The 70,738-nt window shown below is 49.1% G+C and overlaps 4 protein-coding genes across 4 annotated transcripts in view; 3 read left to right on the top strand and 1 right to left on the bottom strand.

Moving 5' to 3' along the window:
- Positions 1–4,309: 4,309 nt before the first annotated feature.
- LOC308357924 (dolichyl-diphosphooligosaccharide--protein glycosyltransferase subunit 4) lies at positions 4,310–4,697 on the bottom strand. The gene has a single exon (XM_080827811.1). The coding sequence runs from the start codon at positions 4,669–4,671 to the stop codon at positions 4,558–4,560; it is 114 nt and encodes a 37-aa protein (XP_080683937.1). The 5' UTR covers positions 4,672–4,697; the 3' UTR covers positions 4,310–4,557.
- Positions 4,698–12,033: 7,336 nt separating this feature from the next.
- On the top strand, positions 12,034–18,248 carry CD177 (CD177 molecule; the record flags this gene model as incomplete). Its single annotated transcript, XM_080828450.1, has 9 exons — positions 12,034–12,085; positions 12,160–12,300; positions 12,900–13,085; positions 14,008–14,127; positions 14,302–14,418; positions 16,233–16,373; positions 17,048–17,233; positions 17,367–17,501; positions 17,759–18,248. 9 exons carry the CDS (start codon positions 12,034–12,036, stop codon positions 17,992–17,994), a joined length of 1,314 nt encoding a protein of 437 aa, XP_080684576.1. The 3' UTR covers positions 17,995–18,248.
- Positions 18,249–32,459: 14,211 nt separating this feature from the next.
- LOC308358367 (cell adhesion molecule CEACAM8-like) lies at positions 32,460–53,165 on the top strand (the record flags this gene model as incomplete). The annotated part of the gene is made up of 7 exons (XM_080828551.1): positions 32,460–32,523; positions 33,339–33,698; positions 34,963–35,241; positions 35,635–35,889; positions 38,764–39,045; positions 50,863–51,197; positions 52,776–53,165. The coding sequence occupies 7 exons, from the start codon at positions 32,460–32,462 to the stop codon at positions 53,163–53,165; spliced, it is 1,965 nt and encodes a 654-aa protein (XP_080684677.1).
- Positions 53,166–66,061: 12,896 nt separating this feature from the next.
- The window catches only part of LOC308358807 (cell adhesion molecule CEACAM6-like), a 5,523-nt gene continuing 846 nt past the window's right edge, over positions 66,062–70,738 (top strand). Inside the window, exons 1-4 of the mRNA XM_080829247.1 lie at positions 66,062–66,264; positions 67,103–67,462; positions 69,122–69,400; positions 70,394–70,738. The exon at positions 70,394–70,738 is cut by the window's right edge and continues 846 nt beyond it. Coding sequence (XP_080685373.1) covers positions 66,201–66,264; positions 67,103–67,462; positions 69,122–69,400; positions 70,394–70,473 — 783 coding nt within the window. The 5' untranslated portion in view covers positions 66,062–66,200 and the 3' untranslated portion in view covers positions 70,474–70,738. The remainder of the gene's footprint in view (positions 66,265–67,102; positions 67,463–69,121; positions 69,401–70,393) is intronic.

The following is a 70,738-nucleotide window of genomic DNA, read 5'->3' as shown; positions in this document are numbered from 1 at the left end:
TACAAGACACTCTATTTGTTGATACAAAATTTGCTTGCTCCATTGTGTGAAACAGGAAAGAATGGAGGCTCCAAAGCAAACCAAACCTTTATTGAAATCTGGGAGACGCAGATTCAGGAGTAATGTGAAATGTACCCTGAGCAGAGAGGAGAAAGAGTTGATGAAGGTAAAACCTGCAGGTTTATATAAATTCTGAAAGAATTATGATTGTTATTATATGAAAAACTAGCTTTACTATGTGTAAACTGGTCACTGTGGCTCTGTGGAGCTCAGCGAAATAAGCTTCCTTCTGAGAACTGTGGTGGAATGTAGCCCTTCGTTGTTGGCACAGGCTAGAATTTCCTGTTATATCCAGAGGTGATAGTGAGTAGGACCAACTTCAGCAATGGTCCTGAGCTCCATGTTAGGATTCTGTAACATTAGTGATTCATTTTGAAAATCCCTGTTCAGAGTTGTGAGCCAGGCTTCTTTGTGAGTTCAGTACAATGTACCAGTTGATGTCTGGAAGAGAGAACTCAGCACACGCAGCCTCCAAGGGCTGTAGATAAGCTAGTGAAGTAATCAGTTCTCCAGATGATAAGAATTCCTGTAGAAAGCCCAGATTACACAGGTGTACCAGTAGTTAAACCATGATCACATCATTTGATCTAAAAAACATCTTTTTTTTTTCAAAACAGAGCTGCTATTTTATTGTGTCTGAGAGTATAAAACTCATTGTGTTCATCAACCACATAGGAATCAGAAAGCAAGAAATTTAGTTCCAGACCCCTCTATGTTTTCTCCCATGAACTTCAGAATTGCTTTATTCCTTCCTTAGTTTTTGTTTTGTTATTATGTTCAGTTTTGTTATATTTTCAGTTAGCCAACATATAGTACATCATTAGCTTTTGGATTAGTTTAGAAAACATCTGCATCCAAAATAACTAGGCATATTTATCAAGAATTTTCCATAAAAATTTTTTTTCATCAATCATATTGTTTTCCAGTGGCAAGAATTCTCACAGAGAGTCCAGATTATACAGGCATACGAGTAGTTAAATCATTTGGTTTAGAAAACATCTTGTAGGGATGCCTGGGTGGCTCAATTGGTCAAGTGTCTGCCTTCAGCTTTGGTCATGATCCTGGCCTGGGATCAGTCCCACACTGGGCTCCCTGCCTGGTGGGGAGCCTGCTTCTCCCTCTGCCTGCTGTGCCTGCTGCTCCCCCTGCTTGTGCTCTCTCTCTGACAAATAAATGAACAAAATCTTTAAAAAAAAAAAGAAAACATTTTGTGTTCAAAACAATATGGCATATTTATCAAGAATTTTCCATCAATCATATTGCAAACAACAGAAATAAGTTTGTCAATGACATAAATAAGAGTTTTGTTCAACAGAAACTGGCACATCTCTTTAAACCAGTCCATGACCTTCCATTGGTTCTCTGGAAATGTCATGAACAAATCTGGGATATACCTTCTTACCTTATGCAGGACAAAGGTAGCTACAGCTTCCACCATGAACTCCATGGCCCAAAGTTTGATACGGAACATGATTGGCTCTTTATCAGACATGGCGAGGGAGCCCTTGTCTGCTTCCCACCAGTCTGTTGTAAGCCGGCAATGAGTCATTCTCCGTCATCACGTTCTCACACGCAGGAAGGACTCCTGGCCAGTGAGCTGTTGCATGAGTCCCAGCAGCTGTTGACATGGACATCCTACAGGAGAACAACAGTTTTCTTTCACACATTCTCACAGCACAAGGCGTGTCTCATGACCTTGCAATCTGTTTACCAGCTGCATGACCAAGAAGACCACGTTTCGGCTTTTGGGTTGTTTTTTTGTTTTGTTGTTGTTGTTTTTAAGATTTTATTTATTGATTTGAGAGAGAGAGCACCAGCGGAATGGAGGGGCAGGCAAGGGGAGAAGCAGACTCCCCACTGAGCAGGGAGCCCCACTTGGGGCTTGATCCCAAGATCCTGTGATCATGACCTAATCAACTAAGCAACCCAGGTGCCCCCAAGAGGCCCCCATTTGCCATTTGGCCCTTGGTGCTCCAGATCTTCTGGACACAGGTAGCTCTTTGTGTTGACAGGAACCTTGCAGTTCTCCCACACTCCCGTGGGGCTCCCTCTCCCCTAGGACCTGGAGATTGTGTATGGGAAGAAGTAGTGCAGTGGGACAATTTCCCAGCCCCTTTCAAGATCTCATGGTTTGCTCATCCCAGGGGCCACTGCCAACTTCCTGCCCCCTGCCCCGCTGACCACATGCTTCACCATACTGCTCTTTCAGTCCAGAGCTTCAGAAATGGCCAGGTTTTCTGAGATCCCAGGGCACCTTGGGAATTCAGCAACCTGGCACATCTGCCATCCTCCCCCATTCTTCCTTCCTCCTTTTGGCCCTTTGGCTTTCCCTTTAGCTGCCTTAGATCCTTTGATCTGTCTCCCTTCAGTACCTTCACCTTCTCCAGCCCTGTGTCCACACCTCTCAGACCTTTCCCTTCCACAGGGACTCTTCAACAGTGGCGATCTCTGGGGCTTCAGTGTGCTGCCCCATCATGGTCATTTGAGGGGCTCGAGGGCACCACCTGAGGCTGTGTGGCTCCGTGGAAGTGGGCTGGATAGTCTGTCCCTGGGACAGGCTATGGAGACACTCAGATGGCCACTTGGTCTTCAAAGTTATAAAGGCCACTGTACCGGATTAGAACAGTTCTTTATTTTTAAACCAACGACGAGGCGTACGTACATCACTGTTGATAAATTAAACACAGCAGACGGATGCCCATTGCTCTGATGTTAAACTAGCAGGGCCAAGTTGACATGGTTCAGAAAATTTAGCACTAATGAAAACATTAGATTTAGTCTTCCTTAGATCTATAAGATTATCTCCTTTTCCCCCTAAAGATCTTATTTATTTATTTGTTTGAGAAAGAGAGAGAACAAGCATCTGTGGGGGGAGAAGCAGAAGGGGAAGGAGAGGGACAAGCAAGACTCCATGCTCAGCACAGAGCCCAAGGTAGGGCTCAATCCCAGGACCCCGAGATCATGACTTGAGCCAATGTCAGATGTTTAATCGACCGAGCCACCCAGGTATTCCAGGATCAGTTTTTTTTTCTTTTTTTAAACCACCCAAAAACCCAGTGGAAATTCTTAAGAGTAAAGATGAGAAAGAGGTAGGAGAGTTGATAAATTCATTTACCTTTGCCCTCAGGTAATTGAGATCCTAAAGTGATCCAACAGAGGTCCTTTGAGTGAAGTGTTCTCAAATCCCTGAAACTCAAAGTTGCCAAAGAGAATTCTACAAAATGGCCAGTCCCGTGTGTCAGGAGACAGCTACGGAAAACACTCTTGCCTCTTCAACTAAAACTTGTATAATCAGTATAAATTACTGCCGATTCTTCCCATCCCTGTTCATATGCCCCTCTACAGTGTGGCTTTGCTACCTTTCCCATCCAAAGCTGGGGTAGGTTTCTCTGTCCCTGCAAGCTAGGCAGGGGGACCCCTGGCTGACTCAGTCAGTAGAGCATGACTCTTGATCTCAAGGTTGTGAGTCTGAGCCCCATGTTATGTATAGAGATTACTTAAAAATGACATTTTTGAAAAGGTAAAATAAAATAAAGCTGGGCATAGCTGTGTGACTCATTCGGCCAATGAGACAATAAGTTTAGAATAAACTTAGCAAACATGAGCACTTGCACCTTGTGGCTTCCTCTGTTTTGCTGTGTGGGGCCCTTGCTTAAAGAAATCTGGCTGAACCATGAGCATGAAACACCACATAGAGAGGCTCAGATCCCAAGCACCAGCTGTCAGACACATGCGTGGTATTGTCTTAAACCATCCATGCTCCGTCAAATTACCAGACAAGTGCAGTCACGTGAGCATCTCCAGGTGAGACCAGCAGAAGCAGGACAAGGGAAGCCCAGTGGAACTGGTGGCCCTCAGGATGTGAACAGATAAAATGGCTGTTGTTTTAGGTGACCATTTGGGATGGTTTTATATGCTCTGTAGAGAACAGACATAATGTTGAAACCCCAAATAACCACTTCTTGTTGGGCCTGGGGAAAGTAGTGTTAAAGAAAAATCTCAGACATGAGGTGTGACCACTGTTGTTCTAGCTGGCAAGGGATAGCTCCAGGACAGGTTGGATAGAACCAAATAGAATGCCTTACCAGAAAGTACACACATGAACTTGTCTTCAGTTTAAGCCTAAATTTATTTGGGATGGAAAATTATTCATTGGTTCTTGACTGGGTCCATATGTAAATCTGAGTAACCTAATTAATCCATTCTCACTGGAAAGTTGTTTTTTTTTTTGACCACAAAAAAATATATCTATATTTTTATATTGGGGGGAGGGAGTAGAAAAGAAACCCCTATACTGGGCCCTACACAGTGGCAGCTTCTTGTTCCATAGGGTTAAGGAAGACTTTGAGGAAATAAAAGTTGTTTGAAAAAATCCAGGTGTAGTTGCTTTGTATGTTGTGATGGGTAAAGGGGTGAAGTGAAGTGTGAAGGCCCCTCATACCCTCCATCTTGCCTCAGACTATGTCCTGGAACCCTGGGGCGGAGAAAGCACCACTTTCATTCCTGCTTCTTGGGATTGTTGACAGCCACGTAGTGATAGAGAACGACAAGCAGGAAGAGCGACACGCCCAGCATGTTGGCGAAGATGGCGAGCTGCACATCTGTGATCATCCTAATCAGCTGCGCTCCCCGCGATGTGGTCTGCGTACTAGCTGGAGGTAGGAGTCCCGGTCCGGAAGTCGGTAGCGCAAGCCTCACTGGAAAGTTTTTAAGAGTTACAAAAAGTCAGGGGCACCTGGCTGGCTCAGTCGGTGGAGAGAGCAACTCTTGATCCTCAGGGTTGTGACGTTGAGCCCCACGCTGGGTGCAGAGATTACTTAAATACGTAAAACTTAAAAAAAAAAAAAGAGTTACAAAAAGTCAGACAAATAGTTGTCTCTGGTCACCGAGTTTTCTAGTTGTCTCGTCCGATTGGCCACAGGCTGGTTGCAGATCGTGGAAAGAATTTTGTCTTTTGTATACCTGCCTCTGCTTGCTTGCTTGCTTGCTTTCTCCTTCCTTCTCTCCTTCCTTCCTTCCTTAAAGCAATGTGAGGGCCCACATCCATTGCTCTCCCTTTACCCACTTCTCTTCTGCCAGGGGAACCTGGTCTTCCTATATCTTGAGAGTTGTGTGTGGCTGCCCCTTGGTCACATTGGGTGACTTCTCAAGCCATAATAGGGAGACCCACAGTGCTGATGGTCCCAGTGCTCACACACCACACACCTTGGAATTTGGGGTGCACCTGCTTCTGTCAGTGACCATCCTTGGTCCCCTACCCACCCACCCAGGGGTGAGGGTGCCCTGACAGGTTCAGAGATGGAAAGGAGCACAAGAATCAGTTCTTAAGTATCGAGAGCCTAGGTGTCTGGGTGGCTCCGTCGGTTCAGTGTCCGACTCTTGATCTCACATCAGGTCTCGGTCTCATGGTCCTGAGTTCAAGCCCAGCATGGAACCCACTTGAAAAAAAAAAGAAAGAGGACTAAGAGCCCAGGGTATCCTTAAGTGCTCTCAGGACAGGGTACAGCCAAACCCGTATTTACATACTCCCTGGTGGCTGTGGGGTATGGGACCTGGTGTGCTGGAACTAACTCCGCTTGGCTTATGACACCAATGTTTAAATTTTCAGGAAGTTTTTAAGCCAGTGGCTAACCACAACCATTATTGGGATACGTGGGTGGCTCAGTCGGTTAAGTGTCTGCCTTCAGCTCAGGTCATGATCTCAGGGTCCTAGAATCAAGCCCCACATCAGGCTCCCTGCTCAGTGGGAAGCCTGTTCTCCCTCTCCCAGTCCCCTTGCTTGTGTTCTCTCTCTCACTGTCTCTCTCTCTCTGTGTGTGAAATAAAATCTTTAAAAAACAGTAAATGCAACCATTATTAAAAATTGAATTATGTGAATTTACAGCCAAATCTCATTAAGACAAAGGTAACAAGCACTTAAAAATCATCCCTTCCTCATGATCTTAGTGCATTTTCGTATTACCTGTGCTCTTGAGAGTATTTATGTAGTTCTATTGCATCTGTGTGGTAAAAATACCATATAATGGTTACCACGGGGCATTTCTTGTCAACTCCATCTTCTGAGACATTGTGGTAGCTTGAAATCAGGCGTGGTGGAAATATTTACACCATGGAAATCATCAAACCCTACAAATCAGAGCTTTTATTTCTCCCCTCGGGGAAGCAGTTAAACATTTAGCAGCACATCATAAATGTTCGCGGCCTTGTGTTCAGGTGTGAATTTTTGTACAAGGGAGCTTTCTTTCCCTGTTTCAGTGTCGAGACTTTTCCTACAGGTTGTGTATCTGCAAAGTGCATGGCATCCCCTAGGTGTAGAGCATTTGTGCAGTGTGCAACCTGACCTGGGTTCCCAGTGTTCCTCTTTGTTTTATATTGTCACAACAAACAATACATTTAAAATGGGAGTCAGTTGGTTCCTTTGGATGATCCCAGAGAGCAAACAGGGAAAGGAGCCACGGAAAGATGAGCTGTCCAAATGGGAAAGGGATGGACAGTCAGAAGGCTTCCCTGGCAGAGTGTCCCTCCCTGCTCTGCACTCCTCCAGGGCTCCCTGCCCTCAGGACACAGGCCAACGCCTTGATCTGGCTTTGCAGGTGCTTAACCAGCTCAGCCCTCCCCCCACCTACCTTCCCACGCCAGTGCCCCCCAGCAGCCATTCCCAAGACGTGCCCAGGCATTTCCTGCCTCCTTGGCCTTGCCCCTTGTTGTTTCTGCTTGGTATGGCTTTCCCTTGGTTGCCCACACCCACCCCGTCTACCTGGAAGGCTTGTAATCACCCCCAGTCCCAGCTGCACCCCATCCCCTTGAGGAGCCCTTCTCAGGCAGACCCCTTCTTGAAAATAGCAGGCTTACTTCCACCTGTGGCTCATGGTTCCAGCCAACCCACTGCCACAGCATGGCCCTTGGTGATGCCCTCAGGTGACTGTGTTTAGCCACCTGAAGGATTTCCCTGCATCAGTCATTCAGGGCCACAGGAGCGAGGTGCTCACACAGCAGCTACTCCCTGCCTGGCGCCAGCCCACTGTACAGATCTGTGCATAAACCTGGCCTGTTCTGTCCCTTCTCAGGAAACAGATCACAGGGTGTCCCCATGAACCCACAGGTGCACCGAGAGGAAGAGGCAGCAACAGGAGGCACCATGGGCATATGAGCCACCTACTGAGGCACTCGCCTGTGCCCTCCGGACCGTGAAAGCCTTAGCCCATACACACCACGCACTTTTCCCATGGATGATGGATGCAGTGTGCACGCCCAGTGTCATGGTTGGGCAGCTCTGACAGCACCCAGCATGTGATGTGCAACTCAGGTCAGGATGACCTTGGTGGACCAGAGTCCAGTATGCAGACTCACCAGGGACACAGTAAGAAGCCAGGAGCTGCTTGCTTGCTTGCTTTTTTAAAAGATTTTATTTATTTATTTGACACAGAGAGAGAGAGAGAGAGAGAGAGAGAGAACATGAGCAAGAGGCAGAGGCAGAGTGAGAGGGAGAAGCAGGCTCCCCACTGAGCAGGGAGTCCAAAGCAAGACTCGATCCCAGGACCCTGAGATCACGACCTGAGCCGAAGGCAGACACTTAACTGACTGAGCCACCCAGGTGCCTCAGAAGTTGCTTTCTAAATGGAAGATAGTTACTTGCAAAAAGAGACGTATCTTTGCTACCAAACCCTGAATTTCTCACTGTGATTTTCCTGTTATCCCTCTCTTTTTTTTTAAAGATTTTATTTATTTATTTGACAGAGAGAGAGACAGAGATCACAAGCAGGCAGAGAGGCAGGCAGAGAGAGAGGAGGGAGCGCCGAGCAGAGAGCCCGATGCGGGGCTCGATCCCAGGAGCCTGAGATCATGACCCGAGCCGAAGGCAGCGGCTTAACCCACTGAGCCACCCAGGTGCCCCTTCCTGTTATCTCTTTAAGTCACAGAAGCTTTCCATGATGTTGGGTCTGTTGGGTCACATGCCTTTCATTTGAGTCCCTTCCTGATGTAGGATCTCCTCAAAACTGGCAGTCTTGGGGTGCCTGGGTGGCTCAGTCAGTTAAGTGTCTGCCTTCTCTGCCTTTAGCTCAGGTCATGATCCCAGAGTTCTGGGATGAAGTCCCACATCACGCTCCCTGCTCAGCAGGGAGCCTGCTTCTCCCTCTCCCACTCCTCCTGCTTGTGCCCTCTCCCTCCTCCCATCACTCTCTGTCAAATAAAATCTTTTTTTTTTTTTTTGAGATTTTGTTTATTTGACATAGAAAGAGGGAGCAAGAGAGGAAACAAGCAGGAGGAGTGGCAGAGGGAGAAGCAGGCTTCCCACCAAGCAGGGAGCCTGATGCGGGGCTCAATCCCAGGACCCTGGGACCACGACCCGAGCCGAAGGCAGATGCTTAATACTGAGCCACCCAGGCTGCCCCTCAAATAAAATCTTAAAAAAACAAAAAAAACCCTGGCAGTCTTGTGGGTTTACACAGAAATGAGTAGGAGTAGCATGTCAAAATTTGCTATATCTGCCCCCCCCGCCCCAAATCTTAAGGGCCCTTTTTTCCTAAAGGTGTGGCAGATTGTCTCAGAAGGAGTACAGCGGTCCCCCCTGCCCCTCAGTAAGCCATGGTCTGGAAGCAGATGATCCCTCTTCTGACATATGGTCACTGAACATGGGTCACCAGGCCTATGTCATTCCCCTCCCTTCACCCCCAAAGGTAGGCGTTTTATCATCTCATGTCATCACACAAAGAAGGGTGAGTCCAGCACAATAAGACATTTTGAGAGAGATGCACCACATGCACATAAATTTTATCATAGTATCTCATAACTAGTCTGTTTAAGATTTTATTTATTTATTTGACAGAAAGAGATCACAAGTAGGCAGAGAGGCAGGCAGAGAGAGATTAGGAAGCAGGCTCCCCGCCGAGCAGAGATCCCGATGTGGGGCTCAATCCCAGGACCCTGGGATCATGACCTGAGCCGAAGGCAGAGGCTTTAACCCACTGAGCCATTCAGGTGCCCTGACTGGTCTGTTTTTTATTAGTCATTATGATTAATCTCTTTCTGCCTCTTATGTATAAATTGAACTTTATCATACATATGTATGGACAGGAAAGGCACATGGTACATATAGAGCTTGGTGCTACCACAGTTTCGGACATCCACCGGGGGCTTTGGAAAATCTCCTCCACCCATACAGGAGGGCTACTGTTTGGGGACATTCCCTAGACCTATGGGACCCTAGGATTTATACCAACATGATAGAGGGCTCATCGCCCACCCTCTGACACACACGTGTCTTACTCCTGCATCATCTTGGGTGCTTGCTACCTCTTGTTCACTGTGTCTGTTTTTTTTTTTTAAGATTTTATTTATTTATTTGACAGACAGAGATCACAACTAGGCAGAGAGGCAGGCAGAGAGAGGAGGGAAGCAGGCTCCCCGCTGAGCAGAGAGCCCGATGCGGGGCTCGATCCCAGGACCCTGAGATCATGACCTGAGCTGAAGGCAGAGGCTTTAACCCACTGAGCCACCCAGGCGCCCCAACTGTGTCTGTTTAAATAATATAAGTCCCTCAATGAAGTGGAGCAGTGTGATGTCCTATAGAAACTCAGATGATCTGGGTACCTCTGAACTCTGTTAGAGGACAGTGCAGGAGTGCCGACCTCCTTCATGGCAGGGGTTCACATCCATCCAGAGCCATCATCCAAAGAATCCCTGCAAGGCCTGAGCATTATACCTTTGGCCAGTGCCCAACTCCCCCTGATCAATGGCCTGCAGTCTTTCTGGTATAGGGGAAGAGTACCGTCTACACCCGTGATTGCACTGCAGGGTCTTTCTCAAATGGACCCAGTCTCTGGGTCCATGAGCTTCCAGGTCATGAGCAACCCAAGAGGTGCCGATAATCATCCCACTGACTTTACAGAAGAGGATGAGGCAGTTGGGACAGGGGAAATGAATGACCCAAGGCTACACAATTAGGGGAGCAACAAGATCCGGCCTGGCAGCAGAGTTTCACACACCTACAGCTGTAAGCCTTTTTGCTAAACAGTTCCACACCCAGCCTTGCATTTGCCCCTTGAAATATGTGAGACTCCCAGGAAGGTTGTCTTAATATCCTGACTCTGACCTGCATTGCCAAGCCTCTGGCAGCCTCTCCATTCTCAACACCCATCGCTTCCCCCTTCCTTCTCTGCAGCTGAGCCACCTGCTTTCTTTCTAAGCCTCACCTAAGCAAGGAGTGGTCCCATCTCAGGGCCGTTGCACCTGCTCTTCCTTCTGCCTGGAATGCCTTTCCCACAGGCCTTTCATGACAAGCTCTTTCTTTGCCTTCTGTTCTTACCTCACAGGTAACCTCCTCCAGGAAAACTGCCCCGATCCAGTTCACTCACTCACTTTCACATCACCTGGTCTTCACCCTGCCTAGCACCCAGCACCTTTTTTGTGTGTGTGTGCATGCTCACATGTTTGATCAGTCTCTCTCTCTCTCTCTCTCTCTCTCTCTCACACACACACACACACACACACACACACACTTGGGTGTAAGCTCAACAGAAGCTGGGCCTCATTCTTGTTGGTCTTCTGGAGTCCCCCAGCAGCTGGGATGGTGTCTGGCACAGAGCTCAGCTTCAGTGAATATTTGTGGACTAAAAGCAAGATGTTTCACTGACCATCTATGACCCTCTGTGTCTTTGTCTACCCTTCCTTCTCCTCTTCTTCCAGAAACACTGCTTTAGGCCATGTACATTTCCAGAGGGCACCATTTTCACAGCAACAAGGGTCTTCATTGAGGAGGAAGTGGTGTTTCCATGGAGCACGACCTATGCAAATACTAGTGATGGCTCTGTTCCCATCTTCCCCCATCTTTCATTCATTTGTTCAATCACTACTTATTGAGTACACATGTGTCCTACGAGTAGTGTAGACGTGGTGGGAATCGTGTCTCTGCCCATGGGGCAACGTTTACACTTGCAAACATAGAATGTATAAAGATGTTAAAAAGAAACTGTAAGTTACACCGTCTCTCCTCTGCTGCTGTTACCCACCCCCCACCTTCCTCTTCCTCCTACATGCACTTGTCGGCTCCGCAGTCACCAGCAAGACTTTTATTCTTCTCTGGCCCTCTCCTCCCCAGCATGCTGGAGCTGGTGTGTACAGGCTTGCAAAAGCCAATGGTTAAATATTTCAGAATGTTGCGAGCCGATTGTTAAATGATGGGTAGCTCCAAGTCTAACGGGGCAGGAGTTTTATACCATGGAAAAAGGCCCCTGTCACAAGGCATGTTGTGCTGATGCTGTTTTTCTGAGGAGCTGGTTTTCTAGCATATCCCCGGGGAAGAAACTTCGCTTTGTCAAGGAATAGCCTGTCTTTGATAGAGACTCACTTTCCATGACCACCCCCCACCCCTCCCCAGAAGGAACTTCAGCTCCCTGGTGGGTTTCCCCAGAGGTGGAGACTTTGGGGCCTGGTCTTGTGCTAGGAGTGGGGGGAAAAGAGGAAGGGAAAACAGGAGGGAGCATTGGGGAATATGGGAATAAAAAGGCAAGCAATTTAAGGAAGAGAAGTAAGAAGCAAGAACCCGTGGTGGACAGAGGTTAGAGCAGGGGTAACCAGTGTCCACCGCACAATGTCCTCACAGGCGGTTGGGCCATATCCCCAGTATTTCCACCTGTGGTCGGAAGGTGGCCAGGCTGCCCTGAAGAAATTGCCTTCCCAAATTACCCTGAAACAGCGTGGGGGTGGGCACCCACCAGGTGGGGCTCAGGAGGAAAGGGGGGCTGGGGAGCTGGACCAGTGGGGCCAGCATATTTCTAAGTGCTGGGCATCAGGGAGCCTGGACTCCTGGGTCCGGGGAAAGAGAGGAGACCCGGATTTCCCATCCAGTGAGACTCAGAGGGTGGCCCAGACCTCCTCTATCAGGGCTCTCCCTCCCACCCTTTCCTGGCAAGATATAAAAGGGCAGGGTACCCAGAAGCAAGAGCGGGAGCAAGAGTTCCAGCCTCCCTGACCATGAGCCCTGCCTTGCAGCTGGCTATCCTGGGCACGACCCTCATGCTGCCCCGTGAGTGGGGACCCCGACCTGGGAGGGCCTTTTCCTGGAGGATGGGCTCAGATGGATTTCTCTTCCCATCTCAGGAGTGCAGGCCCTGATCTGTCAGTGGGGGACACTTAAGTCTGTGATGAACATATCGGGACTGCCCCTTGAGTGGACGTCTGGCGAGGAGTTTTGTGAGGATGGCTGGGGTTGCCAGGACACGCTGATCCTCATCGAGAACGGTGAGCAGGGCCCTGTGGGCCCCAGGCCTAACTCCTACCCTCTCCCAGGAGAGGTATCCTTCCCTGCCCAATCCTACTGTACTCTGTGTAGGGACTCTGAAGACCTGCCCCCCTCAGCCAAGAAGCTGTCTCCTCCTCAGCAGGAATAGCCCCTGGGGTGCCTACTCACCTTTCCAGCCTTTCACCCCAGACCACTTTGCAGACCCTCCTGCTAGGCCTCTGGAGTCCTGATCCCTGCCCCTCCTCCCTCAGACTCAGGAACCCAGCCCCCACCCCCCCATCTCTCCTCTCTTAGACCCAGGAGTCGAAATACCCAGCCGCCTCCTCCCTCAGACCCAGGAGTCCAGGCCCCCCGACCCCCTCCTCCCTCAGACCCAGAAGTCCAGGTCCCCAGCTCCCTCCTCCCTCAGACCCAGGAGTCCAGGTCCCCAGCCCCCGCCTCCCTCAGACCCAGAAGTCCAGGTCCCCAGCCCCCTCCTCCCTCAGACCCAGAAGTCCAAGTCCCCAGCCCCCTCCTCCCTCAGACCCAGAAGTCCAGGTCCCCAGCCCCCTCCTCCCTCAGACCCAGGAGTCCAGAGCCTGATTCTCTTTTGGTGCAGGACCCCAAGTGAATGTGGTGATCTCCAAGGGCTGCACCCAAGTGGCAGATCAGGATGTCCTCATCAGGGAGCACAGTGCAGGCCCTGGCCTCTCCATCCTCTCTTACACCCATGTGTGCCGGGAGAAAGACTACTGCAACAGCCTGTCCAACAGCCTCCCACTTTGGGCCCTGCGGTCCACCACAGGTGCGGGGAGGGAGGAGCTGGGGGAGAGAAGGGGCCGGCAGGTACAGGGGAGCAGCAGGGCTGAGGAGTGAAGTGAGCACAGAGGCAGCTTCCACTTAGATTCCTCCCAACTCCCTGTTCACTCTGTCTGGGGCTCCCTCCCTCAACACCCCTTCTTCTATTGGTCCTGGAGCAGCAAACCACACTGATTTCCTGGTGTTCAACCACCTAGCTTAGACTCAGGCACAACCCTACCCCAGGGCGTGCTCCTTTCTCCTCCTCCTCCTCTTCCTCCTTTTTCTTCTTCTTCTATTTAGAATTAAATTCACTCATGTTTTATTTAGGGTTTTGGCAGTTCCTCTTCCAAAGTGAAATTAGCCTGTAACTTTAAATTATTTTTTATTTGAGTCTAGTTGATACACAATGTGGCGTTAGTTTCGGGTGTGCAAAAGCGATTGGACAACTCTCAGTGCTGTGCTGTGCTCACCACTGGTGTAGCTCCCATCTGTCCGCACAACCCTGTTACAGTATCATTGACTGTACTGTCCTTGTCTGGTACCCCAAATCAGGCTTGGGGCAACGTTTGTGCTTCTCTACTCTTTGGAATAGTTTGTGAACACGAGGGTCTAGAGTTCTTAGACTGTTTCATGGGACCTGTGGGTGAATCCACTGGTTCCTCCTGGGGCACCCCTCCCCCACTGCACCCCATCCTGTCCCCAGGCTCAGGTGTCCCTCAGGGCTTCTCCTATTCCTTGCCCCACCCCTTGCTCTCTCCCTTGCCACCTGTCCCTGATTCCCTGGTGTGCCTGCAAGGGAGGGGCCAAGAAGGGCGCATCTGTGGGAGACTGGGGAGTTTGCTTCTTGGGACCAGCAAAGCAGGGGGCGGGCGGTGGTGGAGAGCAGGCCCCCATCCAAATCCAGAGCCCTTGCCTCACCTCCCCAGGCCCAGGTTCCCTGCGGTGTCCAGTCTGCTTGTCTACAGAAGACTGTGAGTCTGCCACAGAGCTGATGTGCCCAGCTGGGAGCACACACTGCTACCAGGGGACAATCCAGCTCAGGGGAGGTGAGCCAGGACAGGGGTCCCCGTGGGCCATGGGAAGTGGGGTGCTGAAGCGGTGGGAGGAGGGGTCTGAGGACCAAGATCTGGGGCCTGAGGAGGGTGGCCCCCCGGGGGGGAGGTGGTTCCAGCAGCGTCTCCCTCCCTCCCTTCCACCCACCCCCCCGCCCCTGTCCACAGGGAATATCTTCAGCATTCTGAGAGTCCAAGGATGCACGGCCCAAGCAGGCTGCAACCTGCTCAATGGGACTCAGAAAATCGGGCCCATCGAAATGAGTGAGGACTGCAGCCCTAGCTGTGAGTATCAGCGCACAAGAAGCACCTGGGGTTGGGGGGTGCACTAGGAGGAGCCTTGAGGAATCTGAACGTTTATTAAGGTCAGATCCGTGAGCCTTTGGCGGCAGAGTTTAAGGACTAGGAATTTTATGCTGAGAGGGATGGGGACCTTCTAGAGGCTTCCAAGCAGAGGAGAGACCTGAATGGACTTACCCTCTTACAAGGATTCCCCCTTGGCTGCTGGGGGCGGGGCCAGGAAATCAGGGGAAGCAGGTTGAGTGCCAGCGCCTCCGCCCTGGGGGAAGCAGTGGAGACAGGTGGGAAGCCTGCAAGGTCCTGGCATAATTTTGCAGCTGAAGCCACAGGATTTCCTGATGGGTGCAACCTGAGGGAAAGGCGATTTCCAGAGTTCCAGCAATATTTTCCTGGGGCAGCTGCAAGACAGGAGGGGCCGTTGAGCAAGACAGGCAAAGGGCGGTTGTGTCATCTGCAGAGCAGGGTGCAGGAGGGTAGATGAGCAGGCCTCCCTCCCGGGGCCTTTGGTGAAGGTCGCACATTTTGTGGTAGCTGAGGATGGTCGGCACCCGCCCCAGGGAGCGGGAACACCTGTATTCCGAGCTCAGCTCTGCCAGTCACCAGGGCTAGGACGTGGGGCAAGCTCCTGCACAAGTCCTCTGCCTCTGTTTCCCAACTTGACATTGGGGTGATGATTAAGCCACCTATGCTGGAGTTGCTGTGAGGAAATGAGGTAACCTGGGTGAGGGGAGTGTCCTGGGAGGCCTACATGAGCTAGTCCATGGAAAGCAGCCACCACAGCCTGGCACATAGTAGATGCTCAGTGTGCACTAGGCATTTGTGTATTTTGGTCAGGAACATAGGGTTTCTCAGTTCAAAGAAATAAATGGTGGCTGGTGCAGTGGGTTGAACATCCAGCTGTTGGCTTTGGCTTGGGTCGTGATCTCAGGGTTGTGGGATCCAGCCCCACATCAGGCTCCATACTCAGCTGTGGAGTCTGCTTGGGTTCCTGTCTCTTCCTCTCCCTCTGCCCCTCCCCCTCCTCTCTCTCAAATAAATAAATGTGTATATATATACACATATATATATGTTTAGGGTTGATAAATATTTTATAGATTTATATGTATTTATAGTTTATATATTTATATTAATATATTAATATTATATATTTATATAAATATTAATATTATATTAATATTATATATTTATATAAATTATAATATTATATAATTATTATATAACTAATAATTATTATAAAATATAATTATAAAATATATGATATTAATAATATATTTATATAATATTAATATAAATATATTTATATAGATTTATAGATCTATATATTTTTAGATATATATCTATATATAGATATATATATAGACATATATATATTGACATATATTGACATATATATTGACATATATCTATCTGTCTATATATATATATCTATATATAGATGTCCATATATATAGTGGCAGGCTGACCACCTCCTCCAGATGAGGGCCCTGAGCACCAGAGAGGGCAAGTAGAGTTTGACTTAGGCCAAAGAAGAGCCATTGTGCCTGTCATACCCAAAGGGAGGAGGGGCCTTCCTCAAGGACCCTTGGGAAAGGCTCCAGAAAAAAACAGGGTAAAGAATGGGGATGGGAACCCGACTTCCAAGGTCCCTTCTAAATCTGAGATTGAGGGACTCTGTGGCCAGGCCAGCTGGAGAGTGACCCAAGAATGTAGCCACCTTCCCAAGCACGGGAACCAGAGGGATGGACGTGGCTGATTTCCTGGCTTACACAGACCCTTACACACCAAATTCTTCTCCCTAGCTTTTCTGAGCTGCCAACGGGGGGTCACAATGTACAGCAGTCAAAACCTGTCTCAGATACCCCGCAAGTGGAACACAGATCACTACGAGTTTTGTAATGTTGGGGAGGTGTGTCAGGAGACCCTTCTCCTCGTTGATGTAGGTACGTGGGCTGCTTTCGGGGTCCCGAGTGTCCCCACCCTGGGTCCTGTCCCCCCAATTTCCTGCCAGGTTCCCCTGATGCCTCAGATTCTAAGTTCAGGACTTCCTCCTTCTGTACCTTGGTTTGCCCTTCTGGAAACAGGTGAAATGACAGCAGTGCTAGCACCTACCTTGCTGGGTGGTTGTCGTAGTCCGTGCGAGGGAGGGCCAAGAACAGAGCTAGCACAGAGTATAAGCCCACTGAGCTCCCGCCGTGTGCCAGGCACTATTTTAGGCACCGTGGACCCCTTGCATCTTCCTTCTTCTGGCTTTACACACCAGTGGGGAAGCAAAAAAACCAAAACAGAGTAAGATGCGGATGTGAAGCTGAGAGCAACCCTGCGGGGGAAAGGAGGTAGGGAGAGTTAGAAGGTTCCCATTTGAAAGTGGGTGCTCCAGGGAGGCTGTCCTGATCAAGTGTTGCATTTGCAGAAGAACTGATTAATGGCAGAGCTGACTCTCGCCCCGGCCTTCCCCCTACCCTCAGTGTGCCCTGTACTCTAGAAACCAGGCACCTGCACTCACTCTCCGCCTGCCTGCTGAGCATCGGAGGGGGGGGGGCTCCGTCTCCTGCCTCTGATCATCAGAGCCCCACTCCCCCAGCCCAGCTTTTGCTCTCTCGCCCCCCACCCACAGGACAAAAATCAATCATAGTGGGAAGCAAAGGCTGCAGCAAGGGGAAGACGCAGGATGCCCCGACCATCACCGTACACTCGGGGCCCCCCGGAGTGCTGGTGGCCTCCTATGCCCATTTCTGCTCCTCCAACAGGTGCAACAGGGCCAGCAGTACCAACGTCCTTTTAAAGTCTCTCCCTCTTCCGGGTATGGAAGCCCAGTGGGTTGGGTGGGACCGGGGACACCAAGAGATGGGAAAACACAGAGACTTTGGGGATCGAGGAGGGTGGCTCCAGCTAGGAGCAGAGCTGTGCACCCCAGCCTTCCCTCTACTTTTCAGCTGCTCCTGCCCCAGGAAACTTGCAGTGTCCCGTCTGTGTGAATCTCTTTGGATTCTGCCCAGAAAACCCAGAAAATGTTAGGTGCCCTACTGGCACCACTCATTGTTACAGTGGTTACATTAAGATCCAGGAAGGTGAGTGCTGATGGCCAGGTCCCAAGAATGCAGGGTTGGGGGCCTGGATTCACTGGTTCTGAGGTAGGAGGGTACTTGAGGCCCTGACTCAAGGGTTTGAGTTGGGGGTGGCTTGAGGACTCAGATTTTTAGGTGTCTGAGGGAGGAGAGGACTAAACGCAGTCTCCTGGTCTGAGGGGGCTGGGGGCATCTGGGGTTCCTGGGTCTTAGGACTTTAGGCATGCTGTCCTTTGAAACCTCTCTGACTCACTCTCTAGGTGGGGTATACTCCAACTTGAATATTCAGGGCTGTGTGACCCGAGCTTCCAGCTCCTTGCTGAACCATGCGCAGAAAATCGGGGTCTTCTCGGTGACTGAGCACTCTGAGGAAGAGCTGGTGACTGAGATTGAGAACCTTATTCTCCAAGCCGGAGTGGCCCCTGTGCCCTTACTGGCTTGGGTGGTGGGGCTTGGGCTATCCCTAGCCCTCTGGTGTGAGATACCTCACTACTGACCCCATTTCCCTATGATTCTTAGCTCCTTGCTGACGCCCTACCTAGCCTTTCTTCTGACCTCATAACCAAACAGCCTTGGCCACTAAATTATTTCCTTGCCCTCTCTGAGAATCATCATCTGCGGGCACAGCCATATACTTCAATGTCCTGATAACAACATACAGAAACAGCTGGGGAAAGCTGAACTTGACCTCTGGGAGAGATCAAGAGTGGCCACATGTGTCTGATAATAAAGACATCGTCCTTTCCCTGGATGCTGGGGTTTCTCTGTGTGCAGCGGAGGGCAGGACACACACAGATCTGTTGCAGGGAGAGGAGGAGCCCGGTGAGAGATTCACCGTCTCAGGACATTCCTTCATTGTTCTGGTGCATGTCCCCATTCCAGCTTAGAGGTAGCAGAGCCTTCAGGATGCTTGGGCCAGAGGTATGTGGGTACCACCATGACCTGAGGTGGTGGTACCCACATACCACCCACGTACCACTGATGAGGCTTTCCTCTTAGCTAGCAGGGCCCCAGCACAAAGGGGAACTCATCCTACCTGAGAAACTTGACATAGAAGGTTTGCAGTTTCCTGAGGCTGATCTCCTTGGGTCTCTGTGATCATCCAAGGCCTGAGAAGGGAGAGAAGTCCTCACCATTACTAGAATCTGTAGGGGGAAAGGTGTGTGGGGGAGGTTTTCAGTGGGCTGCCTACTACACACTCTGATCTCAGGCTGAGAAAGCCACCCAGCCCATACCATAAGGAGGGAGCTGGGGAGTGAGCACCCCGGTCTTACTCAGTGTCCTTCTTCTGGTCTCCTGTTGGGGTTCCTCTTGACTTGACTTGAACCCAGCTGGAGGGCAGGCAGTCCCATGATGCAGCCCCATAGATCTGCCACCCACAGGGGGAACAGGGGGAGAAGGAAGCCAAGTGCCCAGCCCAGTCTACCCTCTTCCTCCTCACATCCACCCCTTCCCCTTGTCCAGATGAAAACTGCAGTCCTCAGTATAAAGGACACACAATTCCCATCTGTTACTTAATCACAGCAACATGGTGTGCTGATGACAGTGAGTCAGACGCTCAAGGCAGTAGACAGCCAGTTCTTGATATGCACTGTGAGAGGAAGATGGGGACAGGAAATCATGTAAAAACCAAGCTGCAAAGTTCCTTATGTGGAAGGGTGCTCCTTTCTCCACCCATTCCATATTGGCTTACTACCTGCCAACACCTAGTTTAAGAAAATTGTCATGGGACAGAAATCTTCATTTCTAGGAGGTGTGGGCATTTGATGATATTTATTTAGTGTCTGCAGTTTTCCATGAACCAGGGCCACTGGCCACGGAAATATGAAGATGTACCCCTCACATGTCACCTGGCTTCCAAACATAGTCCTCCCTGACCCAGCGACCCAACCCCCCTTCAGCGGTCACGTTCCATCTGGCCATCAGCAGAATGCCCCTCCTCTTCACCGTATGGAAAAGCACAAAATGTCTGGGCTGTAGGCATGGCTTCCAGTTGATTAGAGCTGTGAAGGGTTTCTCACCTACCCCAATCCCAAGAAGCAAGAATTCTTTAAGTGGGTTCTCGGTGGGAGTATGCAGTTGTGGCAGAGTGGCTCTCCCTTATTCACCTCTTGTCTCATGGACCTCCTGCATTCTGGCTGTGGGGGATGTGACACGATAGACTGACTGCTGGTCTGAGATGTACATTCCTGATGGATGCCAGGGTACCGTCTCTCACTGGTGCCCTTGTAAGCCTTCAAGGGCCTTTCCATCACTCTGATAAGCCAACTGTTCCATGACACTGGGCGTGCACAGCAGCAACCACCATCCACAGAAAAGATATGTATGGGGTTAGATTCAAGCAGGGATAGAAGAGACAGGGGTATGCCTCAGCAGATGGCTGGGATGCCCCTGGCACCTGCTCCTGGTGCATCTCTCTCCACCTACACCTATGGGCTCATGGGCATTCCCTGTGATCTGTTTACAGAGAAAGGAAACAACAGACCAGGGGTGTATGAACTGATCAGTATGATGGGCTGGCACCAGGCAGCAGGCAGATGCCGGTTAGGACTGTGGAAAATAATTTTTAAAAAACCTCTGCACAGCAAAAGAAATATATTTTTTAATGAATAGACAACTTATGGAATGGGAGAAAATATTTGGAAACCATGTATCAGATAAAGAGTCAGGACTCATATAAAGAATGCCTACACCTCAGTAACAACAGCAGCAACAAAACCCCAACTAATTCAATTTCTTAAAATGGGCAGAGGAACAAACAGACATTTTTCCGAAGAAGACATCCAAATGGCCAACAGGTACATAAAAAGATGCACAATATCACTAATTATCAGGGAAATCCAATCCAAAACCAATTTCCTATCAGTGCAACAACAACAAAAATTCCTGAAGTGAAGGAAAAGCAGAGAACTTTTCTCTTTCTGTTTTATATCCTGCTGGATAGTTGCATCTCTTTTTTAAAAAATATTTTAAAAATATTCTTAGAGTGTGTGAGTGGATGTAGGGGGAGAGGGAGAGGAAGAGAATCTCAAGCAGGCTCCACGTTGAGCTCACGGCCTGATCCCAAGACCCTGAGACCATAACCTGAGTCCTAAGCAAGAATCAGATGCTCAATCCATTCCTGATTAAAACGCTTCAAAATATAGGGATGGGGGAACATTCCTGAACTTCATGAAATCCATCTATGAAAGATCCACAGCAAATATCATCCTCAATGGGAAAAAGCTCGCAGCCTTCCCGTTGAGATCAGGAACATGACAAGGATGCCCACTCTCACCACTCTAGTTCAACATAGTATTAGAAGTCCTAGCAACAGCAATCAGACAACAAAGAGAAATAAAAGGTATCCAAGTTGGCAATGAAGAAGTCAAACTCTCTCTCTTCGCAGATGACATGATTCTTTATATGGAAAACCCAAAAGACTCCACCCCCAAACTACTAGAACTCATACAGCAATTCAGTAACATGGCAGGATACAAAGTCAATGTACAGAAATCAGTGGCTTTCTTATACACTAACAGTGAAAATACAGAAAGGGAAATTAGAGAATCGATTCCATTTATTATAGCACCAAGAATCATAAGATTCCTGGGAATAAACTTAACCAAAGAGGTAAAGGATCTATACTCGAGGAACTACAGAACACTCATGAAAGAAATTGAAGAAGGCACAAAAAGATGGAAGACCATCCCATGCTCTTGGATCGGAAGAATAAACATTGTCAAAATGTCTATACTGCCTAGAGCAATCTATACTTTTAATGCCACGCCAATCAAAATTCCACCAGTATTTTTCAAAGAGCTGGCGCAATAATCCTAAAATTTGTATGGAATCAGAAGAGACCCCAAATTACTAAGGAAATGTTGAAAAACAAAAATAAAACTGGTGGCATCATGTTACCTGATTTCAAGCTTTACTACAAAGCTGTGATCACCAAGACAGCATGGTACTGCCATAAAAACAGACACATAGACCAGTGGAACAGAGTAGAGAGCCCAGATATGGACCCTCAACTCTATGGTCAAATAATCTTCGACAAAGCAGGAAAAAATATACAGTGGAAAAAAGACAGTCTCTTCAATAAATGGTGCTGGGAAAATTGGGACAGCTATATGTAGAAGAATGAAACTCGACCATTCTCTTACACTGTACACAAAGATAAACTCGAAATGGATAAAAGACCTCAACGTGAGACAGGAATCCATCAGAATCCTAGAGGAGAACATAGGCAGTAACCTCTTCAATATCAGCCACAGCAACTTCTTTCAAGATATGTCTCCAAAGGCAAAGGAAACAAAAGTGAAAATGAACTTTTGGGACTTCATCAAGATCAAAAGCTTTCCTTTGCTGTGCAGAAGCTGGGAGTCCAAGATCAGGATGCTGTCTTGTGGGCTGCAGACGACAGACTTCTCACTGTGCCTTCACATGGCCAAAGGAAAGGTAAGCAGCTCTGGCTGCTTCCTATAAGGGGGCGCTAATGGTTGATTTTTATCTTCAGAGATGACCACATAGCTAGTAAAACGTTATTTCTGGGTGCTTCTGTGAAGCTGTTTCCAGAAGAGAATAGCATTTGAATTGGTACACTGGGCAAATATGGCCTGCACCAATCCGGTAGGCCTCTTCCAACCCTTTGAGGGCCTAAATAGAACAAAAAGGTGGAGGAAGGAGGGACTTACCCTCTGCTTGAGCTGGATCATCTGTCTTCTCCTGCCCTCGGACATCAGCCCTCCCATTCTCTGGCCTTCAGATTTGGACTGGGATTTATGCCACTGGCTCCTTGGTTCTTAGACCTGAAGAATGATGCCACCTTGGGGCGCGTGGGTGGCTCCGTTGGTTAAGCATCCGGCCTTGATTTCACCTCAGGGCATGATCTCAGGGTTGTGAGTTTGAGCCCCATATCAGGCTCCACGCTGAGCATGGAGCCTGCTTGAGATTCTCTCTCTCTCTCTCTCTCCTTCTCCCTCTTCCCCTCCACCCCATTCACTCACATACTCTATAAACAAAGAAAGAAAGAAAAGAATGACATCAGCTGCCTCCCTGGGTCTCCAGCTTGCAGACAGCAGATCATGGGAGTTCTTAGTCTCCATAATTGCATGAACCAATTCCTCATCATGAATCTCTCTCTGTATATCGATATACATCCTATTGGTCCTGTTTTTTTGGAGAACTCTGACTACCACAGGCACTAATCCCATTCACGAGAACTCCACCCTATGACCTAATTACCTCCCGAAGCCCAAGCGTCAAACACCATCACACTGGGATTAGGGTTTCAACATACAAATTTTGGGGTGGGACACACATTTAATCCAGTGCACCTGGCATCCAGATTCTACCCGGGCCCAGTGACAAGCCAGAATACCCTTTCCAAATCAGTATCTGCACAGGGAGACATAGATTTTCTCTAAAACCTGGAGTTCTGCACTGTGATTCTCCTATTGGAGATTGTAAGATACTCCATAAAAAGTATTCTGGGTTTGAAACAGATGCTCTTATGTCATTAATTCCTAAATATGATCACCCAGGAGTTATTTTAGATGATTTTGATATTTCCAACTGGAAGACTTTGGTGGGAGAAGGCTAAGGTTAATTTCTAGCATAATTCTTTTGGGTTTTTAATGGTTTGTCCTTTTTATGTTATGGCTATTTCCTCTATGGCCTATCATTTACTGCCCTGACAATTTTGATATTCAGTTTTGATATTCAAATGTATCTGCACTTAAAAACATGCAATTCTCCTTCTTTTAGCGCCAGCATGAGGATTAGTCAAGTCTGATTTCCCCTTACAGGAAGTAAGGTTTTTGCCCAATTTTATTTATGAAACCAGTTACAAGATTTTAAAATTGAATTCAAGTAACTTATCCATTGCAAAACAACAACAACAACAACAACAACAACAACTGTGGGCTACTCCAGAAGACAAAGAAATTGGAATTTAGATTTTACTTATTTGCAGAGACTTGAACCAAATTATGTTCATTTGTTTTCTAAACTATTGCTAAATTATTCATGTTGGGTCTAAAGTCAATTTCAATCAACAAAGAACCAACTTTTTTTTTTTTTTTAAGATTTTGTTTATTTATTTGACAGACAGAGATCACAAGTAGGCAGAGAGGCAGGCAGAGAGAGGAGGAAGCAGGCCCCCTGCTGAGCAGAGAGCCTGATGCTGGGCTCGATCCCAGGACCCCGGGATCATGACCCGAGCCGAAGGCAGAGGCTTTAACCCACTGAGCCACCCAGGCACCCCAAGAACCAACTTTTAAAGCTGTTTAAATTCTGCGGGCATGAGTTGCAAAAGTGAGGGTGAGGGAGACAATTTTTCTTAACCCCTTTCTTGTCTCCCTCATCCTTAAGCAGAAGAGAGAGGGAGAAAGAGAGGAAAAGGGAGAAAGAAAAATGAAATATAGGAGCAAAAGAAACTTACAGAATGGAGAAGGAGAAACAGACAGTAGGAAGAGATGGAGTGAAGTTCAGGTTTATAGTATCTGAGGATTGGCCTCTGTCCTCTGGACACTGACCTCTAATCCGATCCCAGAATCACAAGCTCCCACCCCAACCAACCCCACATTCTGACCATGAATATCTTCTCATAACCTGTTCCTGACCCTGACCAGGCTGAGCCCTGACCCTGACCCTAAACCTTCACTGTTATTTTTTCTGTAGACTTGAACTTCATAGAAACTAAGATGGCCACTTCTCCAAGAGATTCCCCAAGATGGTGCTTCTTAGGGTAATGGTGGCTGAGTTAGCCTTGTGCCCTGCCAGCCTTCCACTCCCCCATCTGTGTTGGCTGTGTCCCCATCTTACACATCCTCTGAAGCCACTCATTGGGAAAAAAAAAAATCACTTCATTGGTCTTGCATTCCCTATCCTGCCTGTTCTCTTCTCAGACAAGCATCTTCCATTGTCTGGATACATTTCTTCCTTCCACTCACCCATCTGTCTCTCTATCTTCGCCTTCTGCTAAAGTTGCTTTTACCAAGGTCATCACATCCTGCCAGGTGCTCCTCAGGCTAGTTTTGTAGCATTTGACAGGACACATCACTTCTTTCCTGCAGTCACCCCTGAAAGGGTAAATACAAATCAAGAAAGAAAGAAAAATGAGTTTTCCCTGGAGCAAAAAGAGAGAGAGACCCCTGCCCTCCTTTCAGAAGTATTTTCTTTAGGAAATGCGTAGTTGTAAGTAAATGCTTTCTCTATCCCTTCGAGATGTATGTACATCTTGAAAACATCCAAAAAGGACTCTTGCTCCCTTTACAACTCAGGGATGTTTTTCTCTAGGACATGGGACCCCTCTCTTTGAAACAGAATCAGCAAGAAAGATAGTACCCCCAGATTATCTCCCAGTTTCTGGGTAATGATAGGAGCCTAACTAAGGTGGGGTACCTCATTCCAACTTTGCAGAATTACCTCCAGTCATAAAGATATGAGAAGTTGAGGGGCATCTGGGTGGCTCAGTTGGTTAAGCATCTTACTTTGGCTCAGGTCATAATCTCAGAACCCCAGGATCAGGTCATTATCTCAGGATCCTGGGATTAACCCCCGCATCAGCTCCCTGCTTAGTGGGGAGTCTACATCTTCCTCTTCCTCTACCCCTCCCCCTGCTCATGTTCCCTCTCTCTCAAAAGGTCTTTTAAAAAAGATATGAGAAGTTTATTTTTCCTTTGGATAAAACCAGTTAACACAGATGGTCATTCCAATTACCAGGCTAATTTAGGATGAACTATGCGTGACAAATGGTGCTGTCATGTCCTCTCACTTGAGGACTAGTTAGTGTTCAGACCAAGAAGATGTATATAATAAGTCCTAACTGCCTGGCTATTTAGCAAGGGGATGAGCTTTCTCTCTGTCTGTGCAATTTCTTAGTGGGTCGCCTGCGGTGCACATCACATTTTTCTTTAATGCTTATTCAAAAATAAAACTCTTCTTTTTTTTCTCTTCCACCTTGTGGAGAGGTTTTCTGGGTTGAGAGAAGACTTTGTTTTAGTTTGTGTTCTCTCCCCCCCCATTTTTATTGACTATATTTGACCTATTAACATTGTATAAATTCAAGGTGTACTATATATTACTAACTTGATTCATGTAAGTATTGTAATATGATTACCATTGTAGTGATATTTGGCACCTTGATCACATTACATAATTATCCTTTCTTTTTAGTGGTCGAAATAATTAAGTTCTAGTCTCTAATCAAGGGGCCAAGCATCAGGAGTCATTTGCACTTCCTTTTCTGTGAACTCCCTTCTTTCTTATGCATTTCTATGTTTATCTATTCTTCTCTGTCCTTCAAGGAATCAATCATTCTCTCCCCTCCAGGTCTTTCCCCATGGAATTCTTTCTCCCAACGGCGTAGTAGCTGGTCCCTTTCTAGACTCAGTTGCAATATCACCTCCTCCAGCAAGCCCTGTCAGATGTTTCCAGACTGGATTAACCCTTGACTGGTTGCCCATTGTCTGGGTTTCCATATGCTTATATATTCTATGTGTGCGCGTGTGTCTATATCTTGCCACATGGGTCTGGATTGTAAATATTCCACAATATTTACAATACAGAAATGGGTAGAATGTCTGAATGTGAATGAGGGAATGCACCCCATGGCCCTGAGCTGCACTGCAGAAAAGTGGTTGAGCTCACAGCCTGGATCCCAAGCCATCATTCCCTGGCCTTTGTGACCAGATGAGCTGCAGTTTCCACACTGTAGTTACAGGACAGAGACACTCACCTCAAAGGGCCCTAGTGACGCTTTGGCGGGTGCTCCCACTTAGTGCTCCCTCAGTTATCCTAACAGTGGCCATGATCTCTGATGACTCACTGTTCATTATCAGGAGAGTTGTTACTTAAACAGCCAATGCTAATTGAGAGGGACAAGAAGACTCCTCATTGAATGTGAACCCAATGTGGGGCTCGATCCCTCAACCTCAGATCATGACCTGAGCCGAAATCGAGTCAGCAGCTTAGGAAATTGAGCTACCCTGGTGCCCCCAAAAGAAAATTATATTAAGAAATCATAAGGAAGAAAAAATACATTCGCAGCACTGTACTGTATTTACTGAAAAAATCCACATAAAAGTAGATCTGCACGATTCAAGAGTCAGTTGTATTTATGTGCACAGGAGTTGACAGAGAAGTGAAATTTGAAGCAATTAGACTCAGGGGCTTCTATAAGGCATGATAAATCTTGAAGAAGCAACCAACAAATAAATGGGGGTAAGAATGGACAATAGGGTTATTATAGGGAGGTCTGTTCATGCAGACTTGTCTCAGTGCTGACTCCCTGTCTCAGGTAGAATGTACGTTGCTCTTCTCTTTCTGGAGCAGGGTGGGGACACAACTTCCCAGGGGAAACCTATGCCCTGCTTTTAAGGCAGATAAGGGGAGGATGCATAACTCATCCTATGTGTGCTGATTCTAAGTTGGCCTCTGCTCAAAATAATCTTTATGCTGAAGTGGCATTTTGGTGGGTTGTGGGGGGGAGTGTCTCATATCCTGATCCCCTTCAGGCCATAGAAGGGTCCATCTTTTCCAACACACATGGTGGTAGTAAAAGTCTATGATGCTGTTAGATAGGTTTCTGATTTAAATGTAGAATCTAGGACTCCGTGTCTCTTCAAGAACCACTGATTAATTCACTTATTGTTTCCTGGGCCCCTCCTCTGTGCCAATCCCCAAATATGAATGCCATCGATCCCTGGCCTCTCGGGACTCCTGGTTGCAAGAACACACACCCAGGGCAGGATACTCAGGCCTGTGAAAGCTGGAGTGACTTTGTAAGAGGTTGACTTGGCTAGACTGAACTACATCTCCCAGAATTCCCTTCCCTGGAGGTTTCCAGTGAGGCTGGGCCACAGGAGACATTTTTGTCGGAAATGGCCACCATCTTGCAGTTTCACCTCGAAGTCCCAGGTGGGCACTTGTGCGGCACACCCCAGTTGTTGCTCTTCTGCTGGCTCGCCCTGCCCTGCACCTTCTTTCAGCTCCTCCGACTCCTAGGCCAGGTGTGTGTTTAGCTATGTGACAAAGGATGCCAGCTTCACCTGCAGGACACACCCACACCACCAAGATAGAGGCAGCAGGAATGACACAGGCTTCCATCTATCCTGATGGCTCCGCCTCATGCTCAAGGGTTCCGGCTTCCCTTCTTATCCCCAGTCTGGAGGCCAGGTTACACCAGGTGGGGTGACTACTCAGGAATCGCAGTTGTCACAGATTCTGTCCCTGTAGTACTTTCCAGCCTAGTGTGATACAGTGTTTTTGGTTCATTCTCAATAGGACTCTTTATTTGGGTCAGACTCCATTCTGTTTGATGTGCGTTAGTCAGGAGCACAGACATGACCATTATAGAATGCCACTGCTCCTGAAAAGGATGAGGAAGGGGCTGTATCTCCTGCACCCAAGGGTAGGGAGGGGATGCCCACATGGGAGGGCCATTAGAGGCTGGTCTCCTTCTTGGATTCCTGCCTCTCAGACTGGGAAGTTATCTGCTGGAGCTCAGTTTTCCCTTCTACTGACTGATTTGCATCAGAATGCAAACATGCTACCAATTCTCTCATCCTATTAAAAAAATATACCCTGTCTTGATTCCACTCCTTCCTATACCTTCCACCCCTTTTTAGTAAAACTCCTTGAAAGGTAGCATCCATGTTACTAAAGCTGATGTCTAATTCTGAGTGTTCATCTTAACCTGAATTACACCGGCCTGTGTTTACCTGCCAGCACATGTGGCTTTCCTCCTGCCTCTCCAGTTGCCCCGTGAAGAACGAACATTTTGTCATGTTTATCATCTTCCCACTCTCTAGACGCTGGAGAGCTCTGAGGCCCAGTTCTCCGCCCTCTCTTCTTTTTTACCCAGCCCCACCTGCACTCCCTGCTGCCAGCCCATCTTAAGGCTTTATAATACTACCTACCTACAATACTACCTATATTTCCACATTTCTCTCTCCAGCCAGTACCTCTCCAACCTCATGTATCCAAATACCTATTTATCATAAATGTTTGGATGTCCAATAAGCTCAAATTTAATATACCCAAAGCTAAGCTCCTAATATCCCTCCTCACCTCCCCCCACCTGCCCCCAAGTGTATTCCTCTTGCTGTCTTCTTCATTTCCAGATAAATGGCAACTTACTTCCTCCAGCTACTCAGTCCAACAGTCTTGGGGTCATCCCTACTCCTGTTTCTCTTGCATTTTACATATAATCTTCAAGAAAATCCTATTTGAGTCCCATCTTCAATGTATACCCAGAATCAGACCACTTGTCACCACCTCCACCAGTGCCACTCTGGTCCAAAACACCTGTGTCTCTCACCTGGATTAAATTGCAACAGTCTCCTTACTGGTCGCCTTAGCCTCTCTGCAGTGTATCTTCTGCACACAGAATCCAGAAAGATTCTTTTTTTTAAATTTTAAATTTTTATTTATTTAATTTATTTGTCAGAGAGAGAGAGAGAGTGTGTGTGTACACAGGCAGGCAGAGTGGAAGGCAGAGGCAGAGGGAGAAGCAGACTCCCTGCCGAGCAAGGAACCCGATGTGGGACTCCATCCCAGGACCCTGGGATCATGACCGGAGCTGAAGGCAGAGGCTTAACCCACTGAGCCACCCAGGTGCCCCCCCCAATAGTATTTTTTAAAGATTTATTTACTTATTTTTAGAGAGAGAGAGAACACGAGTGAGGCAGAGGGAGAGGGAGAAGCAGACTATGTACTGAGCAGGGGCCCACCACAGGTTCCATCCCGGGATCTGAGCCAAAAGGAGACTCTTATCAACTGAGCCACACAGGCGCCCCTGTTGAGTTTCTTATATGTCAAGTATAACTCAAAAAAGTTGTAAAATTGTATATGAAATATTACATGAAGTACAAATTTTTTGAAATTCAAAACTGGATAGCAGGGACTTTCTCCCACATTTCTGTCCTAGTTCACCAGAGGCAGCAGAGCTCCTCCACAGCCCAGCAGGGTCTGAGCCTCCGCAGGCTCACTCACTCACAGTCCTCCTGGCTCCCCAGGCTCCCCGCACTGGACCCCGCCAGCCCCTCTGGCCAGCCAGGCATCTGCCCGCTGAGACTGGTCCCTCTGTGGAAAGCTCGTCCCTCCACACTCTGTCTTTCAAGGGGCGAAGGGGCGAAGGTCCACTCATGCTTCCAGTCTCAGCCAAAAGGTCACTTTCTCAGGAGTGCTCCATGGGACCCCCATCAGCTAAGACCCCCTGACATGCTCCAGATGCACCAGATACTTTCCCTTCCTGGCCCTCCTCTTGATTATAATTGACTCCTCAATGCCATGATTTTCTAGTGCCGCTGGCCCTCGTACAGGGTAAACCCCCACGAGTCCAGGGCCCACATCTATCCTGTTCTCTGTGGAGTTCCCCAGATCCAGCCCAGGGCCTGACACATCACAGATGCCCAGTAAACACTCATTGAGGGCATGAGGGAGAGCACACAATGTCCCCCCATGTGAACCTGGGGTCAGAGCCTCTTCCCTGCAGACTGAGGCCACTGGCATCAGCATGGGAGGAGGCCAGCACCTGCCCAAAGCTGCCCCTGTAAGCTGTCGGGCCTTTACCCCTCCTAGACTCAGGAGGGAGGACAGGGGCCTCCTACAGTTAGAGGTCGGACCCCCATTCATTCCCACAACACGGACACCCCCTCCCATCTGGCTCTTGTGAATGACTTCTCCCCTTGGAAGGCCTGAGTGGGCAGCCTGTTTCCTTCCTCTTCTCTCAGAGATCTGACCTCGCACAAATTCTGGATCACAAACCCTAGGTGCGGTTACTACCAGGGGAGTTCAGAGCCCCACCCTGACCTCCAAAGACATCAGGAGCTGACTCCTCATCCTGAGGACCCCTGGTCTGTGGGGACACCTGCTATGTCTCCCTGAAGATGTCGCAGTGGCCTAAGGTGTCCTGGGGAGCGAGGGGGAACTTCCCAGGCAGGCGAGACAGGAGAACCCAGCATATGCCTGTGTTCTGAGTCTCTGGGTAGGGACACCCCAGCTCCTGGTTCCTGTGGGGAGACCTAGAGCAGAGGAGAGACAGGGACACAGAAGGCTCCCCTCCCTGTTGTGATGGGGAGACAGGACATTGTAGTGGTCAGCCCCTCAGGCCAGTGCTTTTTCCCTGAAGGCTCAAGAGACCCCCTACTAGGTCATTCTCAAAATCTCGAGAACAGAAAGCTCCTGCTGAGGGAGCAAATCCCTCTGGGTGGACAATTCTCCTGACACAAGAGCAGGAATCTTCTAGACTATGTCTATCTTCTCCCTGGGCTCATGGAGCCCTGGGATGGAGTCAGACAGTCTAGAACCCACAGGGACCAAGATCCAGGCTGACCAGTCCCTCACCTCTGCCCAGGGCTCAGGGACCCTCATCCTTTGGTCACTATCCCGGGTGCTGTCCCCAGACTAGCCTCCAGGGGGCGACATAAGGACATGCAGACAACACGCAGGACATTAAACACTGAAGCTGGCTTTGGCTGAGGCGGGGGAGGCGGAGCCTGGTTTCCATCCCTTTCTCCCACAGACCCTTCTGGGTCCCTCCCACATGCCTGTTCTGTCCTGCCCACTCCTCCTAGGGCCCTAGCAGCGCCCTGATCTGTCAGGGGTCCCTGTGCAGCTCCCCATGCCCTGCCTGGCACCACCCATGGGGGAGGTAGGGTGACCACAGGAAGGTCCCCCTATCAGAGGACACAGACTGCCCAGGACACTCAGGAGTACACGGACTGTCTCCGGGCCACAGTTCAGCCAATGGACACAGAGAGGGAGGGTCTCCTCGAAACATTTCCAGGAGCCGCAGCCGCCTGACCTCCCACCATCTCTTCTCTTCCCAGGACACGCAGGAAACCCCCTTCCCACCTGGGAACGGAGCTCCTGAGACACCTGGTCCTGCATCTCTGTCCCTGGAAGCAGAGGCTGGGCTGGGGACACCTGGGGATAGACCGTGGGTCCCTCACCTGTCATCACCCGGCCTGCCCCTTTCTCACCCCCAGAGTCATCTCTGAAACCTTGCTGCCAGGAGTCAGTCCAACCTCCCGAGAGCCTGTGAGAGCACTGGGGAGACCGGTGCCCAGCTGGCCTTCCCTGTCACAAACGGAAATCATCCCCGGGATCTGGGGACCCTGGGGCTCTGTGTGTGGTGCCCACAGACTCAAGGCCAGGACACAGCAGGGGAGTGGGGAGAAGGGCCATCCTCTAAGGGAACCTGGTCCCCCTCAGTCTTGCTATTCAGAGTGTGCTCCCCGGGCCCGGACGGTCAGCATTACCTGGGAGCTTGGTAGAGGCAGACGCTGGGGTCCACTCCACACCCGCTGAGTCAGACTCTGTATTTCCACAGGATCTGCAGACCCTCCGGGGGCACAGGAGGGGGAGAGGCGGCCCCACCCCCACATCATAGGGTCTCAGCCTGGCTGGGCATCTGCTGAAGCAGCATTTCTAGGTGTCCCCTGGGCATTCACAGTCTTGATCCGGATCCACAGGTGATTCCAGCGCACAGTGGGGCTGACATCCCAAGGACAGGAGTTCCTGAGGCAGCCCCCAGGCTCCTGCTCCGGAGGGGAAAGCCCAAGGGGAGGAGAGAGGGCTGTGGGGGCACTGACCCTGTACCTTGGTCCTGAGCTCTGTGGGTCTCCAGACCCCAACGCGACAGGCTTGTGCTTGTCCAAACAAGGGGGTGTGCGCTCTCCCATATGCTGGGAAATCACAGCTGAGGAGGGAGAGGCCTCAGCCCTTGTCAGGGAATCAAAATGTAGACAGAAATGAAAGGGGAAGAAGGGGACAAGGGAGTGGGGAAGGAGGTAAGGGGTGGAGGAAGGAGGGGTGGAGAAAGGAGGGGCCCTGGCAGATACCCCGCCCCACACTCCTGCCTCAGAGGCCACTTAAGACAGAGCCAACACATTGGGACAACTGCTTCTCCTGAGCATTTCTGGAGCAGAAGCTCTTCTCACAGAGGGAGGGACAGAGCGGGCAGCAGGCACCATGGAGCCCTCCTCGGCCCCTCCCCGAGGAGGACGGGTCCCCTGGCAGGACCTCCTGCTGGCAGGTGAGAGGGACAGTTCCCTGGGAGGGAGTGGGAGGATGGGAGAAAAAGGAAGGCTGGGGTCTCACAGGGAAAACATTGCTCTGAGAGGGGACAGAGGAGCAGGGCAGGACTGGGGGAGCCGCTCAGCGACAGGACTGTCTCAGGATCTGGAGGTGGTGAGCCAAGGGCTGTTTCCCAAGTTACTCATCACTGAGCACTGAATTTGGAAAACTGATGATAACACCAACCAGGGACCGTAATTGCTGTCCCTTCCCACCAACCTGAGATCTTGACAAGGGCCAGACTTGGAGGGCCCTGGGGACACATTCATTCAGCCCCGAATATTTGCCACCTGCCCCACCACTGGGGTACAGCACAGATCAGACGCGTCCCTTCTCCCCGAGCTCACTTCTGTGGGGAGGAAGACAGACACCCAGAGACGTCTAGAATGTGAGGTCAGGTACTGACAACATCATGAAGGGAACAGAACAGGGAAAAGTCAGGACGTGGAGACAGAGGGTCTTCAGAGGAGGCGGTCAGGGCAGGCCTCTCCCGAGGACCCCCTGAGCGTGAGCAGGTGTCTGAGGACAGTGAGGGAGTGAGTGACAGACATGGGAAGAAGTTGTTCCAAACGGAGGAAGTAAGTTCAGAGGTGAAGCAGTGCGGTCATGCCGCTGACGTTGACCAGCAGAGACACACACAGATACACAGATACCTGTGCACGCTCACACACACCCCGAGGCTGGGGGATGAGGACCTGCTCCGTCTGCATGGCCCCAGCTTTCCCTCCAACACCTAGGTCCAGACACTGATCCGTCTGCTCCCTTCCTTCCTAGTCTCGCTCTTAACCCTCTGGAACCCGCCCACCACTGCCCGAGTCACTGTGGAGTCCGTGCCGCCCAGTGCTACCGAAGGGAAGGACGTCCGTCTGCAAGTCCACAATCTGCCTGGGGATCTTGTAGGTCTTAGTTGGTTTAGAGGGGAAAGCATAGCGCCCAACCGTCAAATTGTAGCATATGTAGTAGACATAAGAGTAATTATCCCAGGACCTGCACACAGCGGCAGAGAGACAGTGTACCCCAATGGATCCCTACTGTTCCAGAACGTTACCCTGAATGACACAGGATACTACACCCTACAGATTGTGAAGAGAAATGTTCAAGTTGAACAAGTAACTGGACAGCTCCGCGTATTTCGTGAGTAATTCCTTTTTACCTCTGGTGCTGGGTGGGGTGAATTCCTGCTTCACACACAGGATGAACAGGCTGGGACTGGGCCTCCTTCCCCCTCTGCATTATGTCCCGTGTTGGGGGAGGGTTCCAGCATTTAGTGCAGGACACACAGTGGAGACTAACTTCCTAAGATTGGAATTCCTTTCCTGGAATCCAGACTCTGGGATCATCTGAGAAAGACCCTGCAGGGTTAGTCAGGGCCAACCTGAGGGGTTGCCTGGGATCCTCACCAGAGCTCAGCCCAGACCACTGTCTCAGGGCTCCTCTCCTCCATCAGAGGAAGGGATGCTGGTGTGGGTGATGAGAGCAAACAGAGGCTCCCTCCGTGTTTGTGTTTGGTCTGGAACCCAACACCCTTTGTCAGCAAGCAGAGGCAGAATGAGCTGGCCGCCCCTCAGATGCCTGAGCCTCACCTCCCTGTGCTGGACTTGGGATCTGATTGTTTCCTGGTGTGTTCCTGGCCCTCCGACTGGGGTATCCAGGGAAAGGATTGGCCTTCTGCTCCCCACTCTGCCCCTGAAACCAGCCCAGGGTCCACATGTAGGAAACTCAGTTGCTTTTGTTTGGGAAGGAAGGAGGGAAGGGTATGGGAGTTTCTCCCAATGAGGGCAGGGAGCCTGGTGGTCAGATCTCCTAGGATCCTGCACCTAGGGTGTCTCTCTGAAGAGATGATGCGTCGTTCATTCCCTCAGCACCCCTGCCTCCTGCTCATCCCCTCACTCTCTGCTGGTCATTGGACTTGGCTCCGCCATGGGAGATGTCACTGCCTCATGAGGGTCACTGCCTCACTCGTTTTCAAGCAACTGGGCAAAGCTGCTCCCCCTCCAGGTCTTTGGGACCTGAGTCCTGGACTGACCTCCCAGCTTGTTCCTGGTGTCTCCAAGTATCATTTCTGCTCAGAGCCCATCCCCATGCTGGGTTGTCAGGTCAGTGAGGTACCAGGAGGGGTCCACGGCTGTCTCTGACTCTGTCCTGTGTCTTGCACAACCAAAGGCTGCTCTGCAACTGACATTGGAGACAGCCTGTGCTCTCAGACACACAGACCATGGGGTTTACTTTCTCTGAGGCTTAGATCCCTCATGCATTTGTCTTGAGAAACGCAGACCTGCCTTATTCTTTGAAGGACTCCGGTTGGCTGAGAGGTGAGAGATGCCAACTCTGATTCAAGATGCCTGTGGAGGAATCACAGGTACCACCCAGGGCAATGTTCTTTCTGTTGTCTGCGCAGCGGAGTTACCCAAACCCACCATCACAAGCAACAACTCTGACCCGGTGGAGAATGTGGATTCTGTGTTATTAACCTGTGAACCTCAGACTCAGAACACGAGCTACCTGTGGTCAGTAAGCAGTAAGAGCCTCCCGGCCAGCACCAGGCTGGAGCTGTCCCTGGACAACAGGACTCTCACTATACATGGTGTCACAAGGGATGACACAAGACCCTATGTGTGTGAAACTCGGAACCCAGTGAGTGACGGTCGTAGTGACCCATTCACCCTGAATGTTCTCTGTGAGTAGCTTCCATTCCTCCCAAACCCGGGCTGCCAGCCCAAAACCACACAGTCAGGGGCCAGGCCGCATCCATCCTTCTGGGGTCCGAGTCCATGACTCTCAGCTGGACCCCCAGGCTGGCCACGGCGGCTTGTCCCAGGCAAACCTGGGCAGGCCTGGCCTAAGCCAAGACTAGGAGGGGACAGGCTGCTCCTCCCTGAGAGGGTCACCAGCCTGTGAGGGGAAACAGGTGAATGTCTCAGACCCAGGCTGAACACAGGGGGCTTCTGGTTGGGACTTTTTAAAATGAGGTTGGGACCCAGCTCAGAGGGACACTGTGGCCCTTGTACAGACCAGGAGCTTCCCCTTCCCTTGGATTGCATCAACTGTGGCTTTATTCTGTTTGCTCCAGATGGCCCGGATGCCCCCACCATTTCCCCCTCAGACTCCTATTACCATCCAGGGGCCAACCTCAATCTCTCCTGCCACGCAGCCTCTAACCCGCCTGCACAGTATTCTTGGCTTATCAATGGGAGGCTCCAGCCATACACACAGGAGCTCTTTATCCCCAACATCACTGCGAATGATAGTGGATCCTATACCTGCCTCGCCTCTAACTCTGCCACTCGCCTCAATAAGACCACAGTCAAGACTATCACAGTCTCTGGTAAGTGGGTCCCTGGAGCATCTGCATGGATCGCTGTGGTGAAGGTCTGTCTGGCTTCCAGAAAAGAGCGTAGAAGTTATTTCCCCCCTTGCTCTCTGATTTCTCAAGGCAGACCTTGGGTCCAGCCTGGAATGTGGGGAGGGGCTTCTCAGCTCCAGAAAGCCCCATGCACAAAATGGGGCTTCGCAAATGGAGAAGAAGAATGATCCTCTAGTCAAGTTGTTTTTTGTTGTTGAATTGCAGAAGTCCTTTCTGTAATCCGGATATTAACCTCTTACAGATATGGTTTGCAAATGTTTCCTTCTAATCCATGGGTTGCCCTCACATTTTCTTTGTTAGTGAACTTTATTTGACACACAATGTGACATAGTTTTAGGTGTACAACATAATGATTGGACAACTCTGTATGCTATACTCATTCAATACAATGTAGCTCCCATCTGTCCCCATGCAGCCTGATCAAAATACCATTGACTATATTTCCTATGCTGTACGTTTCATCCCTATATCCTATTCATTCCACAACTAGTACTACCACTCTCCAGATTCTGTCTTTTGATGCACTGAAGTTTTCCATTTTGATGTAATCCAATTCATCTGTTTTTCCTTTTATTGTCTTTGCTTTGGGTATCATATCTAAAAAATCATTGGGAAATTCAGCTTCAGTAAGTTTTTGCATTATGTTTGTTTTTAGACTTTTGCTATTTGACTCTTAAATGTTTATTTTTTTTAAGATTTTATTTATTTATTTGACAGAGAGACAGCTAGAGAGGGAACAAAACAGGGGGAATGGGACAGGGAGAAGCAGGCTTCCCACTGAGCAGGATCCCAGGACTCTGGGATCATGGCCTGAGCCAAAGGCAGACAATTCATGACTGAGCCACCCAGGTGCCCTGACTCTTATGTTTGGATGTTTGACATGTTTAAGTTAATATTTGTACATAATGTAAGATCTGGGCCAACTTCATTCATTTGCATGGATATCCAGCATTCCCAACAGTTGAATAGATATTTTTCTCTCTTGAATGGTCATGATAACCTTCTTGAAAATCATTCAACCACATATGCCAGGGTTTGTTTCTGGGGTGCCTATTCCAGTTCATTGGTCTCTATGTCTATCTTTATACCAGATCCCCATTGTTATCAGTTACTGTACCTTTTCAGTCAAGAAGTAGGAGTCCTCCAACTTTGTTCTTTTTTAAAACAAGTTTGGGTGTTTGAGGCCCCTGAATTTCTGCATGAATTTTTGGAAATTCCTATTTCTGCAAAGTATTTCCTTAAGTATTTGGTAGGGAGGTAACCTGGCTGGCTCAGCTGGTGGAGCATGTGACTCCTGATCTTGGGATTGTAGGTTTGAGCCCCACATTGGGTGTAGCGATCACTTAAAAGTGAAATCTTAGAAAAAGGAGCTTGGTAGGAATTACATTGAATCTGTGGATCTCTTTGGGTAACATTGTCATCTTAACAAGATTAACTTTCATCATCCATGAACATGGGATGTCTTTCCATTTATTTGTGTCCTCTGTAGTTTCTTTCAGCAATGTTTTATAGATTTCCATATACAGTCTATTGACTAAGTTAATTCCTAAGTATTTGATTCTTTTTTTTTTCCTAAGTATTTTATTCCTTTTAGTGTTATTGCAAATAGAATGGTTTTCCTAATTTCTTTTTTGGGTTTTTCATTGCTAGTTAGTAACACAGTAATTTTTGTATGTTGATTTTTTATGCCACAAATTTGTTGTAATTGTTTATTAGTTCAACAGTGTTTTTGTGGAATCTTTAGGGTGTGTATATAAAATTTAATGTCATCTGCAAACAGACATAGTTGTACTTAGTTTTTTCCCAGTTTGATTGCACTGTGGGTTTTTTTTCCTCCTAATTATCTTTTTAAAGATTTTATTTATTTATTTGACAAACAGAGATGACAAGTAGGGAGAGAGGTAGGCAGAGAGAGAGGAGGGAGCAGGCTCCCCACTGAGCAGAGAGCCCGATGTGGGGCTCGATCCCAGGACCCTGGGATCATGACCTGAGCCAAAGGCAGAGGCTTTAACCCACTGAGCCACCCAGGGGCCCCTCCTAATTATTTTTGCCTGGACTTCTGTACTGTGTCAAATACAGGCAGTGAAAGTGTCATGTTTATCTCCTACCTGATCTTAGAGTAAAGGCTTCCATGTTTCATCATGGAGGATGATACTGGCTGAGTGTGTTTCATATAAGGCCTTTTTTATGAGGCAGTAGTTTCCTTATTTTGTAAGGGTGCCAATATGCTGTATACAGTAACCACTCTGCAGAAGTGTTTCACCATGAGAGTCAAGCCACAGATCTGTAAGTAAAAGTCTTCTTCAGAGTGAGAAATCTTGTAGATTGAAAACTCTTTTATTCCTAAGTTAATAAAGATAGAGCAGGAGGTTCTCATTTCCTAGTAAATTATAACAGTGTAAATGCCTTCCCTACCTTACATGAAGCTGCCTTGGACACAGAGATAGAAGGGCTGTGAATCTTCCTCCTCCAATATATATGGAAAGGAATATAAGGAATGAGGCCCTATCTTTTAATGTCACAAAAGTTCAAGAAAATCACACAGAAGTACATGGGAAAAAATTCCTCATGATAATGAGGTTGCTGGCCACATGGGCTAAGAGGTTCCTTGGTGCTGATACTACAGTGATGTCTAGGCAGAGCAGACACATGAAGGAGGGTTAGAGGGGATTGTCCATGAACAAAAACACTCATCCTTCTGCATGCAGGGCCATACTCTGGGGCACCTTCACAGAGCTCATGGGGGCCCTCAGAGTGGCAGAGATCTCAAAGGAAGGTGCATAACCCGGGCCCCAGGCCCATTCTCATTCAGTCACTCCCTATGTTTCCCTACAGAGGCAGTGTCCAAGCCCTCTCTCCATGCCAGCAACACCACAGTCACAGAAGACAAGGACTCTGTGGTCTTGACCTGCTCCACAAACAACACTGGGGTCTCCATTCACTGGTTCTTCAATGGCCAGAGTCTAAAGCTCACGGAGAGAATGACACTGTCCCAGGACAACAGCACCCTCACCATACACCCTGTCAGGAAGGAGGATGCCGGGAATTACCAGTGTGAGGTCTCCAACCCGGTCATTTCCAGGAAAAGTGACCCTGTGAGGCTGTATCCTGTGAGCTGTGAGTGACCCTCGAACTCTCCCCTTCCTCCATGTATATTTCATGGCAGGCAGTGTGAAATGAGTGGAGGCCTCATGAAGTGGGGAGCCTCCTTCAGAGCCTCTAGGGCAATATGGATTAAGTTCCCCAAAATTAGATGAATCTTGTTAGCATCTTGGTTCTGATTTGTACCAGTTGTTGGTACTCAGGCAAGATATTCAACCTCCTGAACCTCATTTTCCTCTTCTCTAAAACTGGAAAGAGCATCTGGATCCCAGGGATGAGATCATGAATTCATGAGATGAAATCCTGAGACACTGTCACACTCAGATTCGGGGCTCTGTCAAATTTTGCAACTATTGTCCTTTGGTTATTAACATTTTTGTTGCCAGCTGTAATGTCTCGGGGAATTGGGATTGAGTGTTGTCTGATGACGTTCCAGCTCTCTGACCTTCACTGATTTACTGAGCCCTGTACACACTCAGTTGCTCATTGTGCACAGTGGGTGTGACACCTCGCCCCTCATGGGCAAGGAAGCAGCAGATGAGTCAACATAAATATTTCCCACATGGCTGGCACAGAGAAGACCTCAAAAGCAGTCAGCTGGTGTTATTCTCTTTAGCCAGTGTTGAGTGGATAGGTAAGGGCTTCCCTCTAAGACTATCAGTGAGGATGGAACAGAAGACACGGGAAAGAGGCATAATGTGAAAGGAAAATAAACAGGATGCCAGCCTTGGCCCTTGGGGGTGGGAGGAAAATGTGAAAATTAAAGCAAGTCCAGAGTTTCACTGTGAGGAACAGAAATGATGCAGCAGCCAAGGGGATGGGGACACTGGTGACAACACACATGCCACCCAGACCTCAATGGCCTTTCCTTCCTCCCTAAGCATGCCCTTTCCACACGGCCACTCCTGGTTTCCCCATATCTGACTTCGGACTCATACCCCTCCCTTTTTCTTTTTATTTCAGATGGAAGAAGCACCACAGGCCTCCCTGTGGGGTCCATCATTGTCATTGCAATCGGGGTCCTGGTCGGACTGGCACTATAGTTCCCTCCTGGAGTTGTCTCCTGCTCCACACAGTTTTCTCAGAGTTCCACAGAATTTTCAAGACAGATCATCTCAAAATCATACAAATTCATCCATAGAATAGAGAGGGAATATTGTCCCAACTCATTCCGAAGTTAGTAGAACCTTTACATTGAAATAGGAACAACAAAAGTACAAAAAGATGAAAATATCATACTCATGAACAGAGAAGCAAAAATACTAAACAAGGTATTCTCAAACCAGATCCAAAAGTATATAGAATAAGACAGTACACCATGACTAAATTCCAATTGTCCCAGCAAAGCAATGGTGATTCAACATTAGAAATTTATAAATGGGGGGCACCTGGGTGACTCAGTGGGTTAGGCAGCTGGCCCTTGATTGTGGTCAGGTCATGATCTCAGGGTCCTGGTACTGATCCCCATGTCGACCCTGTGCTCAGCAGGGAGTCTGCTTGAGGATTTCTCTCCCTCTCCCACTGCCCCTCGCCTCTCTCAAATAAATAAATAAATCTTTAACAAAAAGACATTTATAAATGGAAGAGAGCAACAACTTCTAGGGTGCCAGCAATGTTCTGTTGCCTGATCTAGCTGCTAGGTACATGGGTGTGTTCAATTTTTGAAGATTCAGTAAGCAAAACTGTTCATACTGTAACAGTCCTCTTACCCCTCATTTTTTTCCATGATACAGACTCTGCAAAAAGACCAGAGCAGACCTGTTGTCTTGTAGAACACCCACATTCTGACTTTGTTTCCTTATGGTTTCATTTCAGTTACTTCTCTAAACCCTGTATATCCTACAAATTGGAAAATGAATCTCAAAGTTTAAATAGATTTCTAGTTATATTTCTTGAGGGAAGAATCCTTCCTGCATTTTATATGCATCATATCAAGAGGAACATTCTAGTTAGTTGGGACACCTGGGTGGTTCAGTTGGTTGGCAGCCTGCTTACTGGTTTCCGTTAGGTCGTGATCTCAGGGTTGAGAGATTGAGCCCCTCGAAGGGCTCCGTGCTTAAGGGGGAATCTGCTGGAGATCCTTTCCCTCTGGCCCTCCCCTCTTCCCTTGCTCTCAAAAAAAAAAAATCTTCAAAATTTAAAAAATAGGGGCACCTGGGTGGCTCAGTGGGTTAAGCCTCCGCCTTCAACTAGGATCATGATCCCAGAGTCCTGGGATTGAGCCCCACATCGGGTTCTGCTCAGCAGGGAGCCTGCCTCTCCCTCTCTCACTCCTGCCTCCTCTGTCTACTTGTGATCTCTCTCTGTTAAATTAAAAAACAATGTTTTTTAATTTTTAAAAAATAAAACAAAACAGTGGTGCCTAAGTGGCTCAGTCGGTTAAGTGTCTACTTTGGCTCAGGTCATGATCCCAGGGTCCTGGGATCCAGCCTCCTCTCGAGCTCTGCAGGGAGTCTGCTTCTCCCTCTGCCTCTCCCCCTGCTTGTCCTCCCTCTCCCTTTCTCTCTCAAATCAACAATAAAATCCTTAAAAATAAAATAAATTCCAGTTAGTTGACATACAGTGTACTATTAGTTTTAGGTGTACATTATACCGATTGAACACTTCCAGACAACACCTGGTGCCCTCCCTAATCCTCATCTCCTCTTCCACTCATTCCCCACCCACCTCCCCTCTGGCAACCACCAGCTTGTTTTCAGTAGTTAAGAGTCTGTCTCTTGGTTTGCCTCTCCTTTCTCTCTCTTTTTCCCCTATTCTAATTTGTTTTGTTTCTTAAATTCCACATGACTGAAATCATATGGTATTTCTCTGATGTATTTCTGACTGATGTATTTCCCATAGCATAATACACTGCAGCTCCGCCCACATTGTTGCAAATGAAAAGATTTCGTTCTTTTTTTGGCTGAGAAGTATTCCATTGCATATATACACTACAACCTCTTTATCCATTCATCAACTGATGGACATTTGGGCTGTTTCCACAGCGTGGCTATTGTAAGTAATGCTGCTATAAGCATCAGGAGTGGGTATCGTTTCGAATTAGTATTTCTGTATCCTTTGGGTAAACACCTAGGAGAGCACTTGCTGAATCACTGGGTAATTCTATTTTTAAATTTTGAGGAAGCTTTCGACTGTGTCCCAGATGGGCTGCACCAGTTTACATTCTCACCAACATTCAGGAGTGCTCCCCTTCCTAATCAGTGGGCATCTTTTGTGCAAAGACAGATGTGTAGGGGCGCCTGGGTGACTCAGTGGATTAAAGCCTCTGCTTTCGGCTCAGGTCATGATCCTAAGGTCCTGGGATCAAGCCCCGCATCAGGCTCCCTGCTTAGCATGGAGCCTGCTTCCTCCTCTCTCTGCCTGCCTCTCTGCCTGCTTGTGATCTCTGTCTGTCAAATAAATAAAATCTTTAAAAAAAAAAAAGACAGATGTGTATACAGAAATTACAGGATTAGAAAGCCATCTACCATGCTGCTCCCCAACAGAATGAAAGCTGTTTATGGCAAGCCACAGCCAACATCATACTCAGTGAGGAAAGGCTGAAAGCTTCTCTACTAGAATCAGAAACAGGACAAGGGTGCTCATCCTCACCACTTCTATTTAGCAGAATTCGGAGACTCTTAGCCAAAGCAATTAGACAAGAAAAAGAAATAAAAGGCATTCATGCCAGAAAAAAAGGAGTAAAATTCTCTTTGTGTGTACACAACATGATCTTATATGGAGAAAACTCCAAAAGCTCCATGAAAAAATGCTCCGAACTAATATATAAATTTAAGAAAGCTGCAAGATGCAAAACCAATCTGCAGAAATCAGGGCATTTCTATATACCAACAAGATCCTGTGGGGAACTGCCAAGAAATATAGAAAATATTCCCATTTCCAATGGTGTCAGAAACGATGAAATGCTTTGCTCCACCCCGGCCGTGAGGGGTGGAACCAGGTCCCTGGCGAGGCAAGGAATAGACCAGTCTGTAGTGGCAGAGGGTGGGGAGCTCTGATCTGTGGGCCCCAGAGACACCACCTGGGAGGCATTCCCCAACCCCCACAGAATATGGGTCAGGGAATAAGCAGAGTACACGCAACTAGAGGAGAAGCAAAGACAAAGACACCAGGGATTCAGTGTCTACTCGTGGGAAGCAAGACAAGGGTCCCCATTTGCCACCACCAAGAAAGCAGAGTCTGTGGTTTTGGATCACTGCCCAAAGATGCACTTGCTGGTATCTTGGCATTTGGCTTTGGAAAGGCTTCATACGTAGGAGAATGGCAGAGGAAATTCCATTCCTTGGACAATCTGCTCTTTTTGGGTCCAGGGAATCGCAGCAACTGCTGCTTATGTCTCAACAAGGCAAAATAAAGGATCCACTAAATGAAAGGGACATTCACAGCCTTCACCTTCCTACACTCTGCATCTGTGGCTTTTGAAGTTTCTTACATCTCTGAATTTGTACACATTTAAAATTTCATGTGTACTTTAAAAGAATATACTTAGAGCGGAGAGAAACAGTGTGATAACCTCACTCTATGGGGATGGTTTCTGAGGAAGAGTCTCAATGCAATTGAACAGTAAATGTTTTCCTGCTGTTTAAGAACCTACTGAGAGCTCTCCACGTGGAAAAGAAGTTGTGTTGCAAGTAACTTGTTTATAGCTAAGTAAAAGAATTCAGTCTTTTCTGAAAAAAAAATTAAAAAAAGAACGGTAAGATAATTTGGACTAAATGTCACCAAAGAGGGGAAAGATCTTTAGACTGAAGACCATGAGACATTGATGGAAGAAATTGAGCACAGGTGAATAAATGAAAAGATAGCGCCTGTCCATGGGTTGGAAGAATTAATACTGTTAAAATAGCCATACCGCTCCTCGTGATCTCCAGATGCAATGCAAACCCCATCAAAATTCCAACAACATTTTTCAGAGAAAGAGGAAAAGCAATTCCAAAATTTGGATGGTACCATAAAATATGTCAAATAGCCAAAGAAATCTTGGGCTGGAAGAACGAAGCTGGAGGCATCACCCTTCTGGTTGCAAATTACATGACAAAACCGCAGTCATGAAAGCAATATGGCATTGTGACATACTCCACCAGGTTTAAGGGTTCACTTGCTCCAATCACGTGTACCCCTTGCTTGCTGACCTAAGTCTCATGATCTGTAGCAAAACTAAGCTGCTTTCCTTGGGATTTGCAGACCACTGGCCTTAAGGAGTGATGGGCCAAGCTTTCCCAGGAGATAAGACCTGCCTATATTGGAAAACAGCTGCCCTGGGTGCCGGCAAGTCTGTTGAGTGTCATGTCCACATACTACCAGCTACCTGCGCACCTGCTTCTCCTGCATGCAACCACCCTCCTTTTTCTCATGTTTTCCCCTTTAAGCCACCCTCCAATCCCAAGCCCCCTGGACGGGGAGCATGATCTTTGAAACATTAGACCCCCGTCTTCCCAGGATGCTGGCTTCCTGTATAAAGCAACCTTCCTCATCTACCATCACTTGTCCCTCATGTGTTGACTTTTGGGGTGTGAGCAGCCAAATGTGAGTTTGCAGCCAGTCTCAGGTACCACCAGTATGGCCAGAAAGACAGGACAATGGAACAGAACGCAGAGCCCTCAACAAATTCCTGTGTATACGGTCATTGGATCTTTGACAAGGGTGTCAAGAATACACAGCGGGAAAGGATAGTCTCTTCAGCAAACGATGTTGGGAAAAGTGGGTATCCACGTGGCCGAAGAACGAAATTACACATTTACTTTACACATACACAAAAATCCACTCACAATGAGTGAACGACTTAAATATAAGACCCCAAACCATAAAAGTCATGAAAGAAGACATGGGAAAACCCTTGATGACATTGGTCTTGGCCGTGACTTCATGCATATGATACCAAAAGCACAGGCAACAGAAAGGAAAACCAACAAGTGGGACCATGTTAAACGAAGAAGTGTCTACACAGCAAAGGAAACCATCAACAAAATGCAAAGGCAACCTACCAACTGGGAGAGAATATTTTCAAACCATGTTATCAGATAAGGGGTTAATATCCAACATATGTAAGGATCTCCTACAACCAGATAGTAAAAAGCAACAAACAAATAACCATTCTCCAATGGCAACGGACATATGAAAAAAGGGAAATGCAAATCTAAAACACATTATTACGACACACATGTTGCACATGTTGCAATGGCTGTTATTGAAAAAAAAAAAAACAGCAAGTGTTGGTGAGGATGTTGAGAAATTGGAACCCTTGTACCCCAATGATGAGACTGCGAACGGCCGCGGCCACTCTGAGAACAGTATGGAGGGTCCTCAAAAAATTAAACACACAACTACACTAAGACCCAGCTTATTCGTCCAGAAGAACTGAAGTCAAGATCTCGAGGAGAGAGGCACGCCTCTGTTCACTGCAACACTATTCACAGCAGCCGAGGTAAGGAAACAACCCAAATGTCCGTCGACAGACGAATGGTTGAGGAAAGTGCAGCACATGCGTACAGTGGAACACTATTCAGAGGATAGATCTCCTATGAACTGTTAATAAAGTAAAAGAATGATAAAAGAAAGTGAAAAGTGTTTTCACAGTTGAAAGCAAACTGAACACCACACCGAGATGCCACTTCACAATCAGCGGACTGGCTAAAATAGTAAAAGGACTTCCCAAACTAAGTGTCGAGGATGGGGGGCAACTGGAAATCTCCCACATTGCTAGGAGAAGATACACTTACAGCTACTTTGGAAAACTGTAGCGTGTTCTTCCAGACATTAAAGGTGTGCCTCCTCAGCGATCCCGTCACTGCACTCGTGGGTGGGACTCTACCCCAGAGAAATGCAAGCTCCAGCCGCTTCAAAGACTCGTGCACAAAAGTTGCTGGCAGGTGTGCTTGTAATAGCCCAGAGTTGGAAACCACAATTGAGGGAATAAATTCAAAAACAACTTCTGGGGCGCCTGGGTGGCTCAGTGGGTTAAGCCTCTGCCTTCGGCTCAGGTCATGATCCCAGCATCCTGGAATCGAGCCCCGCATCACATCGGGCTCTCTGCTCAGCGGGGAGCCTGCTTCCTCCTCTCTCTCTGCCTGCTTCTCCGCCTACTTGTGATCTCTGTCAAATAAATAAATAAAATCTTAAAAAAAAAAAACCAACTTCTGAATCCTTCCAATGTAAGGATAAAAAAGAAAAGGGATACAAAACGGATAAACTAAAGGATAGAAAAAAAACGAGGATACTTGCAATAAAATGCAGCTGTGGGTTATTTTAAAAACCACGAAGAGTGGGGCGCCTGGGTGGCTCAGTGGTTTAAAGCCTCTGCCTTCGGCTCAGGTCATGATCTCAGGGTCCTGGGATCGAGCTCCGCGTCGGGCTCCCTGCTTGGCGGGGAGCCTGCTTCCTCCTCTCTCCCTCTCTGCCTGCCTCTCTGCCTACTTGTGATCTCTGTCTGTCAAGTAAATAAATAAAATCTTTAAAAAAAAAAAAAAAAAAAAAAACCACGAAGAGTAGGAAAGTTGGCCCCGGCCCAAATCACAGTGTACGGTTCAAATTTTCACAAAATTCTAAAAAATGCACACTAATCGATAACAGCAAAAGCAAATGTAAGGTTACATGGGAACATGGGAAAGGAGCGTCAGAGGGGGCGGAATGAAATAAAGAGGACATGAGGAGGCTTTTGAGAGAAAGGGAGATACTCAGAATCTTCATGTAGGAATGACTTCTCTGCATGCCCGAGGAAAAATGTATTCAATTCTATACTTCCAGTATGTTGAACTTCCTATATGTCAACTATAATTCAATAAGGGGGTTACAAATTCTACGTCCATATATGAAATATTACTTAATGTACAAATTTTTAAAATAATCAGATAGCAGCACTTTTTCTTCTGCATTTCTGGCAGAGGCCACCAGAGGGCGGTAGAGCTGCGCCGCAGCCCGCCGCCTTCCTCAGCTCGCCCACAGCCCTTCAGGGTCTGAGCCTCCCCAGCCTCACTCACTCACAGTCCTCCTGGCTTCCCAGGCTCCCCGCACTGGACCCCGTCGGCCCCTCTGGCCAGCCAGGCATCTGCCCGCTGAGACTGGTCCCTCTGTGGAAAGCTCGTCCCTCCACACTCTGTCTTTCAAGGGGCGAAGGGGCGAAGGTCCACTCATGCTTCCAGTCTCAGCCAAAAGGTCACTTTCTCAGGAGTGCTCCGTGGGACCCCCATCAGCTAAGACCCCCTGACATGCTCCAGATGCACCAGATACTTTCCCTTCCTGGCCCTCCTCTTGATTATAATTGACTCCTCAGTGCCATGATTTTCTAGTGCCGCTGGCCCTGGTATAGGGTAAACCCCACGAGTCCAGGGCCCACATCCATCCTGTTCTCTGTGGAGTTCCCCGGATCCAGCCCAGGGCCTGACACGTCACAGATGCCCAGTAAACACTCATTGAGGGCATGAGGGAGAGCACACAATGTCCCCCCATGTGAACCTGGGATCAGAGCCTCTTCCCTGCAGACTGAGGCCACTGGCATCAGTATGGGAGGAGGCCAGCACCTGCCCAAAGCTGCCCCTGTAAGCTGTCAGGCCTTTACCCCTCCTAGACTCAGGAGGGAGGACAGGGTCCTCCTACAGTTAGAGGTCGGACCCCCATTCATTCCCACAACACGGACACCCCCTCCCATCTGGCTCTTGTGAATGACTTCTCCCCTTGGAAGGCCTGGGTGGGCAGCCTGTTTCCTTCCTCTTCTCTCAGAGATCTGACCTCACACAAATTCTGGATCACAAACCCAGGGGAGTTCAGAGCTCCACCCTGACCTCCAAAGACATCAGGAGGCGACTCCTCATCCTGAGGACCCCTGGTCTGTGGTGACACCTGCTATGTCTCCCTGAAGATGTCTCAGTAGCCCAAGGTGTCCTGGGGAGCGAGGGGGAACTTCCCAGGCAGGCGAGACAGGAGAACCCAGCATCTGCTTGTGTTTCCCCAGGGCTGAGTCTCTGGGTAGGGCCACCCCAGCTCCTGGTTCCTGTGGGGAGACCTAGAGCGGAGGAGAGACAGGGACACAGATGGCTCCCCTCCCTGTTGTGATGGGGAGACAGGACATTGTAGTGGTCAGCCCCTCAGGCCAGTGCTTTTTCCCCGAAGGCTCAAGAGACCCCTACTAGGTCATTCTCAAAATCTTGAGGACAGCTCCTACTGAGGGAGCAAATCCCTCTGGGTGGACAATTCTCACACAAGACCAGGAATCTTCTAGACTGTGCCTGTCTTCTCCCTGGGCTCATGCTGCCCTGGGATGCAATCAGGCAGTCTAGGACCCACAGGGACCAGGACCCAGTCCCTCACCTCTGCCCAGGGCTCAGAGACCCTCATCCTTTGGAGCCTGTCACCATACCTGGTGCTGCCCCCAGACTCGCCTCCAGGGGGCGACATAAGGACATGCAGACAACACGCAGGACATTAAACACTGAAGCTGGCTTTGGCTGAGGAGGGGGAGGCGGAGCCTGGTTTCCATCCCTTTCTCCCACAGACCCTTCTGGACCCTTCCCACATGCCTGTTCTGCCCTGCCCACTCCTTCTAGGGCCCTAACAGCGCCCTGATCTGTCAGGGGTCCCTGTGCAGCTCCTCATGCCCTGCCTGGCACCACCCATGGGGGAAGCAGGGTGACCACAGGAAGGTCCCCCTATCAGAGGACACAGACTGCCCAGGACACTCAGGAGCACACGGACTGTCTCCGGGCCACAGTTCAGCCAATGGACACAGAGAAGGAGGGTCTCCTTGAAACATTTCCAGGAGCCGCAGACGCCTGACTTCCCACCATCTCTTCTCTTCCCAGGACACGCAGGAAACCCCCTTCCCACCTGGGAACGGAGCTCCTGAGACACCTGGTCCTGCGTCTCTGTCCCTGGAAGCAGAGGCTGGGCTGGGGACACCCGGGGACGGACCGTGGGTCCCTCACCTGTCATCACCCGGCCCGCCCCTTTCTCACCCCCAGAGTCATCTCTGGGACCTTGCTGCCAGGAGTCAGTCCAACCTCCCGAGAGCCTGTGAGAGCACTGGAGAGACCGGTGCCCAGCTGGCCTTCCCTGTCACAAACGGAAATCATCCCCGGGATCTGGGGACCCTGGGGCTCTGTGTGTGGTGCCCACAGACTCAAGGCCAGGACACAGCAGGGGAGTGGGGAGAAGGGCCATCCTCTAAGGGAACCGGGTCCCCCTCAGTCTTGCTATTCAGAGTGTGCTCCCCGGGCCAGGACGGTCAGCATCACCTGGGAGCTTGGTAGAGGCAGACGCTGGGGTCCACTCCACACCCACTGAGTCAGACTCTGCATTTGCACAGGATCTGCAGACCCTCCGGGGGCACAGGAGGGGCAGAGGCGGCCCCACCCCCACATCATGGGGTCTCAGCCTGGCTGGGCATCTGCTGAAGCAGCATTTCTAGGTGTCCCCTGGGCATTCACAGTCTTGATCCGGTTCCACAGGTGGTTCCAGCACATCCCAGGGACAGTGGTGACATCCCAGAGACAGGAGTTCCTGAGGCAGCCCCCAGGCTCCTGCTCCGAAGGGGAAAGCCACAAGGGGAGGAGAGAGGGCTGTGGGGGGCTGTCCCTGTACCTTAACCCCAAGCTGTGTGGGTCACCAGACCCCAATGCCACAAGCTTGTGCTTGTCCCAACAAGGGCATGTGTGCGCTCTCCCATATGCTGGGAAATCACAGCTGAAGAGGGAGAGGCCTCAGCCGTTCCCAGGGAACCGAAATGTAGACAGAAATGAAAGTGGTCGGGGCCAAGAAAGTCAGGAGGGAGGGGAGGAGGATGGAAGGGAGGAAGGGCGGGGACCTGTCAGAGACCCCGCCCCCGGCCCACGTGACTCCGCCCAGTGCTCCTCTGCTCAGGGCCCCCTCAGAGCCCAAGGAGGAAGGGCTGCCAAGGTGACAAGTCAGGACAGCAGTGCTCCTCCTGAGCGTTTCTAGAGCAGAAGCTCTTCTCACAGAGGGAAGGACAGAGCGGGCAGCAGGCACCATGGAGCCCTCCTCGGCCCCTCCCCGAGGAAGACTGGTCCCCTGGCAGGACCTCCTGCTGGCAGGTGAGAGGGACAGTTCCCTGGGAGGGGGCGGCAGGGTGGGAGAGAGAGGCTGGTTGGGGTCTCCGGGAGGACAGGGCTCTGAGAGGGGACAGGGGAGCAGGGCAGGACTGGGGGAGCGGCTCAGCGACAGGACTGTCTCATGATCTGGAGGTGGTGAGCCAAGGGCTGTTTCCCAAGTTACTCATCACTGAGGACTGAATTGGGAAAACTGACGATAACACCAACCAGGGACTCTAATCATTGCCCCCTTCCGACCAACCTGAGATCTTGACAAGCGCCAGACTTGGAGGGCCCTGGGGACACATTCATTCAGGCCCAGTATTTGCCACTTGCCCCACCACTGGGGTACAGCACAGATCAGACGCGTCCCTTCTCCCCGAGCTCACTTCTGTGGGGAGGAAGACAGACACCCAGAGACGTCTAGAATGTGAGGTCAGGTACTGACAAGTGTCATGAAGGGACCAGAACAGGGAAAGGTCAGGACGTGAAGACAGAGGGTCGTCAGAGGCGGTGGTCAGGGCAGGCTTCTCCGGAGGACCCCCTGAGCGTGAGCAGGTGTCTGAGGACAGTGAGGGAGTGAGTGACAGACATGGGAAGAAGTTGTTCCAAACGGAGGAAGTAAGTTCAGAGGTGAAACAGTGTGGTCATGCCACTGACCTTGACCAGCAGAGACACACACAGACACACACCCCGAGGCTGGGGGATGAGGACCTGCTCCGTCTGCAGGGCCCCAGCTTTCCCTCCAACACCTAGAACCAGACACTGATCCGTCGGCTTCCTTCCCTCCTAGTCGCCCTCTTAACCTTCTGGAACCCGCCCACCACTGCCCAAGTCACTGTGGAGTCCGTGCCGCCCAGTGCTGCCAAAGGCAAGGACGTCCTTCTGCGAGTCCACAATCTACCTAGGGGTACTGCACGCCTAGACTGGTTCAAAGGGGCCACGGTAGAGGCCAACCGTCGTATAGTAACATATACAGTAGATGCACAAGAAACTATCCCAGGACCTGCACACAGCGGCAGAGAGACAGTGTACCCCAATGGATCCCTGCTGTTCCGGAACATCACCCTGAAAGACACAGGAAACTACACCCTACGAATCATACATAGAACTTATGAAGTTGAACAAGTAACTGGACAGCTCCGTGTATTCCGTGAGTAATTCCCTCTCACCTCTGGTGCTGGGTGGGGTGAATTCCTGCTTCACATAGGGTGACAGGCCGGGGCTGGGCCTCCATCCCCCTCTGCATTATGTCCCGTGTTGGGGGAGGGTTCCAGCATTTAGTGCAGGACACACAGTGGAGACTAACTTCCTAAGATTGGAATTCCTTTCCTGGAATCCAGACTCTGGGATCATCTGAGAAAGACCCTGCAGGGTCAGTCAGGGCCAACCTGAGGGGTTGCCTGGGATCCTCACCAGAGTTCAGCCCAGACCACTGTCTCAGGGCTCCTGACTCTAGCGACCCTGGGGCATTTGTGCCAGGATGGGGTTGGGGCCCCTGGGCAGAGCTGACTGGGAACAACCATTCTGGCTGCCCGAGGTGGTCACCAGCCAGTGTTCAGTCTCAAGAGCCACATCTGGGGAGGGGCCGAGCCTGGTCCTTCACCTGAGACTCAGCATGGACAGCACAGACCTAAAAAGCCCCCAGTCCATTAGCCAGCAGCTCTGGGGGACTTGGGGAACACCAGAGGAAGGGCAGCACCCCCATGGAGGAACAGAGCAGAGATGCTCCTGGCCGTCCTCCTCCACCAAGAAACAGGCCCAGGGAACCTTCTCTTGTGGAGCAAAGTAGTAACAGCTGCCCTTTGATTCGCCAGCTGCTATAGCCCAAATTTGGGTCAGGTATTTGGGGTTGTTTAAAGGATAATTCACAGGCCTGGCAAGTAGAGGTCATTTGTCATTCTTCCTGGTGTATTAAGGGGAAACCGAGGCACAGTCACGGAATCAGGGTCACACAGACTGAGGAGTGGCAGATTGGAGTGACCCAGGTTCTGTGTGCAGACACAGCCCTGTCCTCTCCTCCATCAGAGGGAGGGATGCTGGTGTGGGCGGTGAGAGCAAACAGAGGCTCCCTCCGTGTTTGCTCTGGAACCCAACGTCCTGCATCAGCAAGCAGAGGCAGAACGAGGGGGCCGCCCCTCAGAAGCCCAGGTCTCAGCTCCCTGTGCTGGACTTGAGATCTGATTGTTTCCTGGTGTGTTCCTGGCCCTCCCACTGGGGTGTCAGGGAAAGGACTGGCCTTCTGCTCCCCATCCTGCCCCTGAAACCAGCCCAGGGTCCACATGTAGGAAACTCAGTTGCTTTTGTTTGGAAAGAAAGGAGGGAAGGGTGTGGGTGTCTCTCCCGCTGGAAGGCAGGGAGCCTCTTGGCCAGACCTCCTAGGATCCTGTACTCAGGGCGCCTCTCTGAAGAGATGATGCGTCGTTCATTCCCTCAGCACCCCTGCCTCCTGCTCATCCCCTCGCTCTCTGCTGGTCATTGGTCTCGGCTCTTGCTCATGATACCGAGGTTGCTGGCCACACGAGCTAGAGGTTCCTGGTGCTGATACCACAGTGATGTCTGGGTGGAGCAGACACATGACTAAGGGCCAGAGGGAACCTGAGGGTCACAGGGCAAGGGACAGCCCTCTCCTTACAGATCAACACCTGAACAGAGATACTCATCCTTCTGCAGACAGCAGGGCCATCCTCTGGGGCCCCTTTACAGAGCTCACCAGGGCCCTCGGACTGGCTGGCATCTCAGAGGAAGGACTGTGGCTCCATGCCCCAGGGGCCCATTCTCATCAGCCACCTCCTGTGTTTCCCCACGGAGCCCTTGGCCCAGCCCACTCTCCGTGCCAGCAACACCACACTCACAGAAGACAAGGACTCTGTGGTCCTGACCTGCTCCACAAATAACACTGGGGTCTCTATTGGGTGGCTCTTCAATGGCCAGAGTCTAAAGCTCACGGAGAGGATGTCGCTGTCCCAAGACAACAGCACCCTCACCATCCGCCCTGTCAGGAAGGAGGATGCTGGGAATTACCAGTGTGAGGTCTCCAACCCAGGCGATTCCAGGAAAAGTGACCCTGTCAGCCTGGGTGTGAGCTGTGAGTGACCCTCGAACTCCCCCCCTTCCTCCCTGTATATTTCATGGCAGGCGGTGTGAAATGGGTGGAGGCCTGTGGGAGGTGGGAGCCTCCTTCAGGGCCTCTAGGGCAATTAAAATTCCCCAGAAATCGATGAATCTTGTTAGCATCTTGGTTCTGATTTGTACCAGTTGTTGGAACTGGGGCAAGACGTTCAACCTCCTGAACCTCATTTCCCTCTTCTCTAAAACTGGAAAGAGCAGCTGGATCCCAGGGAAGTTGTGAGAGTAGTTAGTATGAGTTCATGAGATGAAATCCTGAGACAGGGTCACACTCAGATTCGGGACTCAGTCGAATTTAGCAACTATTGTCCTTTGGTTATTAACATTTTTGTTGCCAGCTGTAATGTCTCAGGGAACTGGGATTGAGTGTTGTCTGATCACGTTCCAGCTCTCTGACCTTCACTGATTTACTGAGCCCTGTACACACTGAGTTGCTCATTGTGCACAGTGGGCGTGACACTTGGGCCCTCATGGGCAGGGAAGCAGCAGATGGGATCAACACAAATATTTCCCTCGTGCCTGGCACAGAGCAGACCTCGAAAGCAGTCAGCTGATGTTATTCTCCTTAATCAGTGTTGAGTGGACACGTTAGGGCCTCCCTCTAAGACCATCAGTGAGGATGGAACAGAAGACACGGGGAAGAGGCATGACATGAGAGGAAAATGAACAGGATTCTGGCCTTGGCCCCCATGGGTGGGGACAAAATGTGGGGATTAGACAAAGTCCAGGGTTGCACTGTGAGGAACAGAAATGATGCAGTGGCCGAGGGGATGGGGGCACTGTGGTGACAACACACTCACACACACACACACCACCCAGACCTCAATGCCCTTTCTTCCTCCCTAACCAGGCCCTTCCCTCACTGCCCCTCCTGGTTTGCCCAGAGTTGACTTGGGACTCCTTCCCCCTCTGTTTCTTCTTCTTCAGATGAAGGAAGCACCACAGGCCTCCCTGTGGGGTCCACAGTTGGCATTGCAGTTGGGGTCCTGGTCGGACTGGCACTGGTGGCCGCCGTAGGCTGTCTCCTGCTCTGCACAAGGACTGGAAGGTACGATGACATTTCCCACACACTGATCCTGTCCCGCAGCTGTCCCCAGCCAGGAGGGAGACCCTGTCCCGACGTAGAATTCTGGACGGGCTCTTCCCGGCTCCCAGCTGCCCCCTGGATTTTCCTTCCCATTCCATCTGGCTCCTTCCTCGCCAGCTGCTGACCGGGGTGCTTCCCTCACAGCTTCCTTGAGTATAAATTAGGGACAATTAGGGAACCGCCCCTCTGGTTCACTTGGCAAATCTACAGCACTGCTGACAGGACTAAATGTTCAGCAAAGGGCCCCTCCTGTGGTTTATTTCAGTCCCCACGCTCTGTGAGGGGGATTCGCAGCCTCAGGACCTGAGGGTGCTCCTGGTCAGGGCCACGCAATGGAGAGGTGAACACAGTGACAGGCCAGGGGGACACTATCCCATTTCAGCATCTCCTGGCCTGAGGGGGTGAGAGTCTGGCCACAGCAGACACCACATTCAGGGACACAACATACCCGGAGCTCCCCAAGCCTAAGTGTCCCGTACACAGAGCTGCAGCCTTGACACTTCCACACAGTCAAACCCTCATGTTTGATTCCTTCCTGGATTTGATTCCTCCCATTTTTCAGGACACTTTCTCCTAGTCACCCATCAGCCTGAGGGTCTTCCCCTCTGGGCTCCAAAGGCCTTTCCTTATCCCCTCTCTTGGGCCTGTCCTCTGCTAAACAGCACTGGTGGAGAGAGGGGTTCTCTAACCCCTGCCTGGAATCAGGGTCCTGCTTGTCCCCTGCTCTGACACCAAGGCTGTGACCTCTCCCTGCAGCCCTCACACTTAAGCCTGATCTTTCCTAGGGCCAGTGGCTGGCGTGACCTTAGAGAGCTCTGCTGCCCAGCATCCACCCCCCGTGAGTATCTCTTCCCCCCAGGCGGGACTGGGAGCCCCATGGTCCTGCCCCAGTGTCCACTCCTACCAGTCATTCCCCTGGAGACTCTGGACCTTTCTCTAGGGCTTTAACCCTGGGCATCTCAGCTGGCTGTACTCCCTGGCCTGTGGAGCTTGGATCATAGGTCAATACCTGGCCCTCACCAGACCCTAAAATGGTCTCTCCCTGGGTGGTGCTCCTTCTTCCCTGGTTGTCTGAGAGTTGCAGACCTGTCCACTCTGGGAAGGGTGAGCCCAAATTTCTTCACAGCTCTGGTGCTAACTCCTGTGTCTGTTCCCAGGGCATGGTCCAACCAGCAGCTCCAAATCCCAGGTAAGCCCACCCCCTCCATCACTCTTTCCACTGGGATCCAGGCTATGTAGGTTCAAGGCAGGGCATCCAACCAATTCAGCAGCACAGAGCGGACCTTGCTTCTCCCAGGGTAGCCAGGACAAAGCTACTTGTTCTTGGCCAGGCTTGGACCCTCTTCTGGGCCAGGGCCATTCTCCTACCATGTCCTGAGTTGTCCCTGCTCCCTTGAGCTGGCCAGTGGGAACACTGGAGTCCAGCCAGGGGCAGGGTGGGCACTTGGGGCATCATCCAGGGGTCCTGGGCTAACAGGAATGGGGCAGAAGGGGCAGTGGGCTGTGGTCTGGGACTGGGGTGTGGGCCAACAGGCTTGGAGAAGGCTGCTCAGGAGACAGAACTGGTCACTCCCATAGAGAAATGACCCTCCCTCTCTGTCTGCCAACACCTATTCTCTCCTGTTTAGGACTCCCTGCCCGGCCCCACGACAGCCATTCCTGTCTACCAGGTGAGTGTGCGGAGTGAATGTTCTGGTCCCCGAAACCCACGGGGGCTGAGGATCTGCCCCAGCCTGCCCCTGGCTGTGCTTTGAGGTTCAGGAAACAGCAGAGCAGAGAGGAACAGGGGATACTGGGAGGAAATAGGCTCCCATAGAGCAGCCCAGGTTGACCAAAAACCTTGAAGTCACCCAGATGTGTTCTATGAAGGTGACAGGGCCTCAGAGGCCTCTTCTTCTTTTACAGGAATTACGACACCCAGATACAAACATTTACTGCCAGATCAACCACAAAGCAGAAATGGCTTCTTAGTTTCCCAAGGGCCTGGAGGCCGCTGAGACCCAGGACTCTAGGTGGGGTCAGGAGCCACAGCCTGTGTCAGAGAATCAGCTCTATGCCCTGAGGATATTCAGGAACATGGACCCAGGGTCAGGTTCATCACCTTCCTTCACTACCAACTGCTGGGGGCAGCCTGGACTTGGTCCTTTGAACGTGGAGCCACTTCCTGCAGTGATTTCTACAGCACCCTCACTGCCCTGAGCGATGGAGACAGAGGCCAGTGCACACTCCCTGCAGCCCTCTCCACCCCTTCCTTTTTTGTAACGCTCCTTATCATGAATGGAAAGTGTGGGACAGAACTAGATCAAGACTCCCAAGCCCTTGGTATCAGCACCATAGACAGTGTCCCAGCCAAGCTCCTCCCAGGAGCTGAGCTGGGAGGAGACCATGAAGGACTGCTGGAGAGGCTGCCCATTTGTATTCTACAGAAGGATGCGAGGCCGAATGCTATTACAGGGACTATCCGATTCTGCTCTATCGTAAACCCTTTGCACATGTCCAGCTGTTACTTGTTGGCACATCCATTTCAGCTCCCTGCTTGGCTGATTGCTGCCCCCCAGAGGGTGGCCTCTGGGAGGCTGGGAGTCAGCTCCAGCCTCCGGGGGGAACCTCCTAGCCCCTCAGGGCCAGGCCCCTCTTTTGTCTACAATAAAGAAGGAATGTTTCACGGGCGTCTTCGGACCCTTGGTGCATGACCTTGGAAACACACCCATCAGCCAGCTTGGAGCATCCCTGAGCACAGCGTCCTGTTTCCCAAGCCAGCTGAGCCCCCCGCCAGGCAGCAGGGCCGAGCAGAACCCTGGGCTGTTCTCCCAGCTGCCCTTGGCTGAGCCCTGTGTCTGATTTCAAGGTCCTTTGCCATCTGCTTGCCCTTCCCAGCAGAGCAAACATTCCACCCAAGGGACAAAGGGGCCTGAAGATCTCCCAGGGTAGAATCCAACATCTGAGGGTTCCCGCATCTCCTTGCAACCCCTCAGAGGAAGAGAAAAGACTAGGGCTCTCACAGCCACCCTCATCTTCCTCTTTCCCATCCACATCCCATCCACAGAACCAACTCTAATGCTACAGACCCAGCCCTGCCCTTCCGTGGGGCTCAGGTCCATTGTGTCCACTCACAGTGGCCAACATGAGGGTCACCTGGGTGCTCTTATCTTTACTATTTCTTTCCTTCTGCTTTTAGTTGGGTTCACTTTGCTCTTATTTTTCTAGTTCTTGTTGTAGGAACTCTGATTATTGATTTGAGATATTTCCTCCTTTATAATGTAAGCATTTCATACTACAAATTCCCCTCTCAGTACAGCATAAGTGGCATCCCAAAATGGTGGAAATTTTTGTGTGTGTGTTTTTATTTTATTTTGTGTATTTTGTAGGGGCACCTGGGTGGCTCAGTCAGTTAAGCATCTACCTTCGGCTCAGGTCATGATCCCAGGGTCCTGGGATCAAGCCCTGTGTTGGGCTCCCTGCTCACCGGGGAGCCTGCTTCTCCCTCTCCCTCAGTGATTCCCCTACCAAATAAAAAACTAAAAAGTCTTTTAAAAATCTCTGTATTTTTCTATTTCCCTTGATATGTCCTTGTTGACTCATAGACTATTTACAAATATATAGCTTGCTTTCCAAATATTTTGGAGATTTCTTGTCTTTCTATTACTGATTTCTAGTTTGATTCCTATTTTCAGAGAACTGACTCTGCTTTCAATTATTGTAAGTTTGGTTATGGGCACCTGTCTGGCTTGGGGGTGGAGCCTGTGACTCTTGATCTCGGGGCCATGAGTTCTAGCCCCATGTTGGGGGTAGAGTTGACTTCAAAACAATGTAAATTTGGTTAGCCTTTAGCTATGACACCAAACATAAGCCACAGAGAAGGATGAATTAATTGGACATCTTTTCCCTTGGCTATTCCTTAATAGTAGGTCAGCTGGCAACAAATTCTCATATTTTTCCCCTTTCCTCCTGAAGATCATTTTGCCAGATCAGGATTTATAGTCAGCTTGAAAACCCTGCCACTTCCTTCTGGCTTCCATGCTGTCAGGCACAAAACCTACCATCACTTTAATCAGTGTTCCTTAATATGCAATGGGTTGTTTCTCTGGCTGTTTTTCAAGGTGTTTTTTTTTTCTCTCTCTTGTCTTTAGTTTCCAGAAGTTTGTATGTGTCTTACTGTGATTGCTTATCATGCTCGGGGTTCCCTCAGCTTCTGGGACCATTATTTCTTCAGGTGCCTTTTCCAGTCCATACTTTTTTCCTACTTCTGGTATCCAGTGGTGTCAATGTTAGGGTATTCCTTTTTTTTTTTTTTTAAGATTTATGTATTTATTTGAGAAAGAGAGGGAGAGAGAGTGTGCTTACAATTGGGGAGAGAGACAGCGGGAGGCAGAGGGAGAGGGAAGGGCAGAATCCTTAAGCTGACTCCCTGCTGAGCACCAAGAGACCACAAGTCAAGGAGGATGGGCTGACCCGAAACTGGAGAAGGCAAGAAAATTGATCCAACCCCAGACCTCCAGAAAGGAATGTGGCCCCGCCAATGTCTATATTATAGCCCAGTAACACCTATGTTGGACTTCTGACCTCCAGAACTGTATGATAATAAATGTCAGTTGCTTGACACTACCTTTTGTTTGTTTGTTTGTTTTTTAATTAACATATAATGTATTATTTGTTTCAGGGGTACAAGTCTGTGATTCATCAGTCTTACACAACTCACAGCTCTCACCATAGCACATACCCTCCCCAATGCCCATAACCCAGCCATCCCATCCCTACCACCCCCTCTCCCCTCCAGCAACCCTCCATTTGTTTCCTGAGATTAAGAGTCTCTTTTGGTTTGTCTCCCTCTCTGGTTTTGTCTTGTTTCATTTTTTCCTCCCTTCCCTCCTTTCCCTCCCTTCCTCATATCAGTGAGATCATATAATAATTGTCTTTCTCTGATTGACTGATTTCGTTTAGCATAATACCCTCTAGTTCCACCACGTCGTTGCAAATGGCAAGATTTTGTGGGTTTTGATGCCTGCGTAATATTCCATTTTATATATATACCACATCTCCTCCTGTTGATGGACATCTAGGCTCTTTCCACAGTTTGGCTATTGTGGACATTGCTGCTATAAACACTGGGGTGCACGTGCCCCTTCGGATCACTACATTTGTATCGTTAGGGTTAATACTCAGTAGTGTGATTGCTGGGTCACAGGGTAGCCCTATTTTCAACTTTTTGAGGAACCTGCATACTGTTTTCCAGAGTGGCTGCACCAGTTTGCATTCCCACCAACAGTGTAGGAGGGCTCCCCTTTCTCCACATCCTCTCCAACATCTGTCATTTCCTGACTGGTTAATTTTAGCCATTCTGACTGGTGTGAGGTGGTATCTTACTGTGGTTTGATTTGTATTTCCCTGATACCGAGTGACGTTGAGCACTTTTTCATGTGTCTATTGGCCATCTGGATGTCTTCTTTGCAGAAATGTCTGTTCATGTCTTCTGCCCATTTCTTGATTGGATTGTTTGTTCTTTGGGTGTTGACTTTGATAAGTTCCTTATAGATTTTAGATACTAGCCCTTTATCTGATATGTCATTTGCAAATATCTTCTTCCATTCTGTCAGTTGTCTTTTGGTTTTGTTGACTGTTCCTTAGCTCTGCAAAAACTTTTGGTGAAGTCCCCATAGATCATTTTTGCCCTGGGTTCCCTTGCCTTTGGTGATGTTTCTAGGAAGAAGTTTCTGTGGCTAAGGTCGAAGAGGTTGCTGCCTGTGTTCTCCTCAAGGGTCTTGATGGATTTCTGTCTCACATTGAAGTCTTTCATCCATTTTGAGTCTATTTTGTGTGTGGTGTAAGGAAATGGTCCAGTTTCGTTCTTCTGCATGTGGCTGTCCAAGTGTCCCAACACCATTTGTTGAAGAGACTGTCTTTTTTTTTTTTTAAGATTTTATGTATTTATTTGACAGAGAGAGATCACAACTAGGCAGAGACAGGCAGAGAGAGAGAGGGAAGCAGGCTCCCCGCTGAGCAGAGAGCCCGATGCAGGGCTTGATCCCAGGACCCTGAAATCATGACCCGAGCTGAAGGCAGAGGCTTAACCCACTGAGCCAACCAGGTGCCCGAGACTGTCTTTTTTCCACTGGGTATTCTTTCCTGCTTTGTCGAAGATTAGTTGACCATAGAGTTGAGGGTCCATTTCTGGGTTCTCTATTCTGTTCCATGGATCTACATGTCTGTTTTTATGCCGGTACCATGCTGTCTTGATGGTGGTGATAGCTTTGTAATAGAGTTAAAGCCACCATCTTCTTGGTCATTTGTTACAGCAGTAATAGGAAGCTAATATAGACTGTATATTAGATTATATTGTTGTACTAATTATATTGTATATTGTGTATTGTATATTGTATATTGTATACAATTGTATACAATGTATTGTATACTGTATATTGTTGTACTAATATCAAATGAGGGGAGCTTGATTATCATACAGTGGATATATAAGAGAAAATCCTGATTCTTTTTGGGATACAGGCTGAAGTAGTTAGGGTGAAATAATATGATATGTGTAACTTTCAGTAAGTCATCAAAAACATATATATATATATATGTCATCAAGTCATCAAAAACATATATGTATTATATATATATTATATATTATATATAATATATAATATATATAATATATAATATTATATATATTATATATAATACATATATTATATATAATACTTATATTATATATATTATATAATATATATAATATATATTAATATATATATGTTTTTGATGACTTACTGAAAGTTACACATATCACACATATCACACAGATATATATATAATATACATATTATATATATATATATCTGTAAAAGGATTTGCATGCATACACATGCATGCAATTAGCTCTATACAGATAGAATACAAATGTGGCATTGGTAAATAAGCATGAAAGTTACCTGGGAGTCCCCTCTCACAGTCTTGCAACTTCTCTCTAAATTTGATATATTTTTTAAAGATTTTATTTATTTATTTGACAGACAGAGATCACAAGTAGGCAGAGAGGCAGGCAGAGAGAGAGAGAGAGAGAGAAAGAGGAGGAAGCAGGCTCCCTGCTGAGCAGAGAGCCTGATGCGAGGCTCGATCCCAGGATGCTGGGATCATGACCTGAGCCGAAGGCAGAGGCTTTAACCCACTGAGCCACCCAGGCGCCCCTAAATTTGATATTTTTTTAACTGGAGGGGTGGCACCCTATGTTTTAGAAGTACACACAAAAGTGTTTGCAAAGAATATTTTATGCTTTGTAATTTTTAATTCAGTGGGTGAAGGAGCAGAAGGGAGACAGGCTCAACAAGTTTCCATATGTTGATACTTTGATCTAGAGATGAGTACGTGGGGGCTACGATACCATTCTCTTTAGTATAATGAAGTAGAGTCCACTTTTATATGTTTGTATACAAATTCTCTTTGTATGTCTTTGAAATTCTCCATGCGAAAATATTTAAGGAAAGAGAGAAAGATTTCCAGCACAGAAGTTTTATCAGTGAGTTCCACAGAACTTTCAAGAGAGACCATCTCAAAATCACAGAAATTCATCCATAGAATGGAGAGGGTATATCGTCCCAACTCATTCTGAGGTTAGTATCACCTTCAACTGAAGTAGGAATAGCAACAAAAGTACAAAAAAGGTGAAAATAACAGGCGATTTATGCTGATGAACAGAGAGGCAAAAATGCTAATCAAGGTATTCTCAAACCAAATCCAACCGTGTGTAGAATAAGATGGTGCAAGATGACTAAGTCAGGATGGTCCCAGGAAAGCAGTGCTGGCTGAACATTACAGGTTTATAAATGGGGGCACCTGCAAGGTTCAACGTTAGTAACCGGCTCTTGACTTCATGATCTCAGGGTCCTGGGATTTATCCCTGGGTTGGGTCTCAAGCTCAGTGGGGAGTCAGCTTGAGGATTTCTCTCCCTCTCCTCCAGCCCCTCCCCCATCTCAAATTAATTAATTAATTAATATTTTCTATAAAGAAAATTAAACACGGGAGGCAGCAGAAACTTCTAGGGCGCCAGCAATGTTATGTGTCCTGATTTAGCTGCCAGGTACATGGGTGTGCTCAAATTTTGAAAACACAGTAAGCAAAACACTTCACCCTGTAACAGTCCCCTTACCCCCTCAATTTCTTTTTCGATATAGACTCTGTGTTACCTTGTCTGGTAACAGTATTGACGGAGAGACAAAACAATGCAACAGAGCAGAGAGTCCTGAACTCAACGCGTGTATATATGGTCAACAGATCTTTGACAAGGTTGTCAAGAATACACAGTGGGAGAGGACAGTCTCTTCAACAAGGATGTTGGGAAAAGTGGATATCCACATACAAAAGAAAGACACTGCACACTTACTTTACACATCCACAAAAGTCAACTTGAAATGGATGAATGACTTAAATATATGACCCCATAAAACTCCTAAAAGAAAACATAGGGGAAAGTGTGATGACTTTGGTCTCGGCAATGACTTCATGAATGTGATGCTGTTACAGGATCACAGAGTTCTTGTCTCACGAAGTCAAAGAGTGAATCCTACAGACACAAAAGGGTGAAGTGACTATAAAGTTTATTAAGTGAAGGTGAGAGAGAAAGGAAAGAAGAAGCTCTCTAGAGTGAGGGGGTCCTGAATGGGTTGCCACGAGGGCTTTTCGTGGCAGTCTTTCCTTGAGAACTGACTGAGAAGCCTGTGGCTTTGAGATGCTCGTGCCGTCTTGGATTGAGCACAGACTTTTGAGAGCACCCTTCATGATTTAATTCTCGGAGATCTGGTCATTTTCTGTGATACACTGTAGCCACCAAAGAAAACTACTCCGACCATCTGTGGCCAGGGGATCTGTTTCCTTCTCTCTTGTTCACTCTGTCTTAGTGCGTCTGCCTGCCAGGAATAGTCTCAGAGCCTAACCAGGGGCCCCCTACCTCTTCCTGTCTGTACCTTAACCCTTTGCTTATTCATTCCTCCCCCTGGAATAGTTACCCTAACTGCCCTTTGGGAATGGGACTATGACCCACCGCTCTGGCTGCTTCCTGATGAAATGGGGTGGTGGCAGTCCGAATCCATCCGGGGTCGGTCTAGTGGCCCGACGTATGGCTCCGGGGGGTCAAGATGGACAGCAGATGATACAGGCATCGGCACATGCCAAAGGATAAGCATAAAACAAATAGGAAACTTAAAACCAGGATCATCTCTCTTACCTAAGATTCCCAATTATCGATTTTACCAAACAGACCAGTGGATATTTTGATCTTATTTAACCAATCACGACTGTCCCCTATGAAGTGGGACGCTCTGTGAGAGTTATCTGTAATGTTAAAACAACATGTGTGAAGAACCTTCTTGCCGCCAAAGTGCTGTGCCCGTAGTAGATAATCAGGAGTGGCCGGGTTTTTGAGAAGTGCCTCTCTGACTTCACTTACTTTTTGGTTAAGTCTATCTAGCACCCGGGAAGTTTTATTTAGAACCTTGCTGATTAAACATACTCTTTCCCTTATTTCATGTTTTAGTCCTAGCATAAGTCTCCAAAGTCCCACTGAAGAGGCAGCCAAAACTATTGTGTTTGCTTCTCCGAAGTTTATCTCATATTGTCTAGCTTAGGCAAACAACATTTAAACAAACATTTTTTATTAACATATAATGTGTTATTTGTTTCAAGGTACAGGTCTGTGATTTATCCGTCTTGGACTATTCGCAGCACTGGCAAACAAGATTTCAAGATAATCAGAATTAGGATTTATCATCCACAAAGGTGGGTTACTGAAACATAATTTCTCTCTATCATACCCCTCATTTTCAGAGATGGCCGAATCAAGACTAATGTATTTGCAAGACAAGTCCAATTTTAACAAACTTGTCCTAATTATTTACAGAAGCTCAGCGAGAATAACAATTGGCCATGTAGCTCTTTTAAAATTGGCTTTGCCGGAATTTTTTCCAAGGAATCTCTAGGTTGAACTTTCAGTAGCCTCTCCAGGCCCGAAGCCAAGCCTAGTACTTACCATCAGACGTGCCTGCAATACCTGGGCAGGTGAATTCCTCTTCACGAGGTCCCTAAAGTACCCGAGATTCCTGCACCTGCCAGGAAATGACATGCTTTACTCACCTGGTGAGACTGCTGGGAACTCCGCAAGCAAGGCGTCAGGCCAGCAGTTCCAAGGGGCTTTATGGCTCCACGTTTCATAAAGTCAACCTCAGTGCCTTAAAGCTGTCTGGTCATATCTGAGTCTATGCATGTCTTTCTCAAATATGCCATTGCAGTCGAAGCCTTGGTAAAATGCCCAATGTTTTCAATGGTGTCCGATCACAAGGAGAGCAGATTCCTGTTGAACTCATGCAAATGACTGTAGTTGCCATGGAAGAAAGGATACTAACTGAGACCTTTTGGATTTCAGAGGGTTCAGGTAGAGAGAAAAGTTAAATGCCTCCATTTCTTTACAAACGCATGCTTTATTGTATTTCTGTAAATTATCCTTATGTTAAGAGAAAGTTTTCTTAATCTGGAAGACCAAATATTAGAGAAGCAGCGATGTTTTCAACAACAGTCCCAAAACCATAATCATTTTCTTAGTTTATTTAGTCCCATGTTACTAATTCTTGTTTAGTTTAAATACAGCTTTTAGTTAGTTCTGGAAATTCTTCCCCATTTTAGTTTGGGATTTAAAGATATCAAAAACCTCTCTTTGGGCTAAAGTCTTTTCTGTGAATCTTCTTGAAGATGAAACTCATTTTGTAATGACAAAAGACTGAAATGTAATTGACAAGGAAATTTAATTATTTTTGTGACATAGAACATTTTAATGATTTGAATGTTAAGTGATGACTTTATGACTAAAACATATTAAAAGTTTAAGAAATACATATCATCTTTAGAATAGTTTTAGCATTTACCCAGATAACATAAGGTAAGACTTATCGTTATTCACTTGACCTGCTTTCCAGGTAATTTAACATACCATATAAACTAGTGTAACTGGTCAAAAGAGGTCAAAGACCTCATTTGGGGACCCTGGGGCTCTGTGTGTGGTGCCCACAGACTCAAGGCCAGGACACAGCAGGGGAGTGGGGAGAAGGGCCATCCTCTAAGGGAACCGGGTCCCCCTCAGTCTTGCTATTCAGAGTGTGCTCCCCCGGGCCAGGACGGTCAGCATCACCTGGGAGCTTGGTAGAGGCAGACGCTGGGGTCCACTCCACACCCGCTGAGTCAGACTCTGCATTTTCACAGGATCTGCAGACCCTCCGGGGACACAGGAGGGGGCGAGGTGGCCCCACCCCCACATCATGGGGTCTCAGCCTGGCTGGGCATCTGCTGAAGCAGCATTTCTAGGTGTCCCCTGGGCATTCACAGTCTTGATACAGGTGGTTCCAGCGCACAGTGGGGCTGACATCCCAGGGACAGGAGTTCCTGAGGCAGCCCCCAGGCTCCTGCTCTGAAGGGGAAAGCCACAAGGGGAAGAGAGAGGGCTGTGAGGGCGCTGACCCTGTACCTTAATCCCAAGCTGTGTGGGTCTCTAGACCCCAAAGCCACAAGCTTGTGCTTGTCCAAATAAGGGCAAGTGTGCGCTCCCCGATTAGCTGGGAAATCACACTTGAAGAGGGAGAGGCCGCAGCAGTTGCCACAGAACGGAAATGTAGACAGAAATGAAAAAGAAAGTAGGGGACAAGGAAGTGGGAAAGGAGGGAAGGAGACTAAGAGGTAGGGGAGAAGAGGGGCGGGACTCTTGCAGAATTCACGCCCCTGCCCATGTGACCCAGCCCGTATTTCCTGCCCCAGGCACAGCACCCTAGAAGGGCAGGAAGGAAGGCAGAGCAGATACATTAGGACACCAGTATCCCTCCTGAGCTTCTCTGGAGAAGAAGCTCTTCTCGCAGAGGGAAGGACAGAGCGGGCAGCAGGCACCATGGAGCCCCCTTCGGCCCCTCCCCGAGGAGGACGTGTCCCCTGGCAGGACCTCCTGCTGGCAGGTGAGAGGGACAGTTCCCTGGGAGGGAGTGGGAAGATGGGAGAAAAAGGAAGGCTGGGGTCTCACAGAGAAAACAGGGCTCTGAGAGGGGACAGGGGAGCAGGGCAGGACTGGGGGAGCCGCTCAGTGACAGGACTGTCTCAGGATCTGGAGGTGGTGAGCAAAGGGCTGTTTCCCAAGTTACTCATCATTGAGAACTGAATCTGGAAAATTGATGATAACAACAACCCTACTGGAGTCCCCATTAGGGACCCTAATTGCTGTCCCTTCCCACCACCCTGAGATCTTGACAAATGCCAGACTTGGAGGGCCCTGGGGACACATTCATTCAGCCCCGAATATTTGCCACCTGCCCCACCACTGGGGTACAGCACAGATCAGACGAGTCCCTGCCCTCCCCGAGCTCACTACTGTGGGGAGGAAGACAGACACCCAGAGACGTCTAGAATGTGAGGTCAGGTACTGACAACATCATGAAGGGAACAGAACAGGGAAAGGTCAGGACGTGAAGACAGAGGGTCTTCAGAGGAGGCGGTCAGGGCAGGTCTTTCCCGAGGACTCCCTGAGTGTGAGCAGGTGTCTGAGGACAGTGAGGGAGTGAGCGACAGATGTGGGAAGAAGTTGTTCCAAACAGAGGAAGTAAGTTCAGAGGTGAAGCAGTGCGGCCATGCCGCTGACCTTGACCAGCAGAGACACACACAGACACACAGATACCCGTGCACACTCACACACATACAACCCAAGCCTGGGCGATGAGGACCTACTCCGTCTGCATAGCCCCAGCTTTCCCTCCAACACCTAGGTCCAGACACTGATCCGTCGGCTCCCTTCCCTCCTAGTCTCGCTCTTAACCTTCTGGAACCCGCCCACCACTGCCCAAGTCACTGTGGAGTCCGTGCCGCCCAGTGCTGCCAAAGGCAAGGACGTCCTTCTGCGAGTACACAATCTGCCTGGGGGTACTGCACGGTTCGACTGGTTCAAAGGGGCCACGGTAGAGGCCAACCGTCATATAGTATCATATATAGTAGATGCACAAGAAACTATCCCAGGACCAGCACACAGCGGCAGAGAGACAGTGTACCCCAATGGATCCCTGCTGATCCGGAACATCACCCTGAAGGACACAGGAGACTACACCCTACGAATCATAAATGGAACTTATGAAGTTGAACAAGTAACTGGACAGCTCCGCGTATTCCGTGAGTAATTCCCTCTCACCTCTGGTGCTGGGTGGGGTGAATTCTTCTTCACACAGGGTGACAGGCCGGGACTGGGCCTCCATCCCTCTCTGCATTATGTCCCGTGTTGGAGGAGGGTTCCAGCATTTAGTGCAGGACACACAGTGGAGACTAACTTCCTAAGATTGGAATTCCTTTCCTGGAATCCAGACCCTGGGATCATCTGAGAAAGACCCTGCAGGGTCAGTCAAGGCCAAGCTTGGGGGTCCCTGATATTCTCACCAGAGCTCAGCTTAGACCACTGTCTCAGGGCTCCTGACTTAGTGACCCTGGGGCATCTGTGCCAGGATGGGGTTGGGGCCCCTGGGCAGAGCTGACTGGGAACAACCATTTCTGGCTGCCCGAGGTGGTCACCAGCCAGTGTTCAGTCTCAAGAGCCACATCGGGGGAGGGGCCGAGCCTGGTCCTTCACCTGGGACTCAGCATGGACAGCACAGACCTAAAAAGTCCCCAGTCCATTAGCCAACTGCTCTGGGGGACTTGGGGGACACCAGAGGAAGGGCAGCACTGCCAGGGAGGAACAGAGCAAAGAGAGGCTCCTGGCCATCCTCCTCCACCAAAAAACAGGCCCAGGGAACCTTCTCTTGTGGAGCAAAGTAGTAACAGCTGCCCTTTGATTCCCCAGCTGCTATAGCCCAAATTGACAACAGGTATTTGGGGTCATTTAAAGGATAATTCACAGGCCTAGCAAGTAGAGGTCATTTATCATTCTTCCTGGTGCATTAAGGGGAAACCAAGGCACAGGGAAATACAGTCACTGAATCAGGGTCACACAGACTGAGGAGTGGCAGATTGGAGTGACCCAGGTTCTGTGTGCAGACACAGCCCTGTCCTCTCCTCCATCAGAGGGAGGGATGCTGGTGTGGGCGGTGAGAGCAAACAGAGGCTCCCTCCGTGTTTGCTCTGGAACCCAACACCCTTTGTCAGAATGAGCTGGCCGCCCCTCAGATGCCCGAGCCTCACCTCCCTGTTCTAGACTTGAGATCTGATTGTTTCCTGGTGTGTTCCTGGCCATCCCACTGGGGTGTCAAGGAAAGGATTGGCCTTCTGCTCCCTACCCTGCCCCTGAAACCAGCCCAGGGTACACATGTAGGAAACTCAGTTGCTTTTGTTTGGGAAGGAAGGAGGGAAGAGTGTGAGTGTCTCTCCCATTGGAGGGCAGGGGGCCACTTGGCCAGACCTCCTGGGATCCTGCACCCCAGATACCTCTCTGAAGAGATGATGGGTCCCTCAGCACCCCTGCCTCCTGCTCATCCGCTCGCTCTCTGCTTGGTCATTGGTCTCGGCTCTTGCTCATGATACCGAGGTTGCTGGCCACACGAGCTAGAGGTTCCTGGTGCTGATACCACAGTGATATCTGGATGAGGCAGACACATGACTAAGGGCCAGAGGGAACCTGAGGGTCAGAGGGGGAGGGACAGCCCTCTCCTTACAGATCATCACCTGAACAGAGACACTCATCCTTCTACAGACAACAGGGCCATCCTCTGGGGCACCTTCACAGAGCTTGCTGGGGCCCTCCGACTGGCTGGCATCTCAGAGAAAGGAGCTTAGCCCCAGGTCCCAGGGACCAGGGACAAGGCCCATTCTCATTAAGCCACTTCCTGTGTTTCCCCACAGAGACCTTGGCCCAGCCCACTCTCCATGCCAGCAACACCACACTCACAGAAGACAAGGACTCTGTGGTCCTGACCTGCTCCACAAACTACACTGGGGTCTCCATTCACTGGCTCTTCAATGGCCAGAGTCTAAAGCTCACGGAGAGGATGACACTGTCCCAGGACAACAGCACCCTCACCATCCGCCCTGTCAGGAAGGAGGATGCCGGGAATTACCAGTGTGAGGTCTCCAACCCAGGCGATTCCAGTGAAAGTGACCCTGTCAGGCTGGGTGTGAGCTGTGAGTGACCCTCGAACTCCCCCCCTTCCTCCCTGTATATTTCATGGCAGGCGGTGTGAAATGGGTGGAGGCCTGCGGGAGGTGGGAGCCTCCTTCAGGGCCTCTAGGGCAATGTGGATAAAATTCCCCAGAAATCGATGAATCTTGTTAGCATCTTGGTTCTGATTTGTACCAGTTGTTGGAACAGGGGCAAGATATTCAACCTCCTGAACCTCATTTCCCTCTTCTCTAAAACTGGAAAGAGCAGCTGGATCCCAGGGATGAGATCATGAGTTCATGAGATGAAATCCTGAGACAGCGTCACACTCAGATTCGGGGCTCAGTCAAATTTTGCAACTATTGTCCTTTGGTTATTAACATTTTTGTTGCCAGCTGTAATGTCTCGGGGAACTGGGATTGAGTGTTGTCTGATGACGTTCCAGCTCTCTGACCTTCACTGATTTACTGATTACAGTACTCACTTCAAACACTCAGTTGTTCATTAGTGAAGCCCTTTACACACTGAGTTGCTCATTGTGCACAGTGGGCATGACACCTGGCCCCTCATGGGCAGGGAAGCAGCAGATGGGATCAACATAAATATTTCCCTCGTGCCTGGCACAGAGCAGACCTCGAAAGCAGTCAGCTGATGTTATTCTCCTTAATCAGTGTTGAGTGGACAGGTTAGGGCCTCCCTCTAAGACCATCAGTGAGGATGGAACAGAAGACACGGGGAAGAGGCATGACATGAGAGGAAAATAAATAGGATTCTGGCCTTGGCCCCCATGGGTGGGGAGAAAATGTGAAAATTAAAGCAAGTCCAGAGTTTCACTGTGAGGAACAGAAATGATGCAGCAGCCAAGGGGATGGGGACACTGTGGTGACAACACACATGCCACCCAGACCTCAATGGCCTTTCCTTCCTCCCTAAGCATGCCCTTCCCACACGGCCACTCCTGGTTTCCCCATATTTGACTTTGGACTCATATCCCTCCCTTTTTCTTTTTATTTCAGATGGAGGAAACACCGCATGCCTCCCTGTGGGGTCCATCATTGTCACTGCAATCGGGGTCCTGGTCGGACTGGCACTATAGTTCCCTCCTGGAGTGTCTCCTGCTCCACACAGTTTTCTCAGAGTTCCACAGAATTTTCAAGACAGATCATCTCAAAATCATACAAATTCGTCCATAGAATAGAGAGGGAATATTGCTCCAACTCATTCCGAGCTTAGTAGAACCTTTACACTGAAATAGGAACAACAACAAAAGTACAAAAAGATGAAAATATCAGGACAATCATACTCATGAACAGAGAGGCAAAAATACTAACAAGGTATTCTCAAACCAAATCCAACAGTAT

The sequence above is a fragment of the Martes martes genome, assembly GCF_963455335.1.
Source record: "Martes martes genome assembly, chromosome: 17".
NCBI lineage: Eukaryota > Metazoa > Chordata > Mammalia > Carnivora > Mustelidae > Martes > Martes martes.
This window is presented reverse-complemented; position numbering and strand designations above follow the sequence as displayed.

What these genes read in the sequence shown, in the direction of transcription:
- LOC308357924 (XM_080827811.1), bottom strand. Translation starts at nt 4,671, where the DNA reads ATGATCACAGATGTGCAGCTCGCCATCTTCGCCAACATGCTGGGCGTG.